Here is a 72,089-nt window from a genome sequence, read left to right as displayed (position 1 = left end):
ACCAATGCCATGCGCAGCACCGCCAACAACTGTCCCGCCGTCACCTTCGCACCTGACCTGTGACAAAATATCTCCCCTCACACAGCCTGTGTGGCAAGCACAAAAGACCTCCATTCAGCCACCGGGCACACACCCCCACAACCATTCTCATTCAACCACACCCACTTACCCCGCCCCAACTGATCTGTTTTGGACCGCCCCAACCAAATGCCCAGTCGCCCAGCATCCAACCTGATCTCCTCATACCACCTACCAGCCACCGCCCGCGTGCCCAACAACTCAGAAACCCGAAACGCCCCAAAAAACATCCAAATCATGCACAAACGGAAAACTCGGACCTCAGACTCATCGTAACAACAGAGCGGCAAAGCCGCAACCAACCTTACCAACACTTCAAACGTTATGGCCTCCCGCAGAACCCTCCACCCCGCTCTTTCCCTACTCCAACCTCTGAGCGCCCTACTGATAATCACACCCTTCGTAGGGTCAAACCCAAAAAACAAATAGCAATAAAATGACACTCCTGCCAATTTCCCTGAAATGGTCGCAGCCGACAGCCCCTTGTCCATGCAGTGCAACACAAACTGTAACACTCCTTGCTCCACTGCTGCACGTTCCCCAAAGGCAGATTCCCCGCTCCATCCCATAAAGGCTCCAAACTCCGCCCACGCCAGTCTGTAGGTCCGCCTGGTGGTAGCAGCAATAGAATTCTCAACTAGGCCTATCACCCTCACTCCCCCAAGGCCCAGATGTCGTCCGGCAGCCCGGTCTTGCACAGATCCGCTCCTGGTGCCAATCGCCGGAACCGCTGCCACTGCGAACGAGACAAAGCATCCGCAATGTCATTATTCGCTCCCGGAACATGTTTGGCTCGAAAGACCACATTCAAACGTAAGCATTTCAACATGAAACTCCTCAGCAATCGCAGCACTCTCAGGTCCCTGGCCCTCTGTCGGTTGACCAACTCGACCACCGTCATGTTGTCCACATGGAACAACACCACCCTGTTCTGAAACTCGGGACCCCACACTTCCAGCGCGACCAGCAAGGGAAAGAATTCCAAAAACGCAATGCTCCTCCACTGTTTCATCCAGTGATCCAGCCAACTCTCCGCGCACCACCTCCAATCCCAGAAAATTCCAAAACCAACTGCCCCAGCCGCATCAGAGTAAATTTGGATTTGCCAAAATCATCTTTTCGTCCACAAAGTCCAATGATACCCCATTGAAATCTGTCAAGAACGTCAACCATGTCCTCAGATCCGTCCGCACTCCCATGGAGATCCGGACTCTGCTTTGTGGAAGCACTGCCCCCAACATAGCCATGCCGAGCCGTCTGCAGAACGTCCGTCCCGCCCTGACCACCCTGCACGCGAAGTTCAAGAAACCCAGCAGTTGCTGCACCGCCCTTAACGCAATCCTCTTCTCTCCAATCACCCATTCTAGGCACACCTGAATTTTGGCTACCTTCGCGGCCGGGAGCCGAGCTGTCCACTGGGTGGAATCCAGCTCAATGCCCAAGAATGTCAAAACACAGCACGGCCCACTTGTCTTCTCAGGTGCCAACGGGACTCCAAATTGCCGCAACAACTCCTGGAACCATGTCAGAGCCCTGCCACAGTCCCCCGACCGCGCCTTCCCAAGGAACAGGAAATCATCCAGATAGTGCGTGACGTCACGATGCCCACTAAGCTGCATAAACGCCCACTGCAAGAAAGTGATAAACATTTCAAACAATGCGCATGAAATCGCACACCCCATGGGCAGGACTTTGTCCACGAAGATGGCCCCGCCAAACTTCATTCCAAAAAGTGCGAAATCCGCAGGGTGTATAGGCAGCAGGCGGAAAGCCGACTTCACATCGCATTTTGCCAATTCCGCCCCCGGCCCACACACCCGCACAAGGCGGATCGCATCATCCACCGACGCGTAAAGCACCCGTGAATCTTCCTCCCCCATGAAATCATTCACAGACTGTCCCTCTGGCCAAGAAAGGTGATGTATCATGCGAAACTCACCCTCTTCCTTCTTTGGCACCACCCCCAACGGGGAAATAATCAAGTCATCCATTGGCCAGTCATAGAAGGGTCCTGCGATCCTCCCTTCCTCCACCTCTTTTCGTAGTTTGGCTGCCACTACCTCCAGCAATTCTATAGCTGATTTAAGATTGTTGGCCCACCTCTTCAAGCTGGGACCTTGATACCCGACCCGAAAACACCTCTGTAAAACCCCACTGAATCTTCAAGGCTGCTTCCCTGTCCGGGTAGAGGGAGAGCCACGGGGCCATTGCCTCCACCCTAACCGGTGTAGGGGCCCTTCTGTCCAGCCTGACCCCTACCTTTGGAATTCCTCCACTGTTCGGAAGGGGTGGCCAGTGTAAGGCATTGCGTAAGGGCATGTTTCCCCCCCCACTTAGAGCATTCATGCTTGAACTTGCACGGATACCTAGAACAGTAGCCCCTGTTGTAGCTCCAACAGGCCCCGGTATTGTAACTGCCTGGCTTGGCGGCCTGTCCCGTGCTACCGGTACTGGCTGGATTCCCTTCCGCCCCGCTTTGGGCAGGACGCGAATGAAAAGACCGGTACGTGACCGGCAAACCGCTAGCCGTGTGAGTCGACGCCGATGAATGCGTTGACGCCATCCACTGCATCCACAATTCCTGATCCACTTCCCCCCAGTGTTTGTCCGGATTCGCACTAACCCAAGCCCTAAACTCCTGGTCGTAACTCAGCCATGCGAGCCCCCCGAACTGCATTTGGGCCTTCCTGATGATGTCCATATACTTCAGCAACGCTATTGCCCTGTCCAGATGGTTTTCGCAGTAGATGCTCGCATAAATGAGAAATGCCGACGTCCAGTTTTCCATATTCACCGGTACCCTAGGCCGTCTCGTCAACTTCCATTCCTCCTCCTTAGAGCCCTCCTTAGCCTGCACTTCCCGGTGTAATAATTTAAAAACGTCTACATATTCGTGCTTCCATATCCTGCTCTTAATCTTGTCCGACAGATGCGACCCCAATGGCATGGCTAAACCCATGTAGGGCAGCTTCTTCGGATGTTTGTCCACCGACTTGTCCCCTTTGTCCTCATTCCAGTCCACCTTATCTGTCTGCACTCCCGCTGTAGTCACCGACTTACCTCCTACCGGCTTGTCCACCAGCATAGGCCTGCCCTTCGGAACCCCTGTAACCTCCCTCACAGAACCCTCCCCCACCCCGATTGACCTACACGCCTTCTTCCTTCCCCCTTTCGGGCCACCGTCCCATACCATCCACCAAGAACTCTCACCTGCTAGTGATGGGTGTTGCTCACTGGGCCGGCCTCTGGAGGTGGATGCCTGGCGTGTCTCCGCCTTCTCCTTCGCAGCTGGTCGCCGGTGCACCTGCAATACACCAAGGTCTCCGTTGCCCTCCCCCGTGCCCGATCCGTCATAGTCATCCCTCACCTCCCCGTCCTCAAGCTCCTCACTCTCCTCCTCATAATCCAACTCACCCTCAGGCTCCAAACCCACAGGCTCCCACAACACCTCTCTCACCGCTATCTTCACACCTTTGCCACTCACTTCACCGGACACCCGAGACCCCTTCACACACGACTCCGCTGCCGCTCCCGCGCTGGAGGGATGGCTGCCGCGGACCACCCTACTGCTTCCTGACGGCGACATGGGGCCGTCTTGCGTCCCGCCGTTCTCCCCCGAACTCTGCCGACATCCGCCAACTTAGACCCCCCCTACCCCTCAGGTCGCTCCAACCTGAGTGGGCCCCGGCACCATCAGGCCTCAAAGCCATCCCGGCCGTCCCTAACTGCACCTGCGACCCCCTGCCTATTTCCTCCCCCCGAGACCTATCTCTCCCCGACCTACCCAACTCCTCCTGCTCTGCCCACCTCTCCTCTTCAGACGTGGGAGTAGGGGGCCCCTCAATCTCCTCTTCCCACACCGCCCCCACTCTCTGTGCGCTCTGCTCCAAACGCCTGGCCTCAGCAATTTGCACCAAAATGCGCTGCTCGCGAATCCGGTCATCCCACGCCAATGCCTCCCAACTCGGGAGGGGAGGGGGAGGGGCGGTAGCCTTGAAACCCCCCTCCAGGTGGCAAAAACCCAGTCTGTGGGGGCACCACCCAAGCCGAAACCCCCCCGCCAGGCCCCTTGGCGGCCCCCGTCCCCTGCAGCCCTGAACCATGCACCGCCAATAACGGTGTAGAGGCCCTGGACCCCCTAGAGAGGTCAATGGGCGTGTCCTCCGCAAGCTCCTTACCCCCATCTGCTCCCCCTGCGCCATCCTCAGCCCCTCCTGCCACCACGTGAGCCTCAACACTCCCCCCTCCACCACTCCTGTATCGTGGCCAGACTCCCCGGCCGCCACTAGCACCATGGGGGGCCTGCCTGCCCCCGGTCCCACCTCCCGCACCGCCTCTTCGGGCGGTCCGGCATTGTCCCTTGATGCAAGTAGCAGCTCCCCAGTGGGAAACCCTGACAACGCGCTCCCCCCCGCCCCCTGGGCCTGAAATTTCAAAGGGGGAAACTGCAGCTGCGGAGGCAGGCTCCTCCGCCGGCCCCCGCACGCCGGCAACGATCGCCGTGTGCTCCGCCCCCTCCCGCGCACGATGACACTGTCTGCGGTGGCGGCGGCGGCTCCTCTTGACAAGCAATTACCGCCGCCGCCACCACCGCCGAGGCCGCCCGCGGGGTCCGCTCGAACCCCACCCACGCCTCCCCCAGCACACCGGGCCGGAGGAGATCCTCCCGCCCGGCATGCCCCAGCACCAATAAGGCCCGCCTCACCTCCTCAGACGTCACCATACCGCCTCCATCGCTGTTCCTGCCCGAGCAACACCGCTCCTCTCCCAGCCAAATGACCGCACACGACTGGCTCTCCGTCCCACACAAATGCTAACCACGGCCCTGCCACCTAAACCTACACCAAAGCCCCCTTCGCTACAACCCTCCCGATGGTGCCGAGCGCAGGAAGAGGAAGTAGCCTTCCTCCCCTGCACTCTTATACCCACCCCCTAACTCCACCCCTTGACCCTGCCTGGTCCTACCCCTGCGTTAAAGACCCCGGGGGAAGACTAGTCTACGACTTTGCTTCCCCCGGGGCCCAGCAATGCCGCACCCGACCCGTCCTTCAGGAGGTCGAGCCTTCCCGATTCAGCCAGCAGGCGGACTGCCTGCACCACATGATCATCAGCTGCCATAGGTGAGTGCACAGGAGCCCTGCCTAACTGCTTGAACAAGCTAAATGTCTGACTGGGGACACTGATACTAATGAGGAAAAATCTTTGCAGTGACTGTTAGTATGTGTAATGATGTCAAAATAATAAAGTGTCAGAAAATGTACGGCATTACGCTGCAGCCTTTTTTTGCTGCATAATTTAGTCAACACTGCAGCATAATTTTGTCTTCCATTGCTGCATAATTTCTGTGACCCAAAAACAGGCAGCACATGTTAAAAGTGCTTGTTCATGAAGCAGAGAGACCATGACGTTTGCATACATTGTTTGGTGTGCGTGCAAATTCTGCATTGCTGATCCCTGGTGTGTTGAACTACTACTGCTGAAACAAGGCTAATGGAGGTACGAATGGCTGAGGCGGACTCGCCTCAAGGGTCATGTGACCTCAGTGACAGAGTCACTGTTGCACTAGGGTGTGTTGCTTCGTAGGCCTGCCTGCAAGACTGGAGGTGAACCTCAGTATGGATTGTGGTGGACAGGCCTTCAAGGTTAACCCACACTTGCCACCGATAGGGTCCGCCTGTTGCTGCTAAGTCACCAGGGCTTCTAAGGTCTAGCGGGGCCTTCTAAGGTCAAGCATGGGAATGTGCTTCTTAAGGAGAGGGGTCTGGTAGACTGGTCATGAAAGCTGAACCTGATTCCCCAGCTCCAAATTCAGTAGCTGTGGCCATAGTGCCACATCCTCTCCCTCACTGTACACCGTACTGCCCCACTGAGAGAAACTCGCACCGCCTTCAGCTATAACCAAATTGTGTTGCGCTATAAATACCTGGATGCAACTCAATTCGAATTATGCACCAGACAAGAGTAATATGCTGCCTGAAAAAAAGAAGTAACAACATTTTGGAAAAATCGAACACTCATAGGGAATGCAAGATTAAGTAAAGCATGTGAAATGTAAGCAGGAACAGCATGGATATCTTAACACTTTCACACTCATTTTTCAGTAATTAATGAGTGTTTTTGCCTGAAAAGTTAAAGACATCCGTTTCAATGTCCATTGCTTATATCCTTACAAAACATAAGCTGTATGGTTTACAAAGCCCACATCCCTAAACACAGATCTGTGGCACACATTTTATAAACTATAATAAGGAAAACAGCTGATAAGTATCACATTAAACGTTTTCCACTCCACGCATCAACCAGATATTGCAGTAACCCCAAGAATGGTGCACTTCCCCACCCAGGGAAAACAATGCTGTTCAAAGAAAGAAGAGAAAACGAAAGTTGTGCTTAACTGGCAAACTCTGTAAAGTGGCGCTAATGTGTTTGGATGTGAATAAAACCAATCTGGCCACTGCAACCACTCTGTCGTGCTTTTTTTAGTTATTTATTTATTTTTCATATTTTGAACTTTTTTTCTCTCTGTCCCGAGGCTGCACTTTGGAATAGAAAAAATGAAAAAGGACATTTCCAGCAAAAGTGTTTCTTTCTTTTTTGGATCCATTCCACAGGGGAAGGCATGAAAGAAAGGAGAGATAAGGGAGGATAAGAGCCGTTTCTTGAAGTCACGGTTTTCAGCAAGTGGGGAGGAGTGAGAAAGAGATTGAAAGAGAGGGAATAAGTGGGGTAGAAAAAAAGAAAGAGGGGAGGGAGGAACAGCTGCCAGAGGCTCAGCAGGAGAAGTGGATACTGTCCTTAACTTCTCTGGGCAAGAAGGAAAATACGGATTCCTTTCCCTTCTCTGCCACCCACCCGTCCCCGAACGGCCAAGCCTTATCTATAGGCCTTGGCTATTTCTGCCATCCTGGGATTCATTTTTAAAATAAGAAAGTAGGGGAACGGATTCTATTAATTTAAAAACTAGGGGCACCCCGTGCTCTGCCAATCCCACCCACTTTGACCACATGTGTAGAGTGGTGGAAAAAATAACTATGAGGTGGAATCAGGATGAGGCACCCTCGCCATTCGGCAAGCCCGTCATTCCCCAGCACAAGTTGCAGAATTGAAAGTACAACTTTATGCCCCTGCACTTAGGTTTTGTTCACGAATGAAGCACTGGAGGGAGGACAGCAGCTGACATGGAAACCGGGATGGAGAACGACTTGTAATACGGGGTGCAAAGCAGGAGAATTGCCATCTTGAATGGGGATTGGTTGACACGAGGAACTAGTGGGCTGAGCTGGGATCAGACAGGTGTCTCTCAAAAGTACCCTCGTAGACCATGGGGAGTTTGATCACTAGCCTGAGAGTTCGTCAGTAAGTCTTAGGTGAACAGCACCAACAGCAAGATGACTATTTGACTGTAGAACATTGGAGACGCCTCGTGGAGATCTTGGTCGCTGGCTTCCGCAGGGGTATCATGGGTTTGTGGCTTTGGTAATCTGACTCGGACTCCATGCTTGTGTAGCAGCTTCTTGAAGTCAGATGTTTTCTGGTTCATTCATTTAGCGAGGCGTTCTTGAGCTGGATATAAGATCATTGAATAAACAGGTGTGCCAGGATTCATTTTGGAGATTTTTTTTTAAATGGCTTTAGTGGCATTACAGCAGTTGTACAGGTTTGTAGTTGTAGGGGCACTGACAAAGAATCCTCAGTGTAGAAACGTGATTTTCTCATCCCACCGTGAAATTCCAGACCCATCATTGAATGGGTAAATATACCTACTTTACAGATAAGAGTATATCCTGGACGACATATAGTCTAATCCCATTGTGAAGGCTCAGTGGGTTAATGCACCAATTGCAGTGATCAGTGTTTAATTTATATGTACCAGATTCCAATCCTAATCAGGTGACTCTGTCTGAACAGTGCAGTGGCAGTGTGAGTGGTATATACCTTATGGTAAAAAAGAAGAAGCTTAGAAAACCTGGAAACATACTCCTAAAATGCTTCTGCATCACACACGAGGCTCCCTCAAGCTCTATGTGTCAAAAAGTCAAGGCCCTTTCTCAGATCATGGTCATAGACAGAGCCTTCTGTCGGCCTTGCCCACGTGACCCATTTCCTGCACAGATACTAATTCGGAGGATGTGATAAATGCACAATCATATCCACAGATCATTTTCTAGATCCAATCTCCATTATGAAAGCGCCGCATAGGGATTTGTGAAGGTCAACTGATTATTGATAAGCACAACTGACCAGCAGCGTCATTGGCACCTTGCTGGCTCCTTTCATAGAAACACAGGTACTGACTGCAGACCTAACCAGTGGTACAAGTAACCCCTGTACATTCTGATGTTCCACCGCCTCCAAATCTCCCTGCTCTCCCCTTCCTCTGAGTATTCTAAGGACATTCAGGTCCTTTTCTACATTCAAGCGACTTCTGAACGCCACCATCGCAGGTCCAACCAGTGAGTCTCAGGCAGTGCTTTAAATGGGCCGGTACTGTCCGGTATGGAGTAGCGGCACTTTTTCTGGCAGGCCAGTGGGCCTGGGCCAGAGCCAGTCACACATCTCCCATGCATTTCTGTTTTCCGGGAAATGTATGGAATTCGACATGGAGGGGAGTAGTTCCATAATTGAAGGAAGCAGAGCAAGCCTGCGTAAAAAAAAGCGCGCCGTGCATTATAATCATTTCTGGAAGGGGATATGGAGCTCTAGAGAAAACTGTGTGCACAGGACAGGAAGGTCTTACATTTAATATCAGAAGGGCCTTTATGTAAATATGGGAATGTTAGATGTTATTGTAATGTTTACTATTAGTATACAAATACCAACAATAATGACTATTACTATTGTTGTTAGAGTTGTGGTGGGGGTTGTGGATGTGCATGTGTTGGTCGTTGTTGTTGTGGTGTTGGTATCACTCCTGGCAATAATGCAATTAAACATTGCAAAAACACCCATGCACTAGGAATGCTGTTAGAAAAAGAGCCCCGGGTTGCCCTCGCATTTCCACGAAGAGGCCTTGCCCACGCCGTGATGATGGGCATTGCAGACTCCCATCACGTATACAGACTCTTTAGGAAGTTGCTCTTAATATACATGTTTGCATTTCACCTCACTTGATCGTTTTTTTGGCGGAAAAGAACAGACACGTCCCCGAGGCCTGATTTAAAGTCAAAGAAAAAAAAGATTAAAACGAGGAACATTTGCAAAGACTTGTCTCTCCCCCGTCCGCTGCTTCCGCTCACCCCAGCGCGGGGTGTCTCGGCACAGGCAGGCGTGTCCCGGGGTGTACCCTGGAAGGCGCCGCGAGGGCTGCAGAGGAGCTCGGACAGCTCAATTCAAAGAGGGAGGGGTCAGACACCGAGATACGAAAGATTCTAAGACTGGGCGCGGGGGAGGTGGGGTGATTTCAAGAGTATCGGTGGGGAAGGGTCACGGCGCGGGGAAGGTGGGGGTGGGGGGGATGTGTCGGGTGGAATCGTCGAACTCACTGCTACTTGATATGTAGCTTTACAATCATGCTTCCTTTAGCTTGACAAACCGATAAGATTTAAGGAACAGGCAGAGCGCGGCTCTCATTGGCTTATCAGATGGAGTGGCTCTGGGGCCTAGGCGCGCGAGGCGCTCGTTGCACCCAATTATGGATGCCTTTTAATATGTAATCCAGGAGTAGAGTGGAAGGTTTCCCAATCTGCATCAGGACCCGTGAAAATGACATCCTGGCTACTCCACTGGCCCAGGTGGGATATGGGATATGAGCAGTGTTTGAAATGGGAAAATAGAAGTGCAGGTACTCTGAATAAGAATACCTGCTTGTTTCTGAGAAGTGCCGATACTCTCCAATTAAATGTATTACGTCACTCTTGGAAAGTGCCGGTACTCTCCCCCTCAAAATAAAAAAGTGCAGGTACTCATTACCGGGCAGTACCGGCCCATTTAAAGCACTGGATATGAGAGAAAGGCACATGAGTTGGACCCAGAGTGCCCCGCTATTGTGTCTGGGTCACTTAAAGCGGCTGCCCCTGCTGTTTCCTGACAGTGTAGGAAAATAGTATAAGGCTCCGGGATGCTAGGTGCAAAGAGAGAAGTGTAAGTGTGGCCACACACAGAGAATTATGGCAGTTCTGGAGGGCATATGAGGAGTATTTGATCCCAGTGGTGTAACATAGCCTCCCGCAGTTCCCGCGGTGCAGGGGAGGGGCGAGCGCCTGGTGGCCCCCTCAGCATAGCACCCGGGCCTGAGAGCTCCTGATTGAGTCCAGTGGGGTGTCCCTCCATGTACCTTGAAGGGGGCCCCTTCAAGTTTCGTTACGCCACTGTTTGGTCTAATGTGAAGTCCACACACACTGGAGCATGAAGATAGATGACAGGTGGCACGGACACGACTTGCCACCATGGTGCAAGGTCTACACCCTGGGGCACATATACAACTAAAGTGGCAAAGCGCGGCGTTAAGCCAAGAAGGCTAATGATGCGCTCCGTCACTTCAGAAACGCAGGGCTGCACCGTGGGAGTGTTGCTCGTGCAGCACACATAGAAGTTGCAACTCGTCATTTTTAAATGATTGTTTATGGGCGGGAAGGGACACCTTCCGGCACATAAACAATCATTCATGGTGTTTTGCTGTTTCTTTGTGTGCTGCACAACACTGAACACGTAGAAACAGCAAACACGAGGAGAAATTAAGCATTTCTCTTCGTTTCGCCTGTTTAAGACCAGGTTTTCCCTGGTCTTAATTTTGATGCTCCCTAATATTTACACCACCCTCGTAAAAACGGGACAGCGTAAAATTCAATGGGTGTTGTGGCGGATCGCCCACTGCAACACCCATTGCTCACCCCTTTCATGCTTAGTATAGCATGAAAGTGTGCCTTATTTACAAGGCAGCGTTAAGCCACGGTAAGTAGCTTAACACCGCCTTGTGAGTAAGGCGAAGCCACTATCGCCACAGGAACATTGATAAAAGTGACGTTCCTTTGGCGATAGGGGCTTGTAAATATGCCCCCAAATGTATGAAGATAGGAGCAAAGGCATATCTGTAACGAGAAAAGAAAAAGGATGCTGGTGATCTGACAGATAGATATTGAAATAGCTCATAGGAATAAGCACTTGAATATTCTTTGACTCTTATGTGCAGTGTAAGGAAATATGACATGCTGGTGAAAAACAGTGAGGCCCAAACACGGTATTAGGATTAAGTGTAATAATAAACGCTCATTCCATCATCTAGTTTTACAGTGCAGAGTTCAACTTTCATTTTGCCATTGAGCAACCAAGCTAATGTGAGAAATCACAGCTTACCGTCTCACAGATTGCAAAGATTATTTCAGAGATACAAAATACATTAATACTCGCAAGACTCAATGTGATGTTCATCTCATTGCAAGGATTGAACCCCTTCTGTTAGGTCAACTGGATTTTTAAAGTGCTACAGGTTGCCCGGTTAGCCTCACTGCGCTAAACACCAACCCATAATAACCCAAAAATTGTTTTTATGAGATATCTTTGTATATAACTGCTACACATGAAAAACAGCATTTCATAAACTATAGAGGCAGTTCTGCTGAGATTAATGAGAAACATATTATAATGGAGGAGGGGAGAGAGAGGTCCCCCGGAGGCTCCTCCTGTCGGGAGTCACGGTTCTACCCCACGGAGAACCTAAATACTACTTTGCAACGCGCATCTGCTTTTGTGCTGCACATTAAGACGTTCTTTCATCTATTCAATAGAGAAGTTGGGCATATGTCAGCAGAGATGTGTGCCTACCTACTAGGGGCGTGATATAACACTTGCTTGAGTGGGCTGAGGAACAAGGAAGTTGATCACAGAAAGTTTGCTGAGGACACTGGACCACCTCCAGCTGATTGCTGGCAGCGCAACCACATATGTTGATGCAGAGTGTCCATAGGTTTCCTGGTAACGTGGTGATGCAATCCCAGCAGTGAGAGGGGCCAGGGCGAGAGGGAGTCTTCTGAGTTTGACAGAAAGGAGGGAGGGACTGGTATATGGCCCCACAGTAAATATTCAACAGGTGTCTAAAGTGCCCTCGAGACAAAGCGTGCATTTGGATGTTGCAATTACAAGAAGCCCTCAGCCACTCAGGATGGAGGGCTAATGGGTCCATTGCTTGATTTGCACGAGCTCTTAGTCATGACAACCTGGGGTCAAACAGTCAACAGCCATTATGTACCTTTGCGACACAAGTGTTCTGAGAAGGCTCCAGTCCTGGCCGGTAAACACCGGCCCACAATGGTGAGTTCATAAGCCTTCGAAAGTAAACGTGAGCCCAACTGAGAGAGGTGAGCACAACCCTTTACGGTGCACGCGTATGCTCTACTACTTTGGGTATAACTGAGAAAATCCGTAGTCTAACAAAAGCAACTTGGATCTTCACAAAAGAAAGAAAAAACTAGCTCATTGCTCCCGGGTGGGTATGAAAATAGGGTTTGGAGATCCCTTACATGCCAGGCCCTGGTGCCACTGGGCCTGCTGCACTATTGACTGATATGCACTTGAAGAAAATTCCCTTTCCTCTGATTCTTGAAGCAAGCCAGCACATTTTTAGGTTGCTCACTATGGGCGACAGCACTGCGCAACCACACCCCAAGTTGCACAAGCCAACGTGCCTCCACCTTGTGCACTTGAATTGAAAGGCTAGGACATCTATTACAGCTAGCTGGGGATAGCAACTACTACGGCTGGCTTACCCTTGCTACCCCTAGTTTCAAGGGCTATAAAGGTTTGGCAGGCATAGAAAGTGAACAGTGGCTCCAAGAGCCCCGCTTACTGTCTGCACTATGCAATCCTTGCCCATTCACTGGCTTTTCGGCAGAAAATAAGGTTCTGTTGAATGGCAACCAGGGCCTGGCTGGCCGTAGCGGGCACTGGGTATTTCCACAGTGGGCCAGAAGGTGGGGGCCGGTTTTTGACCGGTGGGGGTTGTTTTTGGTACTAGGTCCGGTTTTGCAGCAATGCTGCTAAATCTGCCCCTTGTCCGCCAGTCCCCCCCTCGCCTCCGTCCCCTGGCCGGTCGGACATAATTGCCAGGGCTGGTCTGCAATCCCAGTCCGGCCCTGATGGCAAAGGGCACGAGAAAGAGTCAACCCTGTAATTACATTGATGATAAAGAGGTGTGGGATGTTACGTTCCTTGTCCCTGACATTTTAGTGAATCGACATCCATGCCGGCATGTCAGCCACCTAGTGCTTTTGGGGAAGAAGCCTGCTGTGATGTTTGCTCTTGGTCCCTGAGGTGGAGGGATCATGTAGAGCAACCCAGGGATATCCTCTGTTTCCTTTGCTTTTCAACCCATAAATGCTGCAACAGGCACAAGTAATTAAAAAACATTACCTGAAATTTCTGATGTATGCGGAGAAGCCCAGATGCCCCTTATATCCAAAAATACCTGATAGTTAGAACAACGTCACAAAGTGCTTGAACTATAGCTAATGTTGGACACAGGAACATTGCCTTTGTCTTCACTGTACCAAAAGAGTAATTCTGGTAGTGGGTGGCATAGGGGACACAATGATGCCATGCATGTGGTCTACAACCCTCTCAATGGAATTCGGCCTCAAAAACAGGAGTCAAGAACCTAGGCGTGACCTCTGATTCATGTGTAGTGATCACCCTCGAAAGAAGGTCATGGTCAAGGGTGATAACTTTTAAATATATCAGTCTTCATAAAATACTGCCATTTCGCTGATTAAAGCTCAGGAAATTCCAGATCATTGTGTAACTTTATTAGTGTCTTCTGCAAACAAACTCATTAACGTCCTGCTATGAATGCAAAATCTGGCAGCCACAGAGTATTAATATAAAAAACTAAAATCCCACAATAGCTCCCTTCAAAGCACTTCATTGCCTCTAAGAAGAGCTCAAGATTAAATATAGATTCATTACCAGTAGCGGCTCTTCCGCTAAGGCGGAGGAGCGTCACATCCCTTCTGCTATACAGCAGTAAAAGAAAGGAAAAATAAAATGATAATAACGCAATGTTATTATCATTTTATTCTTCCCTGCTGCGGCAGCATGAGGGCGAGATTGCTCTGCTGACAGAGCAGGGGAGGAGTGGTGGGCACACTAAAGTGCGCATGATGCTTTCGCCGGCCCTCTCGGGCAGCATGGCGATCAAGCCCACGCCCCCAGTTCCCATCTGAGTGCCGAACAACGGCGCTCAGACCAATCACAGCGTTGCATTGCAGTGTTGTGATTGGTTATGGGGAGCCTGGCTGCTCACTGTTCGGCAGAGGAGAGACAACATGAGACAGAGTGGCGAGGAGGTAAGTGAATTTTTCTTTTTTTTACAATTATACAACCCTATTTCCTCGCCCTACCACCCCAGATCCGTGCTGGCCGCTACTGTTTATTACACTATGGACAAGGCTCACTAGAGCAAGGACCCATTATTTCTACAGAAACTGGACTCCAAATATGTACTGATCAGGGACCTCTTATTGGACAACATTTTGTCAATCCACCAAATGAAGATCAAGCAGCAACCGCAAGAAGAAGGGACCTTGAAATCCAGAGCTCAACGATCAGGCGCACCCTCAACCCAGCAGCCTTGAGAGCAAAGCACCTGATGCATGGAAATCTTCTAAAAACAATCTATTAAATGAAGATTCTGCGTCTAATTAAAATTATGCTGGTAAAGGCCAATCCTTCGATTTCTGGGAAAATGCTAAAAGTGCAGAAAAATCCAGTGGTGGAATTTCTTTCATGACATAGATAACATGATACAGGAAATTCTGCTTTCGCGTCTCCTCGGAGTATATCCGTTCAATAAATCAGAAGCTATTCCTTTGTCCCAACTGTAATCACTAAGAGAAAAGTTATAACAAAGAAATCGTTTTAGATTGCTACAAGGAAACATAGACCTCATTCTAAACAATGTACATTTCGAGATTATTTTAAAAAAGAAATATTAAAATCACTGAGTTATATGCTACGCAGTGATGGAGTAAAGGGTACATACATTGATCCTAGGATTCGACGAAGAGTGATTTTTTAATATTCCCTATAGGCATAGAATTACATTATGGGTGTTGTTAGGGTTAAAGACTAGAGTTTGGTGTGTTCAAGAAATTTTGGATGCAATATTTTTAATTCTAAAGGAAATTATTGTAGCGTTTTTTTGGTCTATCAGCACTTTTAGTTGTGATTAAATGTTGTTGAGGTTTCTCTGTTACAACCAAAAAGGGCCTTTGTCCCCAGGGTGATTGAACATTCTCTCCTCCTCTTACTTCTCAATTAAGTACCCAGTCCTGTCGCTGCCTCCTGCTTTTTTCACTCTAATGCCTCAAAGTAGAGGTTTCAGTTTTATGTGTGCTACATAAAAAACGACACATATATACAAACATTTTTTGTGGTGATACGAAATCAGGGGCTTAGTTGAAGGAGGGGTACTTTCTTGTCTTGGTAGTTGGGTCTGGGGAATCTGAGTCAGGTCTGTTTTTCTGTGTCGTTTTTCTCATCATGTGCTAAGAATAAAAGACAAAACAGTGAACTTTGATGTAAAACAGGAGAGAAAGTGAGACAGATATACATCTGGTAGCTGAATTTCAAAACGTGAAACCAAATACACTGGAATCAATACTGGATTCCCTGCTTGTCCAAATTGTGAAAATAACTGGGGCCATTCCTGAGTCTGTGGTCCTGCTGAGGTGATTATGGCCACTTGGGTTGACATCACCCAAAGTCCTCTCAGGATCAACAGAAGTCCATTTGCCAGTGGGCTATCAGTCTCCCTGTACAGCAGAATCAGCGGTTTCCTGCAAAACCTCTCCTTCTGGGCAACCAAACTGCACTCCAATGACTCTCCAGGGTCCAGCAGGCTCGGGTGCAACTTTTGAGCATTGGTTCTGGGGCCTGATTCATATAGGGCCTCCGCAATCGTGGCGGAGGTCCTGCACTCGTGGGGGAGTCTCCGCATTTGGGGCAGAATCTCCATAATGTGAATTCTCATTGAAGAGATTACACCCGAGTTCGAAGATTGCCCCATGACTGTGGGGCCTCTGCCATGAGTGCGGAGGTTCTTTTTGAATCAGACACCTAGTCTCTTAGGCTGCACGGGGTCGAGGAGTGACGATCCGGTGATCTCTGCTACCAACTCACCAGACAGGTTACATCAGCTTTGGTGGCCCCGTGCTGAGAATGGGAAGTCAGTCAATTGATTCTTGGAGTCTATGCTTCTAAATGGGCTTATGGATGGCTTCTACATGAGCAGGAAGCAACAGGCAAAGTCATTTTCTTTGCTACCCAAGAAGCAGCAGGTGCAGTCCAACTTTGGCGCAGCCTCTTCTTTGCCAGCTCCAGGATCAGCAGGGCAGTCCTTATTCGCTCTTCTTCTCCAGTCTAGCCACATCTGAGTTCTGTGTGCCAGAAGTGTCCCTTTTATGCCCAGAAGTGCATTCTGCGGAGGTCACGGTCATTATTCAATGAGCTACTAGGTTCCCTCCTGCCTGATGCGACCTTCCTGTGAAGTGTGGCAACTAGCTATCCCAGAGTGCCCTATTCTGCCCACTCCCAAGATGTTAGGACGCTTCTCTTGGTTCATGGAGAACGTTAGCCAACCCTAGAGGCTTGGCCAGTGTTTCCTTGTCCTTCAAAAGTGGCTTCCCCTTTGAAACTCGCATTTTGGGCCAACGCCTTGTTTGGTTTCCCACCAGGAGGAGGTAACACCTACTCTAGAGGCAGACTTATATAGACGTGAGTCCCTTGCTCACTTTGCCACTGGATTCAAGCAAGCCTGGCTGAAGACGGCTGAAATGCCAGTAACCAGTCCTAGGAAGCTTGTTTCCGGTCCAGGGAAGACATGGCTTGGCAGTTCGGGCTGGACTGTTCCCATGAGGCACAGGGTCAGACTGATTTGCATATGGCCATGTCCGAACTGGGGTGGCAGAGTGGGCTAAAGAACGGTGATGGATTAAACCCAGATCAGTTGACTGGGGGTGAGTGCTTGCAATGTTCAACACTCCGTCCATCATTTCCTTTGGTTTTTGCTTTGTTCGCCATAAGTTGTCAGGGTATGCTCAGACGTGAGTCCCTTGCTCACTTTGCCACTGGATTCAAGCAAGCCTGGCTGAAGACGGCTGAAATGCCAGAAACCGGTCCTAGGAAGCTTGTTTTCGGTCCAGGGAAGACATAGCTTGGCAGTTCGGGCTGGAATGTTCCCATGAGGCACAGGGTCAGACTGATTTGCATATGGCCATGTCTGAACTGGGGTGGCAGAGTGGGCTAAAGAACGGTGATGGATTAAACCCAGATCAGTTGACTGGGGGTGAGTGCTTGCAATGTTCAACACTCCGTCCATCATTTCTTTTGGTTTTTGCTTTGTTCTCCATAACTTGGCAGGGTATGCTCAGACGTGAGTCCCTTGCTCACTTTGCCACTGGATTCAAGCAAGCCTGGCTGAAGACGGCTGAAATGCCAGAAACCGGTCCTAGGAAGCTTGTTTCCGGTCCAGGGAAGACATGGCTTGGCAGTTCGGGCTGGACTGTTCCCATGAGGCACAGGGTCAGACTGATTTGCATGTGGCCATGTCTGAACTGGGGTGGCAGAGTGGGCTAAAGAACGGTGATGGATTAAACCCAGATCAGTTGACTGGGGGTGAGTGCTTGCAATGTTCAACACTCCGTCCATCATTTCCTTTGGTTTTTGCTTTGTTCGCCATAAGTTGGCAGGGTATGCTCAGACGTGAGTCCCTTGCTCACTTTGCCACTGGATTCAAGCAAGCCTGGCTGAAGACAGCTGAAATGCCAGAAACCGGTCCTAGGAAGCTTGTTTCCGGTCCAGGGAAGACATGGCTTGGCAGTTCGGGCTGGACTGTTCCCATGAGGCACAGGGTCAGACTGATTTGCATATGGCCATGTCTGAACTGGGGTTGCAGAGTGGGCTAAAGAACGGTGATGGATTAAACCCAGATCAGTTGACTGGGGGTGAGTGCTTGCAATGTTCAACACTCCGTCCATCATTTCCTTTGGTTTTTGCTTTGTTCGCCATAAGTTGGCAGGGTATGCTCAGACGTGAGTCCCTTGCTCACTTTGCCACTGGATTCAAGCAAGCCTGGCTGAAGACGGCTGAAATGCCAGAAACCGGTCCTAGGAAGCTTGTTTCCGGTCCAGGGAAGACATGGTTTGGCAGTTCGGGCTGGACTGTTCCCATGAGGCACAGGGTCAGACTGATTTGCATATGGCCATGTCTGAACTGGGGTGGCAGAGTGGGCTAAAGAACGGTGATGGATTAAACCCAGATCAGTTGACTGGGGGTGAGTGCTTGCAATGTTCAACACTCCGTCCATCATTTCCTTTGGTTTTTGCTTTGTTCGCCATAAGTTGGCAGGGTATGCTCAGACGTGAGTCCCTTGCTCACTTTGCCACTGGATTCAAGCAAGCCTGGCTGAAGACGGCTGAAATGCCAGAAACCGGTCCTAGGAAGCTTGTTTCTGGTCCAGGGAAGACATGGCTTGGCAGTTCGGGCTGGACTGTTCCCATGAGGCACAGGGTCAGACTGATTTGCATATGGCCATGTCTGAACTGGGGTGGCAGAGTGGGCTAAAGAACGGTGATGGATTAAACACAGATCAGTTGACTGGGGGTGAGTGCTTGCAATGTTCAACACTCCGTCCATCATTTCCTTTGGTTTAGACTTATATAGTTACCTGTCCTGGGAGCCTTGGCATGTCTTCCCAGGCGGGCAGAAGGCTGTCTCGTGGCCAGTCTCTGCAAATGGCCTCTGGAGAACTGAGCAGCAGAGTGGCAACTTTCTAAAAGTTGCATGTGACAACAAGTTCATTAATTTCGACTTGGGTATCAAGTCAGGCTTAATATGATGAGTTGTTTGATTCTTTGAAGTACCAACTTTGGTAGTCCCATTCAAACGTTAGCACAGCTGAGCTGTCAGTGTGTAACTCTGTACTTACTAATGTTGCTACCAGTCTCTCTCGCAGTAAACACAACAATTGCATTTTTTACTGGCAGAACATGTTGAACACATGCTCTTTTTATAATATTTTGTACCCTGCCATTGGACTTGATAGGCCTGCTGTAGTGGTGACTTGCACACATTAAAAGGGGAGTTTGGGCTTTTCCGTTGATGAAAATGACAAAGTCAAGTTAGCAGTCTTAAACTGCCCTTCTAGTCTGCAGTGGCTGACTGGGAGTCAGGTTTTACATTGTCCCACTCAGGGTGGGACAATACATGCTGCAGTCCCTAATGGAACACTCTAACTTAAAGGCCACGATTACCCTTGGTACCATATACTAGAGACATAAAAGTAAGGAAGCTTGTGACAATTGAATATAAGCCAATAAAAATACACATTTAATGGTCGGGGCACTGGTACTAAGGTCTGCTTAGTAGGTTTCAGGTCACTCTCAGAGTCGAAAAAACAGCAGCATCTGTCCAAAACTTTGGAGGTGACCATGCAAAAGAGGCATTTCTGTACATCACATTTAGAGCGCTTTTGAATACTTGAGTCCAGGATGTGCTCTGTACAAGCACCTCCTATGTTTGATTTAATAGACTGTCATGTTGCTCTATCTATAATAAAGATCTATGCCAACTCTACCATCAAGGCATCTCCTAGAAGAGTTTGTGCAGTAAAAATAAATGTAAAATAAATGATCCCAGGGCAGGAACCCCAGGACGTGTGTTGTACATGGCCGTAGCGATTAGTTCCCAGAAGAACTGCCAAGTCCAGATAGGAAGGGCAAGGGCATAGCTTCTCTGTTGGTGTTTGGGACATGACACCTCCCCAAATGCATTTTTGTCATTGCAGTTGAGACTGAGGCCCTGGGTGGGGTCTGCTATATATGTTTCAGTTTTTCTTGTTCTCGATTTAATAATAGGTTTTAACTTGTTACATTTTTTAAGTGAAAACTTAAATATATATAGTGACTGGTTTACCAAAAAAGAGGTAAATTTGCACTCATAGAAGTGTTTTTTGAATGGGTGCAAATGTTCTACTATTTGGAATTCACAAACATTGTCAGTAGTGTAGCGTCCTCTCCAGCTGAGGTACTCACCAATGGCTATGCCTCTTGCACAGCTTAATATAACATGTCTTTTTTCTTCTGCGTTTAATCGCAAGTGCAACATTCTAAACCTGCATTCACTTCACTATGCTCTAACGCTTACATCACAGTTCTACGGAGTCCATCAGGAGCCACAAGGGTTCTTTCATTGAAAACTCACAACACTATATCTCCCCTTTTGTTAAATAAAATGTTCACTTTTTTTACCAATATATACTCTATCATAGCTCTTCAATGAGCCTTTGTGGCACTTTTATCACACGCCCCAACCATGTCTTCGGAAACTGGGGACAGGCAGGGGAAATGTCCATGACCTGAGTTTGTGGTTGAGGAACAACAGCAGTCAGGGGTCTTCACTTCTCCTTTCAGACTCAGTCTCTACATTGACATCAGCGCCTTACAAGCGACGAGCCACATGTCGGAAATGTGAGGAATCTCGCTTAATAGACTTCCCAGGCGGTTGGGCAGTCACCATGTGTTAATTGCTGGTCAAAACATGAAATGGCTCAGCGTCGAACGGATGATCAGACTTTCATTTTCTATGCTGACGAACAAGCCCTTGATCTCCTCTAGTGAATGTAATGTATTTTGCAAGTTCACACTTGTTTGCATAGGCCTTCATTTTGCTTTTATGATCCATGTCTTTCGTGTGGGTTTCTTTTTTAGCCAACACATGTTTAGTCGCCTATGGCAATTGGCCGCGACTTCCTCAGGGCTGTTTTGTCGGTATGGTTAGTGTTATCTTTTAACCTGTTGTTATTCCGGGGAAAACCATATGGGAGCCCTTTGCTTTCAGGAGACCTTTGGAGTTGTTCTGAGTTGCCACCCGACAGCTTTGGTGGTGTGCCGTTTCAGGAATGGACAACTCCTCAAGCCCACCCCCTGTTGCTTCCTCTGGGGTCACATTCCCCAGCCCTGTGGCACGACAACTCTCTTTACTCAGTTCTAAGAGGATGACCATTTCTTGTTTTTGACTTTTGTTGCTTGTAAGCATCTCTTTGTACTGCATGACCCTTGGTTGTTCTCTGCTTGGCAGCGCTTCTGCTCGCAGCGTTATCATTCCATATGATGTATGGCGTAAAGTTGCACAGTAGAGCGGTACCTCTCTTTGCGGCAGTCCCAGCAGGTTCTCAGCCAACGATATGTAAAATTCTCTGCAAAGCTTTCGTTATCGTCAAATTTTTCACACAGACTGGAGTTACACTTTGACTCCAGATATGCCAAACATCAATTCCACACTTTAACGGGGGCACACGTGGCACGCACACGCAGTTTGCTGAACCAAAGCAAACTCTATGGGAGACCACTGTCTATCTTTAGGTTCCTTATCCCCTACTTTGTTGCCAGTTATAGCGTCCTCCCCACATTGGGTACTCGCCAATGACTACGCCACACATGGAGCCCAGTATAAAATGTCTTTACTCTTCTGCATGTAACTATGAACCCAACATTCTAAACCTACATTCATTTCATTACGCTCTAACGCTTACGTCGCAGTTCTATGGACTCCATCAGGAGCCACAAGGGTTCAATCACTGAAAACTCACAAGACGCTAAAAGTAGAAGGCTTGGAAATCTGTGTCAGTTTCTGGTGTCCAGGAATACTACTGGCAATCAAAAACCTAAAAGGTGATATGATGATTGCTTGCAAATAGTCTCCTCAGTGGCACTCACTCAGGGTAGTATTCCAATCCATCGTTTTCCACCCACTGTGCCACTCAAAACAGAGGCCCACTTAATGCAAATAAGTACTGACCCTGTACCTCATGGAAACAGTCCTTCGAAAATCTTGGACATCTTACCTTCCACCCTGGTAAATTTGAGATTCACGCTCCTCAAATCTCACTGACTAAGCTGCTCCCCATTCAAATAAGTATTCAACTTGCTTCAAACAAAGCAGCAGTAAGGTAACACTGGATTGAGGGCTCACCTTGCATCTTGGCCAGACTCTAACTGCCCTTACCCGATGCTCTTACTCCCTAACCTACCTTCCCCTATCTACCACATAAGATCCACATTTTGACCCACTATGTCTCTTCAACCACACGATTCTGTGGAGACTTCCTACTCAGAAGAAACACCACATTGCCTCTGTTTGTTATTCACTTCCCCAGATGTGCAAGCGTAACTGGAAGTTTTGAACTAACTTAAAGGAGATCTGCTTTGTGTTACATGTATATTTTATGAATAAACCATATTTGCGCTACTGCAAATGTTTTGGTATCTATCCATTACACTCGCAAATGCAAGGTCCAAGCCATTGGCAATAAACTGGGTTTGATAACAATGACGAAGCAGTAGGGTCTGCTATTTTATGACAGAGAGGGAAAGGGGCACACTAGTTGTGCATGACAATTTTTTCCACCCTAAGTGGCTCCCTTACCTCAAGAGTGGACAGTGGTGGCGGCATGGTTCGCGGGTGGGCGGGCGCAAGGTGGGGGGCGCGACAAGGGGCGGAAATGGTGCAAAGGGTAAAAAAATAATAATAATAAAATACAACTTATCTTGCCATGCCGGTTCGCGCATCGCTGCTCCTACTCTCCTCGAAGGACTGAGGCACAGGAAGCACAGCCAGGCTCCTCAGACCTATCACAGTGCTACAATGCAGCGTTGTGATTGGCTTTGAGCATCCTGGTTCGACGGAATGGGGGCCTGGGCATGTTCGCCATGCAGGCTGTAATGCAGCCTGCAAGAAGAACGGAGAAAGTGCGCATGACTGTTTTGGGTGGCCCGAGAGGGCCGAGCAAACAGTCATTGCGCACTTAGGAGTGGGCAAACCACTCCTCCCCTGCCCTGCTCCGAGAGCAGAGCAGCCTCGCCCACCCACCCGCAAAGTTATTATCATTTTATGTTTCCTTTACAGTGCACTGCTTAAAAGCAGTGGGACGACGCTCCTCCGCCTGTGTGAAGGAGCCACCCCTGAGAGTGGATAGCCATTCACTTACTCAGGCTAATACCATACAGACGTTGCTCATCCCCATGAACGATGTCACAGTACATCTCGAAACCCCAGGTGACATCATCACACAAAACACCATTCTAGAATGCTTACTACTGGTGCCTGTTAGAAATGCAGGACAGGTTAAAGACACATGTTGTTCTCTACACTGGATGGCTCCTTTAAGAGCCTAAATCCTGCACGTGCAGGGCGGCTGCACTCTACGTGTCCACGCTCTTTATTTGCATCTCTAAAGGTGAATACGTTTCTAAAGCTAGCTAGAACATTATAGCTTTGTGTGTTCTCAGTCACATTGTAAACAATCCCTTCCCCGCCCCCCACAAGCACCTCTGTACCGTTCATGGTGCGAGAGACGCTCCTCGTGCCACTTCTCAGGCTCATCCAATTCGGCCCCTGTCCTGTGGGGTATCTGATTCCTGCTCGAGCTAGCGCGCGCGCAGCCATCGCAGACGGGACCACTAAGTTAATGAGGGGCCCTTTTATTTAACTCGGCTATAACCTCATTTGGATCAAAAACCACTGTGAATCAATAAAGTGGGTGGTATCCACAAACAGCGAGGCAGACACCCCGTTTTACCCACATGGTTATGGACACCACAGGCTCCTCCCTGGGTTGCCACGCTAGTTTTTAGGTCTCGCCTGACCCAGCGCATGCGCTGGTCTGGCGAGACTTATTGAGAGGGCTCCAAAAAGTGCTACCAGACCAGCCTAGAGCTACAGTGCATGTGCGCGGGCGCGCGCCGCACTTTACCGTGATTACTTTCACTTTAGCGCTTTGATGTTTGAGCGTGATCGCGATCACGATCACTTTCACTTTCGCGGCCGCAGGGCCGCTTGGCATAGCCAATAGGTTTCGCTTTTGGGACCTTATAAGTATTTATTTATGCACTTATAAGGTCCCAAAGGCGAGACCTATTGGCTATGCCAATGCTCGTTAAAGCATCCCATACTTCGAGGTAGATGAGGAATAATTCTAGGTCGTCAAGGTTACAGAGGTAGGAAAGTGATAACTTCACACCTGCGTGCGATGTGGGTGCAAGGATTCCTTCTGTGGCTGACAGCGGAGGGCAGCTGGAAGAGGAAGCATTGTTTGTGACAGTTCCATGTATTGGTTCCTGGCTCTACTAGTCTTGAGGTGTGTTAGACCCCACTTCTAACAAGGTGACACTACTGGAGTGAAAGAATGGCACACCCTGGGATCTGTACACATTTATTGAAAATTCAAATGCTGCTAATCGATCTCTTAAATCCTGCCTAATGCTAATTCGTCCCTTAATAATCAATTTAAAATAGGCCATGTATGCACTCCAGTGAACCAATGCATTCTCCCTCCTCACATGTGCAGACATTAGATAACATATATAATACCCTTGACCGAGGAGCAGCCACATGAAGCGATCTGTTCTACAGAACCCACATGAACCTACGTAAATACCTTGTAAAACATCTACCCTGCTCAAGTGTAAACATCAGTGCTTTCCAAACCCTTTTCCTGACATCCCATAACCTTCAATACTTGCACTACCCTATGTTGCTCCTCACCTGGCTCGCATCCCGTTTTCCAATATCACTTGTGAAGCCACACTCATCCAGGAGGGCATTTTTGCGCTGAATAACAGATGGGTGTTGTTAATTGATTCAACAGTACTCATTTTATCGACCTCAGAAGGCTGACAGGCTGATTAGCCCCAGCAGTCTGTGAACCTGTGGCCATGATGCTGAACACAGACCACCACAGAGGAGGCATTATTCTCCTAAGCCACCAGAACCGGTGTGTGCTCAGCTCTGTGAGCCTCTGCCTCTCTTCTCTCCAAAGCAGCATAGTCCATGCTCTGCGGTTTATCACTCCAAGACTTGCAGAAAGCGTGGCGAGCTGGCTCAAGTTCCTCGAAATCTTACTTCTGAACAACCTGCTACTTAGTTTGACTGACACACAGGCACCGTGCTCACTGGCGCTCCTTTCAACTGTCTTATGCCCATCAGATTACCCCCTTCTGCACCTGACGTGTCCCTGCAAACTAGTTATTCGTCTTAGCTTCTTTTTATTTCCTTGCCTTCATTTATCTCACAAACTCACCTTTCAGGACACTAACACACAAGCATACTTTTCTTTTGTAACTAGCGTTGCACCCTAGTGTGAGGAGTCTCCCTATTGAAATCCACCCACACTCCACAGTTAAGTTCTTCCCCTTATGCAGTTGTATGAGGGAGGCTGTCGTGTCCACAGTGACCGAGCCGTGTTTGCTGTAGCAAACACCAAAGCCACAGAGATAACTTGGGCTTACATGCACTTGCCTGTTTTGGGGGTCAGTGTGTTGTACATTAACATTACTTTTAACAATATTAATTCATGCCGTCTTGGATGGATGCGACTCAAAAAGCTTACTTGGAAAATATTTCATCCTCGGGCTGTCCTCATGCAGAAACAGATCACAAGGCTGACACTCATTATAAGGGGGAACTGAGGCCCTCCACTTCTCATAAATGTGTGTCTCAGTTTTCTCTTTTAGCTAACTTCTCCATTCTATAATTAGTTAGCAGTATGCAAGTATCTATCCCAACCCCAGATACAACATAGTGCAAGTTCAGTATAAACAAGCATTGGCATAGCCAATAGGTCTCGCCTTTGGGACCTTATAAGTATTTAATTCTGCAACACAATATCCTTGGTGCAACATCAACTGTTGCATGGCAAAACACTTATAATGTCCCAAAAGCGAGACCTATTGGCTATGCCAATGCTTGTTTACCATGCTGTCAGGATTTCTTTTCTCTTGTAATTTTGCTCCACGGGCGAGACTACTCCCTGGGCTCTTAAAAACGACATGAGAACTGTTGCTGTCTTAATTTTCTTCGTGTGTGAGCCACTTACGTCTCGCATGTGTTTCCCCTCCGGGGCTTGCATCGATTCGCAGGAGCCTGCCTGGCTGAGGCAGCCCTCTTAGCTCCTGGACATGGAGTCCTGCCATGCTCGTCATGTATAGCTCAAGATAAGGTGAGTGCAGGCCCAGAACCGCCCCAGCACCGCAGAGTACTTATCAACCTGCCCCTGGCGCCCATTAAAAGCTATTGTGCTTTTGTGATCTCCTCCCATCTGATATTTGGGCTCATATTCTTTACGGCACTAGAGGGCTCCTCCACACTGTACACAGGGCCATCTATACTGTGGGGCACAGGAATTATGTGGCAGGGAAGGACCAAGTTATGTGTAGGGTTGGCTAAATAATGGGGCAAGAAAAGGCAAATTATGCAGCACATGCAGCACACTTTGTGGCAGTAGTAGGACATAATCTTGTCATTTTTAGGTTTCGCTGTGCTTGAGAAATCTATTGTTTTTAATGTAAATGTAAAAGGGACTTACTTCCTGCCTCCTCTCTTTCATGGCTTCTCATTGGTTCCTGTGCATGCCACTTACCTTTCCTCCATTTCTATTGGCTGTAGCATATTTTTCAGCATTTACCAATACTTCTTCCTAGTCTGCTTCTCTTATCAGTTTTCCACCGCCGAAATGCTGTTGACATCTGCTTTGGTGGAACTATATTTTCATAACGTTTTGCCTTTTACTATTGCAGCATATTTATAGAACAATTTATCACCAGAAGTGATTAAGTGATTTGCATAGAATCACAGGATGTTGTGTGGCGCCGCCAAGACTCGAGCTGGGATCCCCAGCTCTCAAAACAGCAGTTCTGGCCGCTGCGCCACATCCTGTCCGCTCTCATGTTATCTGTCAGGGAGCTCTTTCCTTGTCCTGGACGATGATTGATGAAAACAGTATTTTATTTATTACTTAAGCGAAACTGGTGCATTACCAATGCTTGTTACACACGTTAACACTCGTTAACAGTGTGGAATGTTCCTTTGCTTGTTTCAAAGTGGATACATTTTTCAACGCTCAGGTTTTCTGTCCGTGGGGGGGCCATACCCGATTTTAAAGGCTGGATAAACATTGGCAAAGCCATTAGGTCTCATCTATGTGAGATATATTGCCGTGTCTGTGTTTTGTTAGCCATGTTGAGCAGCGCAGCTGGTGTGCAGCATGTCTGAAAGTAAAATAAACACTAGGACGCAGTCAACGCTGGTCATGTCATAGTGCTTTCTTTCCTTTACTTTCAGTCATGCTGAACAGCAAAAATCAAGCCAATTCACCAAGCGCAAAGCAGTGTCAACAGCCTCTGCCAAAAACCTCTGCCAAAGCAGGCCCCAAACAACGCCAGTCCACCTATCAAGGTCGATGTGAAAACATTAACTACACAAAACCATATTCCAAACAATTGCGAATTTGAATGGAATTGCAGAATTCCACCCTCTTATCCCAAGTGGAAAGCTCTGACAAAAAAAGCAGAAACAAATTGACAAAAACAATAGATCTCGCATAGACAAGACCCAATACTTTTGCTAATGCTTTTTTCCCTCCAATCTGAATCTAAAGAACTGAAACCAAAATCCTCCCAAAGCCATCTGAAGCAAGCGAGACCAGCAAAATGAAACCAGCTGGCAGTTGACCAATAAAAAGGAAAGTGATAAGCAAGTCTACCAATTGTAAGTAAGAGAAAGGAGAGTGACGAGCAATGGTTAGTTTGTGAAAAAATAAGTGGCGGGGCTCTCGTCAGGAGGCAGCTTTCATCAGCTCATTTCTCCTGTTAGTGCTGCCTAACACAGAGCCAACTTCTAACCATGAAACCCTTCAAGTGAGGAGAAGATGTGATATAATGGCCAGAGCTAACGACTTCTGAGCTGGAGAACCAGGTTCGAGTCGCTGCGTCGGCTGAACAGCCTGTGATTCTGGGCGAATCACTTAATTTTCCTGGGCTACCAAAAATGAACGTGTCCTTAACGGTGCTCAATCACCGGGTTTGATCATTAAGTACTGGTGCTGAGCACGGAAACCACTGTCTCAAATTAAGCACTGGTGAGTAAGCCTAGCAATGGTAAATAAGGGGTACGTAAATTTTTTCAAAGAACAATAAAGTTGCGAGAAACAGCGAATATGCTGTCTCCGCTGAGACCGAAAAATAGAATGAGGCATTCGCTGCAGCAGCAGCCAAGCCCCATTCCCTGTTTTGTTGACAGGATGAAGCATTCCATACTCTCTGTGCCAGAAAGAACATTCCCTTGCCTTCCTTGCTCCCCTCACACACTTCACACACAGGTTGCCGCATACATTTGCCATCCGATTAAAGCAAGTGGTAAATGTATGTATTAAAATCCCATGAAATTGGGAATTCCATGCAGTTCTATGACTGGTAATTTCCCAGTCCATGGGATTTTCCTCTTGATCACTCACTACTGGTGTGGATTTGCAGCACAGTAACTTCCAAAATCACATGTAATTTTACTGTTACCCCACTACTGTACAACGTGTAATCAGGCCCTCTGTGCACAAAGGTTTCACCTCATTAGCATCAGTTTAACACCTAAATACAGCCATCAGCAACTGAAGGGGCCACCTTTGCAAAGGGCCAATGGGCTTTTCACTGTGCAGTAACAGGTGTTACAGCTTTTTCAGTAACTTTTTATCTGCTTGAGCTAGAAACATTTTTTTAACATAAAATCTGCAAATTATGCAGCAGATGATGGATTAAGTTTCTTGGGTGCCAAATCCATGATTATGAGAAAAAACTACCGCCGTATAATTCCAGTCGCCCTGTCTATACTGTGTTCCATATTTATGGTGTGTTTTGCCATACCAGCGGGTCACCAAGGAATTTCCATCTTGTCTAGACTCTAGAATGACATTTTCAGCTACTTTTGCCAGTTCAAAGCGTTCTACTTTTATCCATGTAACGCCTTCATTTTCATGAGGAGGACGTGGTTTTCTTGAGAAGATATTTGTCTGAGTTCCAGTTTTAAGAAACCTGCCTCTCTTGCCCCTCACACTTTTCCTAGGGCTTGTCTTAACACTTCATTCCATACTTAGGGGCATATTAACAAGGACAGCGTAAAAATGATTGCCGGTTTAGCGACCGAAAACTGCCGCTAAAGCGGCAATAATGGGCTTGATAATATGCCCTGGAGAATTCCAATAGAAGCCCATGTTCACACCAGAACATGGACTTCTATTGGAATTCTCCAGGGCATATTATCAAGCCCATTATCGCCACTTTAGCACAGTTTTCTACCGCTAAACCGGCAATCATTTTTAACGCCGTCCTTGATAATATGCCCCTTGATCTGTCACTAGTTCATTGATAAAAGCCACATTGACTTAGTGAAATGAGGGTTACTGAACTGTTCAGTCCTTTGAAGATGGCAACAACATCTTTGATTCTGTATAAGTAAGACTGAGACACAGGAAGTACTGGATTGTTGGTGACAAACATACAAAACAACCTCACGAGAAAGGTTAATGGTAATGGTTCGGGGACACTGATCCTTCTGGACATGTCAGCAGCGTTCAATGTCACTGACTATAGTATTGAGGTTTTGCATCTTCAAATAGAAGTGAAAGCCAGACATGGACAAGGTTATTGGACAGGGTCTTTCCAGTCTGTCAGAGCTCAAGCTCTAACTTTGCCCTTATTCAGTTGGCTGAACCAACCAGTTCTGTTCGCAGCATGTCAAGGTTCACCTTTATCTCATTTGTCTGTTCAGGTCTACCTCATACCACTCATGAAACTGAGCCACTCTTGTGGTATCTTCTCACTCAATTAGACACATGATTCATAGAAGACCTCAATGGGAGAAGTGATGTCACAGAGTGCTTGTTGGACGTAAAGGAACATGACACACAAGTATGGAAAGATGAACCCACAAGGTTCAGTTTAAAAATGATCAGTGGCCAAGCTGCCTATTGGCTGAAAAACACAACACAAGAAGCTCTGTGAGCCTGCCTACAACCAGCCACACAGGTGTGTCACCATGGATACCTCCATGATGGTTGTCCCCAGATCAGGGATTTGTTAAAACCCCAAATAATCCTGAAAAGACTTTTATCAAACCTATGCCATGACCGGTCAAGAGTCGAGAAATGATCAAACACAAACTAACATGATCTCGTGAGGGGGGACATGGGGCAATGAGGTGCGAGAGAAGAAAAACTGGAGGTCCTGACTTTATCTCAGGGATGTTACAAATAATGTTCACCTCTCAAATAGGAAGTGGTAAAAAGTGTTTGAATCATTGACTCGAGATAGAACCCAGCTGCCTGCCACAGCTTGCTACCGATGTGGAGATCGGTTGTTGTGTTGGCCAGAGAAGGACCTCCAAGGAAGTGAATGAATAGGGCATCCTACAAGAACAATGAAGGTACGAGTGGAAAGACTGAGACAAGGTACATAGAGGATGTGGAGAGCTGAACAGTGAGACGGAAGGGGAGGGTCTTCTAGGTCTGGCAGAAATGAAGGACCAATAAGGAGAATGGAAAGGGTGCTTCTAGGGCAATTTAAAGAAGCAGAGGAGCAGGTCCAAGTAACCTCGCAGCTGCTTAGTTGTATGCTTCCGGTTTGATCAGGAAGCATACATTCTGCACCTTTGTTTTGTTCTCGTTTCTCCTCTCGAGTTTCCTTCCCATTTTTAGGACTTACCTGGATGACAACGTCTGTATCAGGGTCGGGCCGTCTTTTTAGTGTTCCCTCAATTGGCAAACACGCTTCTGCTAACACCGTCTCCTGGCACTGACAGCGTGAGTAAGGTGTCCAGATATTTATATTTCCTGAGCTTGTTACCAGCATTTCTAATCACAGCACCAGGCGAGTCTCTGTGAGTCAACAGTCCTTCTCTGTGTATGTATAAACAATAGCACATGTATGTTTACTCACTCCGTGAGTGCTTTCTTTACTAGACACATACACTGTTCTGCCTGTGAGAGCATTACCACAAGCCCATCAGGGTCAACACTGCGCTTCAAGCTCTCAATGGAGCTGAGGAAGCGCAAATGTAATGAGGAGCGCACTGCCCACCACCTGTGGTGCCCCCGCTCTGCCAAATTCCAAATGAGGCCTAAAGCGATGATGTTAGATTACAAAAGGCTGGGCCAACATCACGCAAATATGGGCCAACAACACACAGCCCTGGGTCAGCATAGCACTGGAATAGTGTCTTAGACAGCATTAGGCCAAGATCACACATCACTGGCCCAAAATCATACCGCACTAGCCCAAGAGTGCAGACCCAATATCACAGACTGCAGGCCCAGAATCAAAGACTAGAGGGTCAATATAACACAGTGCAGAGTCAATATCACACAGTGCTTCCAAAATATGCATAGGTCCTAACCTGTCAAATTGTTCTGTGGACCTTTTGACAAGGAAACTAACTTGGCCTGTCTATGTGAAAGAAATGGCTTGTGTGACTGCATCAGAGGGTCATTGCATCAAGCCTATCATTGAGAGAAACACATTCAGATCAGGGTTATGTGAGAACTGGCTACTGAAGGAGGGGAGGTGGTACCTCAGGCTGTAAATATGCAGAAATGTGTTCTTTATTAAAAAATAGAAAGCAGTGACTTGTAGTTAAACATCTTCAAGGTGCCATGTAGGTACTGTTCTCACTATGTCTCTTCATGGTGTCAGGTCAGGGACATCCTAAGGATTTTGGAGGCCCAGGGCTGAACGTATTTTGGGGGCCCCTATTCAAAACAGCTTTGAATTTATGATTCAATTTCAGCTCTACCTTGCCCTCGTTGACCAGGTCACTAACAGTGCACAGGCGCACTCGTCCAAATTATAAAGTTGGTACATCTAATATTCAGGGATAGTGACGTGTGTTTTCAATATTGTAACACAGCAGCAGCTCACAAATATTACTGCAAATAATCTGTGACATCCTCCCATTTCTCATATGTGAGTCCAGTTTTCATCTTAAAGAAACTTTTTTATGGATGTCACATGAAACATAAGCACAGCATTTTTCTGCAAAATGTCTGCAATAGACTCTCACACATAACTCACATTAAAAAATAAAATAAAGGAAAACGGTGTTTGAAGATATCTGTTTAAGAATTAATCAGGGTTATGGGGGCAAGACTCTGCAGAACAGGGCCAGCTCTATTGGGGGGGGAGGGCCTGAAAGGCTGGGGCCCTGGACCCGAGTCCACTTTGCCCATGCCTTAAAACGTCTCTGTGTCTCGGGCATTACCCTTACATATCATCTCCATGGAAGTTCCTCTGCATGCTTTCATTCCATATCCTCGGTGGGACACTGACCGCTGGTCCAAGATCACTGTCGGGATGCACTAACGTTGAGCTTGGAATCCAACAGGAGCCATGCATTCGCCCAGCTCTTTCTGTCTTTGCAAAGGAAATCGAGATCCAAGTAGGAAGACCGTGGCTGCTGCAACATTGTATTGCAAGTGCCTATCAACGATGACGCAAACCACTACGGAATTTCTAAGATGGCCACCATCTCTCCAATCTATGTGAGAGTTCATGGACTGCTGGGAATTGACGCTCATGGTTAGGACCATGCAGCGTAGTGCATTTACCATGCACGCGAAGCCTCAGTTCAGACAGCACTGACACTGTATTGGCCACTAGTCTTTCCTTTGCTGAAAGAAACTCAGCGTAAAGAGGTTTGGAGTGTCACACTTCCAGTACTAAGTGTCAAGCAATATCTCAGCTCTGCTCCCTGATAATCCCACAGCACTAGGTCAAGTGCACACACTGCTGGGTCTATGTCACCCATTGCTGGCACAAAATCACAGTCAATGTCACTGATGGGACATACAGTACGAGCCGCACACAGCGCTGATCCAATACGAATAGCTTCCAGCCTGTAAAATCTGTACTGAGGATCCTGAGCTGTGAAAATTATAGCCCCCTTGGCATGTGGGTTTGACAGCGATGGAGTGTGTGAGATTTCAGATGGACCTAACAACAAGCTGGTTATTAATTGATGGAAAAAAGGATGAGACATGGAATCCGTCAAACAGTATCACTGAAGGGCTGTACTCAGAGAAGGCCAAGATTGCACAGATGTAGTATGCAGATACCTGTTAAAAAAGAGACGTGAGGCAAACATGAGACATAACTATGTGTGTGGAAGTCAGTCAGGAGGTGCTGCATCCCTCATGCCTCCTCTGTTGTTAAAGTGGAGAGGGCGTGGCGGCCCCTGCACCTGCCTTCAACCACAGGGGGCTCCAGTATCATCCTGCTTTGCGCCATTAACAGTAAATGGCTTTGGAGGAGCACACAACCCGGGCGTGAAACCACACACTAAGGCCCCAAGATCACATACTGCTGAACCAAGATCAAACAGTACAGGCCTGAGGTAAAATCACAAATGGGTCAAGATCAAAAACGGATGGTCCAATCCTACACACAAGTTGCTCAACACGAGACAGCACTAGGCTAATATCTTACAGCACTTGTTCCAAATCATACAGTGCCATTACTCAACACTGTATCTGTAACTCCACTATAACTCCACTCCATCTTGACAGAATTCCGAAAGCAGCTGAAGACCTGGCTCATCGAATAAAGTCCCAGCTCCCGTCCAGCGCCTAGATACCCTCACGGGTGATTAGCCGCCCTCTTCAAGTCAACTGATTGATTGACTGTGTAAAAGAGGTATTTTTGTCTCAGGACTAGACCAATCAAATCAAGGTATTCCCACAGCCCTGAACGGGTTTAGCTGCTAGGTTACTACTTTGGTATGTATTATCGCATTTCAGGAAACTCTAAGGGCCAGATGTACGACCATTTGAAATCGATTGTGAGTCGCAATTTGTGAGTTGCAATTTCAAATGTACAACAGTGTCTGAGACACTGATTGCGATTCCCAATGAGGTCGCAAAATGTGAGCCTCATGAATATTAATGAAGCACTTGCAATTTGTGGCTCCATTGGAAATGGCTGGCCATCCCAGGGATGGTGGCCTGTTGGGCTCAGCGGACCTCCATGTCTGTAACTGCTTTTAAATAAAGCAGTTTTTTTAAAATGCAGCCTGTTTTCCTTAAATGAAAACAGGATGCATTTAAAAAAAAATAATTGAAACGTTTTCGTTTCATTTTTTAAGGACAGATAGTGGTCCCTGGGACCACTGCCTGCTCCTAAAAAGTATTTTCCCTGCATTTGCAAAGGGGAAGGGGTCCCATCCCTGTTGCGATTGCATTACCACCCTCTTGAAGAGAGCGGTAAATTGCGAGTGTTGTGCAACCGCAATTGTGGTCGCAAAACATTCGTACATGGCTTGTGAGTCGCTATTAGGAAGGGAACGCCGCTTCCTAATAGCGAGTCGCGAAACACTATTTTGCGAGTCGCAGATTATTTGCGACACGCAAAATAGTGTTAGTACATGGCCCAGAGGAAAATTGCATGCGCAGACAGGTATGCAATTTTCCATCGTACATCTGGCCCTAAATATTTCCATGTCTGAGTTATTATCCTCACAAGAGCTGGATATGAAGAATTTGTCACTCCCCTTGCACAAGTCATGGGATGGATAATGGCTACTCTTGTACGTCAATCTCGTCAGGCCAGGTACCACACCCAACATTTCTGCCTCTCCCAGGATAGTTTTCTTTGATTGCATACACACGTGAAACCTATTACAGCTTTTTTAAATGTTGAAATGCAAACTAATGATTTTAATATACTGTTTTGTGTGATTTTCAATGAAATGTCTTTAAAAACAACTTTAAAATGCAAACCCTTTTTAATTGAGCTTTTAGCTGAAGCCTTAGCCAATAGATTGATAGTGTATATGCATGAGCTGGTCCATCTCGATCAGACTGGCTCATGCCCCATCGGGCCACTCGCCACAATATACGACGTGCCTACAATGCTATGGCTTTGGCAGATCAACTGGGTCGACCCGCTGCATTACTCTTAGCCGACTTTGATAAGGCTTTCAACTATCTCAGCTGGGAGTATCTTTTTTACTCCTCTCCAGCAACTCAGTCTGGGGCTGCGATTCCTTTCATATATTCGACTATTGTATACTGATCTGATGGCCTCGGTCCGGGTGCCCGGCAAAGTTTCTGCTCCATTTCCTATTCAAAGGGGAATCCAGCAGGGCTGCCCCTCTATTGTTTGCTCTGGCCGTGGAGACCCTGGATGCCTGGGTTCAAGTTGATGTCCAGGTAAGGGGATTCAAATGGTCTATGGGAATTTTGGAAAGGATTGTCCTGTATGCCGATGAAGTCTTGTTTTTTATGACAGAACTTGCGTCTACAGGATCTCGTATTTTACAAATCATGTGGGTCTTTGGTGAGACCTCTGAAATTATATATGAACGTGGGCAAGTCCATACTGTTCTACTTTGTGGGTCATCAAATGATGTGACGTGGACATCGGGACTGACACAGGCAGTTGATGAGTTTAAGAAACTAAGGATGTTCTTTCACCTAATCCCACTGTGTCAAAAAAGAGGTGAAAACCTGGTCCCTACCACGTCTATTGCTGTTTGGCCGATCGGCCATTTTGAGGAATGTCTCACTGCACCGCCTACTGTACCAACCCCAAAATTATCCCTATACTATCTCTCCATCATGGTTTAGACAAATTAATACACCGCTAGGACCATTCCTGTGGGGCGGAGGTGCCTCCCGGATAGCCGTTCGCATCTGTTTCCAGTCTACTTACTGCAGAGGCATTCCCACTGCAGATGTTCAATCATTTTAAGCAGCCTCCCACCTACAGATCATCTATGACTGGTGGTATAGCCAGCAGGACGACCCAGCGAAAGATACGAGTTCTCTCCCCCCGGCAACTAGAGAGGTGATACACATTCGGCAGTCGGGTTGGTGGGGAAGAATGAAGCAGGAGTCCCCACTGTAACAGGTAGCCGAGCTAAAGGGTTTTCAAGGGTGGGATCATATTGGTATGTCTACACTAGGAGACATTATGCATGGCATCATACTTAAATTGTTTCAGGAGCTTCAATCTGAATATCAGATGCATCGTAGCCAATGCTGTAAATATCTGCAGCTGCGCCAAGCTATCTCCCTATATTTATATGACCTTCCAGTTCTACTGGAATTCAGCCCACTAGAGAGCACGTTATTAATGGGCAACTTAGATACTCACAAAATCTCTAAAATCTACCAATCCCTTATCACCAACAGCTCCATTACATTGCCCGCAGTTTGGGAAGCCGATATTGATAATATAGAGGAGGATGATTGGAGCGAGACCCTTGAGGCCCCCAGGGGAGCGGTGTTATCTTCTCACCTTCGAATGGTCCAACTGTAATATTTGCACAGGACGTATGAAACGAGAAGTTGCTTGTGAGCATGGGTCTCATATGATCTTCCACGTGCTTCTGCTGCAGAGCCCATGATGGCACATTCATGCATATGTTGTAAAGTTGTACCGCAATGACACACTTTTGGAGTGGGGGCCTCCTGCCTGGGTGCTGTTCTCACAAAAAAAATACTCCTTCTTCATAGCACCAAGGGGTTCACCAAACCCCCCAGGGAAGCCACGGACATCACACCTTCTCAGGACCTCTGCAACAAGCTCAGCTTCTACTTCCACCTGAAAATCAAGGCCCTCTACGACAATTTCTGTGAAGAGACGCCTGACACTACCCCCTCCCCACCACTGATGACCAGCCGACCATCACCACTTAGAAACCTGCCACCACCGAAGACCCCACCACGACCATGAAGAACACCCACTCAGGAGCCCCCACGGACCCCTTCCCACCGCACATCTACCACAGAGCCGCCGCTGCCATAGCTCCCGAACTAGGCCGGACCATCAACGCCTCCCTCGAATCCGGCATCCTCCCCGTCGACTGGAAGCGGGCAGAGGTCAAGCCCCTCCTCAAGAAACCCTCGGCCGACCCGACGGACCTGAAAAACTACCGGCCCATCTCTCTCCTCCCTTCGCAGCCAAAGTCACCAAGCGATTCGTCAATGCCCAGCTGACTACCTTCATCAAAGAGAACGCCATCCTCGTCTCCTCCCAGTCTGGATTTCACAGCAAGCGATGACATCCGCATGCTACTCGACCAAGGCCACACTGCGGCCCTCATCCTACTAGACCTCTCCGCAGCCTTCGACACCATCTCTCACCGCACTGCACACGAGGTAGGCACCTGGTCCATTCTTCCAGGATCCAGGTCCTGTTCAGTTTTTGACATTTTTGACTGTGACCTGGTCAAATGTGCAGGGATTCTCAACATTTCTGCATGAGTCCTGATAGCTCCACTTCAGTCCAAGCTGAAGCTTCCAAATCATTGCCAAGCAAGCATTCAACAGGGAGGTCTGCACTTACCACAACTTTCTTAAGTCCAGTTACCTCTCCCCAGGAGAAATTAAAAACTGCCAAGGAATGGTCTGTCCTGACATTGCTAGCATTGGTCACTTGGTACATCTCACCAAGTATGATCTGCTCAGGAGCCACAAGAAATTTTGTCACCATTGTGACACTAGCTCCTGTGTCCCTGAATGCCAAAGCCTCTTTTCCATTGATTAAAGGCTGCTGTCTGTATTTGCCCAGATTACTGGGACTCAAAAAGGAGACCATATCCATGCCTCCATCACAGATCAGGACAGCCTGAGTTGGAACTCTGACTAGGCCAGAGTCCACCTCAGAACCCAGGGTTAACCCTACTACACCCTTATTCTGAGTACCACCACTTGGAGCTGAACTAGGGGGAACAGTTGCCTTAGGGGAAATGGTGGCTGGAGTTGAGTCTTTGGACTTGGTACAATCACTTGTCCAATGGGTTTTCTGTTTACAGATTTTACACCATGGTTTCTTTTGGCCTTTTTCCTTTGTTAGATTGGGACTCCCCACCAGATGCAGATTTTTGGGGCCCTTGAGAAAACTTCTGGTCTTTACCCTTGTCCCCACCCTTATCAGAGTTTTTGGAATCCTGCTTCTTGGAGTCACCACCTTGGTTCTGAACCTTCTGCCTCACCCTGGTTCTGACCCATTTGTCTGCCTTCTGACCCAATTCTTGGGGAGAGGTCAGATCAGAGTCCACCAGGTACCGATGCAACAGCTGATTTTGACAATTATTAAGGCTCTCATAATCAAATTGTACAATCCTTTAAAATCACACACTTTACTGCCAAGTAACCAGCCCTCCAGAGCCTTAGTAGCACAATCTACAAAGTCAACCCAGTCTTGAGTCTGTGCCTTTTGGGTATCTCTGAACTTCAACCTGTACTGTTCAGTGGTTAGGCCAAACCCATCTATTAGTGCACTCTTCAAGACTTTGTAATTGTCAGCATCCTCTTCTCTAACAGCGAGGAGCTTGTCTCTACCTTTGTCTGCAAAGGAGAGCCACAAGTTTGCTGCCCACTGCTCCTGAGGGACCCTCTGTACTTCACAGGCCTTTTCCAGTGCAGTTATCCATTTGTGGATGTCATCCCCACTCTGGTAGGGAGGGACAATCTTGTTCAGGTTCCTATGGTCATGAGTATGTTCTCTACCTCTAGCGACACTGTTGCTGCCACCATGGGGCTCGAGCCCCCATCTTTGTGAAGCTCTCTGGAGCTCCAGGGATTCCCTATCTAGTGCCAACCGCTCTCTCTTGATCCTAAGCTTAGCTTTCTCAAACTCAAGCAGTCTGCACTTTCTCTCATATGAGGACTCCCTCTGGTGAGGGAAAATGGTCCTAGGAGAGACAGAGGTCCCTACAGATGCACCAGAATGATTAGGCTCCAGAGAAGGAGATCTTGATCTTCTTGGCCCACCACCAACCCTTCCAGGTGGGGTATCGAGAGGGCCACTGAGGCCTTCTCCCTCACCTTCAGGATGGATTGGATTTTCAAGGGTAGAATCATCTTGCTCCTCCTGGTCAGCTTTAGAGTCCTGGTCATAGGTGTTGTCAGCTCTTGGCCTTTCCGCTTCTGCTGCCCCACCCAACCTGCCTGCCTCATCAGACCCTGGGGTCTTTTTGAGATCATCTAACAGTAAAGCCTCCATGAGGCGTTGAGTGTTTGCACTCCTCCCTGTCTTCAACCTCCTAGCTGTACACATGTTTCTCAATTCCACGAATGTGAGATGGTCATACTTGGATGACAAAGAGCCACTGGCTTCTGGTCTTGAAGACATACTAGTGTATTGAGGTGTTGCACCTACCTAACCTAGTGGGAGCTACTATACTTTCTTGAGTTGGGGAAAAGGGGTGTGCTGGTCCCTCTGCTAACCCAACTCCAAGTTCAGTAGAACTTACTTTATTCTAGACTTGATTTATATGTACCGATATACCTATAGTGGTTTTCAGTTAGTTACTCAAAGAGATTATCTAGTAAAGCAATAGCAAGCTTGAATCCAACCGCTGCACACCAATGTGAGAAGTTGGCCTGGTAAATGCTGTCCACTAGTTATAGTGGGCACCTTGTACCAGTCCAAACAACCCTTATTGATGAAAAGGTTTAAAGGCAACCTTTATTGAAAGCTCTCCTAGTGGTAGCTATGGAGAGCAGCCTTCAGGCTAAGTCTTGAAGGAGTGTAAAGCAGCTTGGTTTACCAGATTATAACCTCTTGAATCCCTAAATGAAAGGAGAACAACACAAGGTATATATAAAATATATGTATTTATTTCTAAACACTCACTACTAATCTCTTTATGAGATTAGAGTCCAAGATACACAATAATACAGTTCTAAAACAGTAAATAGCACAATATACCATGGGTCCTAGGGGCGGACCAAACAATATATTAAGAAAGTGGTATAAGTACCACGACTTGACTTGACACAGTGCCTGGAGCACGTAGAATCGCTGGGACCCCAAGGAACCACCCAAGGTAGTGACACAGGAGACCCACGCGGGACGCGTGCAGTGTGAGAATACAGGCGCGAGCCCCGTACTATTCCATGGGAAAGTCGCGGGTGGAATTTTAGAAGTTAAGGATACTTATGAGAGGACTTTGAGCAAACCCCTTTAGACTTAGGGGGTTCTAGGGCCAGCACCCACGGGAGCACCAGAGTACTCGAGTTACCTCACCCAGGGAAGCCGGGTGCATAGGTGTCAAATGGTGTCAGGAATCGTCGTTGATTTCAATGGCGATCTGCTGCGAAGTGCTGCTGCCGGGAAGAAGAAAAGTGTCCGGTGTGATCCAAGCCTGGATCGAAGATCAGAAGAACCTGAAAGCTGAGGGGACAGAGACTGGGTCACTTGCCAGTGACCAGGGGCACGATAGACGAATGACCACGATGTTGGGTGTTTCAGGTGTGAAGATGTGAAGCTTGACTCTGCAGCCACGAGGACCAGGAGGCGTCAACGACAACCAGGAGCTGGATTCTAGATGTCCCACAAAGGATGTCGAGTGCTGCAGTGTCGGTGCTCAGATTGAACACAGCAAGCCTTGGCAACAGCAACCCATTCCGGAAGAGAAAAGATGCTTCGGTACGGACCAGCAAGGTCCTGGGGACTCCCCAAGCAATGGAGAGTCAGGGCACGTCTGGAACAACCAGGTAAGCCCAATTAGAGTGAGAGTTGCCTTCACAGGGACCCACCAGTCGACGGACTAGAAAACACAAAGGGCCAGCTCACGGAACACTTGTGGAGTGTAGGCGGGCAATCTTTGGGGAAAATGCTGCTCTGGGTCAAGGCTACAAGTAACCCAAAGCTCAGCTGCAGGCGTCGCTGGGAAGCTGATGCTTCTGCAAAGTGACGCGGTGTCCAGGTGTTCGAGTTGCACGGTCGCCACAAGGGATACGGGCATCAGACTTGCTGTGGGCACTGATCGACCTCTAAGACCACGGAAACCCACCTCCTGTGTTGCAAAATTCTCCGGAGTCCGGGGGGAGCTTCGGAGATGCAAACCGGTCAGATGCGTCTTTGGTACCTGCCTTGCAGGGGAGTAACTCCTTTACTCCAAGGGAGATTCTTCAGTCATCTAGTTCAATATAGATCATCAAAGTTCCAGGATTCTGTATCAGAGTTTCGTCCAGGTGTAATCTAAAGTCCTGTAGCCATGGGTTCCTATCTTATACCCAAGGAAGGGGTTGGACAAACTCTCGGGACCCACCTATGGGAGGGTCAGGAAAGAGGGGTGGCTACACCCATTTCCTTTGTCCAGTTTCGCGCCAGAGCAGGGGCTGGTAGCCCCTGCAACCTGTTTGAGCTGGACTATGCACAGGGACACCAAATGTGACCCCATTGCAGACTTCAAAGCACTCTTGGAGTGCACTCACCCAGCCCCAATACACTAAAACCTGTCTGGGAGGTAGTGACACCTTCCTGTGACAGGAAACCTATTGTCCAGGCCTCCCCTGCCGGAGTTTCATCCAGCAGCAGGAGGGCAGACTCGTGTCTGTGGCTGGCAGCATCCATTTTGTGATGCCAGGGCTCTGCTAGCTGGTACCGGGTATACCGGTGCTGTCATGTCACTCCCAGTTACTGGTGTGGGGGTATGATTCCAAGGTGTTTGACACCAAACACGACATGTTTCCATGCAGCCATTCCAAAGTTAACATTTACCGTTTGGTTATAATGCACTATAGAGTATATGGTCTGGCTGCATCACAAACAACCCCGGAATAAAGCTTCCGAAAGCTGCAGAGGGGCTCTGCTCATGCATGGGCACCCTCTCACATAAAACCCAGCACCCTGCCTTCAGGATTGTTAATATTATCAAAAAAGGAGGGGTTTGGCCCAAAGGATTAGAGGGTAGGTAGAACCAGTTATACTACATAAGAAAAAATTACCTATACCTCTAGTGACTTCAACACTTATTCATATGAAGTAAGATAAACGAAAATTAATACGTTTACCTAAGCAGTAATTTCAGGATTGTTAAGGCCTGCCATAGGGGTGACTGATAGGTTTACATGTGCAGTGATATGGAGAGATCTAGTGAACCTATATCTCAGTAAGGGGTGCATGCACCACCTTACCCAGGCTGCAGTAGCAGACCTGTGGTGTCATTTTGGAAGGCTTCCCGAGGTATAATCCTAGCGCCCATCCATACGCCTGAGCCACAGCTGGATGTTGGAATCAGACAATATGGCCATGATATACAGGGGACTGGGACGGGATCAGGGTCTGCAACAAACTTAAAATATTGTAAATGATTTTGTGGTTGGGGGGGTGGGGGTCGCTAGAGGTACACTGTAAATGTGTTTGTTTTTCATGTTTACAAGGGTTTCATCCTACGGAGTCCTGTATATGTTTATTAGCCGTCCTGGTCCTTTTGTTGGCAAAAATAAATCCAAAAACATTTGTTCTGAAAAAAACACAGTCTCAATTAAGTGAGACTATAACTGATCAGTAGACATTTTAAGGGCTGTCTGTGTCTTTCTTGTGATGAACCAAGTTCACATAATGTAGCTGGACACAGGCTTGTAGATGGTTTGTAATTCTGATCTGGCGCAAAGTGCAAGTGCTTCTGTCCAAGATTAGATCAAAAGCTGTTTAAACAACGGAATACGCCGTTTAGTGTGTAAATGCTTAGGCTTGCTACAAATTAGCATAAAGTGCGTTATTGATTCCTTGCCGCCCACTTTGCAATCAAAAAGTTCAGAGTTGATGCAACTGTTAAAGAATCTGGCAGTATAGATTTTGTTGGGCAAAGTGCCTAGGCAGAATTTTGGGTATAAAATGCGACGTGCATTGGGGCTAATGCCGTTCAGATATTGCTCCATTCCCAGGGTGTGTTTTGTGTGCTAATAATTGCAAGTTAGGATGGAAGAGCAAGTTGTGCCAATATGAGCCTTAAGTTTAGTGTGCAAAAGTGCTTCTTCGACTATGGCAGCAGTGGTACTGGTAATGTGGGCTGGCTCTAGCCAAAGATGCCCCAGGCCAAGATTTTAGGAGCTGTTTCTCAAGTAGTTTGCCGAGATTACAATGGGTTTTCCCTACAGGCGGCACTTCAAGCATTGGTCTCAGATAGGCCTCTCCGTAGTGATTGGGGTTTAAGCGAACCAATACAGAACCGGGGCTAGAGCTAAGAACACAGAAATATGGACCAGGCCCAAGTCCAGATATAGGGGAAGAAGCAGTGTGCTAGGGCTCAGATGTAACAGCGATCTCAATAAAGCATTTTCCATCTTTTGAAGCTATTTACCCCATAATTCTGCACCATAACTTGCTGCTGCCACTGCTTTTTGCTTGTATACTTGAAGAGCGATACTCCGTGAGCGGCAGCAGATCTTGTTCTTGAGCCTCAGGATTGAGTTGGCAGGAACTGTGGATTGAAAATATGTGGATTTGAATTGTGTGGCATGAAACTGTGTGGGTAGCTTTGCCTGTGCAGCGCTCTCTTGCAGTACATGTGAGAGACACTCGACTGGAAACATCATGCTGAATCTATGGGAAAAAGCACTTCTATGAATGTACTTCCTGCGAAGAGATAATCTTATAATAAAAAAGACTTTGCAGTATATGTAATCTGCATTTCTTTAACGCTATCCAAACTCCTGCATTTTGTTCTTTCCAGGGTAGATAAATAACGCACGCTTTACTTTCTTCATATATACCAAAAAAACATGAAGTGGCCAAGCTGATAGAGCAAAAGACTTCACTACTTGGGAGGTGATCTGAAGCATCATGAGTCAAGTACATAACCTTCATGGAAGCTTTCTTGGTGAACTATAGTCTTTGTAGCACCCTGAGAGTTTGAGAACAAGAAAAAGAACAGTAGTGGGCGGTTCTTCCCACAGCAGAGGAAGAGAGGAAAGTGGTACAGAGGAGGCGAGGGAAGGGGGCTGAGGGGTGGGTGGAGGCTAAGGGGGTGTTGAAGGAGAGAGGGGAGCTGGGTTGAAGGCGGACCTAGCCCTACACCTGCCTATGGTTACCTGCGGGCACTGGGAAGATCCTGCACTCACAGAATTGGGAGCGAGCCCCATCAACCCGCAGATCACTCATTAGTGTCCAGGAAGTGGCTGCGCAGGCATTTTATCCAGCCTGCTTGTTACCCCCAACAAAAATGGCCACCCTATCCCTCCCCATACCTAAAACACACATGATAGCGCTGGTGGGCTTTTCATCATCTAGGCACAACGGCCGTTTTAAGGATTTACTTTTACTTGAAAGGTTTTATATAGCGCGAAGATCATTGAGTTCAGTGCTTCATGTAATCAGAAGTACAGCCTTCGTCCTTTTCTCCCACACAAATCGACAGTGGAGTCGACCCTAACATAGCCGCCGCACCAGGATACTAATCGACGGCAATGGGTGGAGTGAAAGCCCACATACTGAATACACCATGTCTTCCAGACAGCGCATGCGCTGTCTAGGCTCAACCTAAAAATCCTAGCTGCACACAAGTGAAGGATGTGCGCAGTGGGGATAATCCATTTGCGGAAGGTTGGGCAAGCAATACTGTCATCTCCTACTGCACATAATCTTTGGCTGTGTGCAGCACGGGTTGGTTCCCAAGGGTAGGTTAGACACAAGGTAGGGCATAGGGCCTGGCAGTAGGCTGAAAACCATGTGGTGAGGCTGTGCACAGCATGTGTTGGGGAAAAAGAGTACCATAAAAAACAAAATTCAATGAAAATGTGTTTACATTTATTTTTAAACTGGGTGGGAGCTTTTGGTGGTAACCCTCCTAGGCCTGTGGGTCAGCAATGGCTCCCTTACTCCTTATGAGGGTTTTAATTTGTTTAGGTCATTGGGGCTTGTGGCTAGTCAATTAGAGCTTTTGTGTCTGCAAACCCAAGTAGCAGTTCACGAAATCAAACAAGCATTTACAATGCAATGGTCTCGGCATTGGTAAAGTTAGAGCTATTGGCATTGTTCATGACATTATTTTTGTTTATGTTTTTGTTATTAAAACATTTAAAGAAACGGCATTGTTATTTACAATTCACAAAGCAAGTTCTTGAGCAGGTCCTCGTACGCGTGGGGATTTATGTGTGTAGTGCAGGATTCACTGCTGGATGGGCCCTTTATAATCAGCCCTTATTCTTAGCCGTCTGGGACTGTTACTGGAGTTAATGCTATTTTTCCCCAGAATACACATGTTGACATTCAGATGACAGGTATGCTTTTCCCTATGGAAGCACTGCGTGCTGTGTAGACGCGTGGTTCTTTGTACTGTGATGATTATGATAGACTTACGTATGAGACTTCAGGAGCATCCTTTAACTCCTCAATATTAAGTTTGGACCAGATGCGATTCCTCTTAGTAACCGGTACAGGAGAGTGATAGGCATGGCAAAGCGCAGCATCCGCATTTAACACCCACTGGCCTTTCTTTGGCCCAAGAGCAAGCCAATGCTCTGTGAGTCAGGGTGGTTAAGTCTCCCAGCCAAGGATTTGTATTCAGCACTGAAGGTGGCAGAACTGGTTTTAAGTCAATTCTGGCTCAGGCAGCCTTAAGTAATTTTTTTATAAAGGTAATTTTCTGCTTAAGTTATCTAAAATTTGATTTCATCATTAAGTCAGATTGTAAAAATAATCAGAAAACTACTGTTTTGCCCGTTCCTCAGTGGAGATGGGAAATAAAGAGTTTGATCCGACTCGTACCTATACGAGAAAAGTGAAGTTCAGCCTACTGACTTAAACAGCACTTGACTTTTATTTAACTGTGAGGGCACACTAACCCCAATAGGTGGTGTACCCTAATTTTATTATATATTAGCACCCTGATCTATGGGCTAACTAGGCACACTTTACGGGTGATTTATGGTTATATATAAAAATAGCTTTTTTCCACATAGCAAAGGCAGTTTGTCATGTGTCACTGCAGTGCATTTAGGTATAAATGGTTTTTACCTGCATTTAGTTCTTTAAGTAACAGCCTCAAGGTGGCCAAAACAATTCCATGCATGCCTCCCATTAACATGAGAGCCACTCCCTCCTCCACGCCCTCCGTCCTCGCAGACAGAACCTGGAATCATTGCCACCCTAAATAAGTCCTCATTGTCCACCCTGATTTATCAAACACATTACTGGGGCTGAAAGCTATTTTTTTGACCTGAGAAACTATATAGTAATAGTTTTCTACCTTGGAAATGACAAGTATCTTTATCACTCTGAGTCTACTGCAGTGCATTTAAACTGCAGCATAGGCAGCGAACAGTGGCACTGCTGGCCGAAATATGTTAAGTCACTTATGTGGGTGGTGTGAAAATACACTGCAGCCCATGTATGACGTTGAACTTTCCATGCCACAGATACACTTTAGGTACCATTTACAACGGACTTATAGGTAAGTTACATAGGCAAAATAAAGAGTTTCAATGTACAGCACATGTTCTAATTGGGATGCAAGGACACTATATAACTAGTTAGCAGTGGTCAAAGTGCACAGAGAGGCAACAAATCTGGGGGTGACCTTTTAGAAAAATGCAAATTTGATACAGTCCAGAATTGTTTAACTCTATTATGAATCTGTACCCTTGGCACACTAATGAATGAAAACTGCTCCACCTTCCATCACATCTCCCATAATTAGACCCGCTTGGTCACGTTTGATGTTTCCTACATGAAACTGTGCCTAAGCGAGGCTTCAGTTAAGGTTACCTTTGGTAGTGAGGGCCCCAGAGTAAACACTATGCCCAATGCTCGCAGAGGCTGCATCCGATCCTGGACCAGGTTGGGTCACACATCTAATATCTATGTAGACGACAGGATGTGTGGTACTCTTAAAAACTGTAAAATGTTGATAACCCATAAAACACATAGGGAATAAAACTCTCAGAAATATCTGTCATTTAAAAAAAATCTATCATAATTTGCTTAAGGCATTTCAAAAGTAGGGAGAAAAACTTGTAGATTGGAAGGCATTGAGAGCTGAAACCCTGAGTCTATGCCCTAGGGGCAAGGCCGAACAGTAGCGAAGCAAGGGTGCCATCGCCCCTAATGCAAAATAGGGAAATGGGCCTCCAGTGCCCTAGTTTGGAAGTTAAAAAAAGAAAAAAACTATAACTGACCTGCAGTGGGCCCCTCAGTCCTCTGGGCCCGTGTGTTTTGACTTGCAAATGGTGCACTATTGATAACTAGGCCCCTGGAACTAGCAATGTCACACCTCTACCCTTCCTTGTACTGATGAGGGACAAAATATCCACTAACTGTAAAGACTGCAGCAGATTTCAGACGACAGAACATATTGAAAAATAATCAGCCCCGAGGCGATGCACATGAGAACAGTTACTATCTGCACGGGGCTGGCAGGGTGATGAGAAAATGTAATATTAAAGAGAACATTTACTTCAAGCCTAAAGATAACTGTTCTATCAGCTTCACTTTTATTGTTCAACCTGAGCTTCCGAACTGTGTAAAAATGTTTTACTACTTCCATAAATCTTACAAAGAAGCAGGGGCGCCTGGATTGCTACAGAAGTGGAGCGCTGCTATTCAAGGAGTGTTATACCCGTGGTATGGGCCCGATTCACAGAACTAACTTAAGACAAGATCCTAAACATACTACTTTTGGTATTCACAGAAGTTAGGATTTTGTCTTAAGTTTGTCTTAAGACAAACTTAAGACAGACTTAAGACAGTCTTAAGACAGACTTAAGACAGTCTTAAGACAGACTTAAGACAAACTTAAGACAGACTTAAGACAGACTTAAGACAAACTTAAGACAAAATCCTAACTTAAGTCTGTCTTAAGTCTGTCTTAAGTCTGTCTTAAGTCTGTCTTAAGTCTGTCTTAAGACTGTCTTAAGTCTGTCTTAAGACTGTCTTAAGTCTGTCTTAAGTTTGTCTTAAGACAAACTTAAGACAAAATCCTAACTTCTGTGAATACCAAAAGTAGTAAGTTTAGGATTTTGTCTTAAGTTAGTTCTGTGAATCGGCCCCTATGTGTATTATAACGTCTCCATGAACCAGAGGCGCAACTAGAGCCAAATTTCGGGGGGGGGGGGGCTAAGCAAAAATTTCGGGGGGGGGGGCTGAATCTTTAAACAGTCAGCAGAGTGGCGCTGATTTCGGGGGTGGGGGGGCTGAATCTAGGCAGAGTGGAGCTGCAGGGGCTCTTAGAAGGGGTGAAACAACAGTGAGGCCTCATTAACATGTAAATGGTCTTTTAAAGACCTGTGAAGTGCTCGGGCGCGGCTTTGTGTGTGCCTGCGAGGCTGTCTCATCCCGGGCTGCCGCACACGATGGGGTGGGGGGGCTGAAGCCCCGTGAGTCCAATGGGTGTTGCGCGCCTGCCATGAACTAATGCTCTTGGCTAGTCAGGTCTGTAGGAGTATCAACCGTTGTTGCAGGTTGCATGTAATACATAATGTAATAATTTTTAATGGGAAAAAAATTATAAAAAGAGGTTAAAAGATTCACGAGTGCACGCCACACACAGATGTTTGCAGGGTGGGCTAGAGCGCAGACAGCAGAAATGTGGTGACCGTGCGCATTGATTTGCATCGCAATGCCTGCATGTGTCTAAGTTGTGCTTTTAAGCCGAGTATCTCTCATATGCGATTACATACAAAGGATTTGCACTGGAAGCACAAGTAAGACACGCACAAATGTGAGTCCCGTGGCAGCAGTTGCACGTCAACAGCGCGGAAGCAGTCCCACGTCTACCATGTGAGGTTCGCTCTGGGAGAGAGAGGGCGCCTCTCGGCGGCCGACATATCCCGCCAACTCAAAGACAAAATTATAATCCAGGGGGCAGACGCTCTGCCATAGAGATACCCCCTCCCAACCTCGCTGCTTCAGCGCAGCCGCGGGCTGACCGGACTGTGGAAGAGGGGCTCGCTAGTGGCGAATTAGCACTTCCTGGCACAGTGCCATCATGTGGCACAAAACCGTCAGCATTGTGCCCTAAATAAAAGTATTTTAAACAGTCCCCAACTGCCCCAGGCAGCCCAGAAAGCGAGTTTGTATCTCGCCCCGGCAGCAATATCCCCGGCTTTTAAGGAGACCACGATCCGCAGGAATTTAATTCTATCCTCCCTGAAACAGATGTATCCACCAACCAGCCCTCCACGAGATGGGCCTGGCGGCGAGGGTGCGTATCGCGTTCACCCAACCGCACTGGATGTTTTCTGGAGATCAGACCGCCTTCCCATAGAATGGAATCCCAGCTTTCAACAGTGGTTACGGACGTCACATTTTTTCAAGTAAACAGGCAAGAATAGTGAAACCCCTGGTATACCTCGTCCTCTAGTCCCCACAGATCTCACCCCTTCGCTCTGCATGTGTATTCAGCCAGTCTGGGTTAATATCGTTACTACGATTCATGCACGAGCCCGATTTCTAATTGTTGCTTTCTCAAGAGGACGCGCCCTCAATTAATCTCACTAACAGGAGCAAACAGTGAAAGCCGAGGGCACCGGAAGACAGCACCGCCTTTCTCCGAGGCAGAGTAGAAATGCCTCGGAGAAACGCAGCCTCCTTTTCGGATTCGGGGGCGTGTTTTGCTGTTGTCTCCTCCCTGAGACTTTTCGCAAAAAACACGCCCCCCGATCCGAAAAGGACGGGGCATGATTGGAGTGACGGGACCTCTTCTCCAATGGCTGGCCAGCATTTACGAGGCCAGCCAATGGAGAACAGGGCAGAAGAGGGGCGGGTTCAAGCCCCTCTTCTCCCAAGTCATTAAATCTCCGGACTTCCGGTCTGCCGACCGGATGGTCCCGAGACCTAAAAAGGATGGCAGGAAACAAAGCCTCCTTGGTCTATGAAGTTCCTATTTTTTTTAATTTTACATCCCTAGCTAAAAGTCCAGATGTCTCTAAAGCTACATGTTTAACCCTTTAAAGCCCATTTAGCAAGTTTTTGAAGCACCAGATCTCAAAAACAACTGAATGGAGTCACACCAAACCAAGCAATGGCACTTCTACGAAGTTTGGCATAAATCTTTTCAGTGATTTCTTCTTTAGTCTTACGGGAAGTAAAAAGTGAAAAGTGACTTTATTGTATGAACTTTGGAATGTTTCAGGGAGATTCATCGAACTGCACCAAAGTTATTAGCAAAAACAAAAAATGGCATTTCATAGGAAACCTGACGTAACTATACATACACAGTCACTATGGGAGAGTGTGTAATATATATGTGTATGTATTACTTAGTGGTAGTCGCCACAATGTAGTTATAGTAAGGACCAGGTTTCATTAGAAATTAGATTTTTTGGTTTGCCCATAACTGCGTCATTTGATGAATCTTCACAAAACTTTTTTTTAAAGTTCATCCACCTCAGCTTCTTTCTGGAAAGTTTTGGGGTGATCTGGCATACGAGGACTTAGAAAAAGGGGGGTGCCAAAACACGTTTTCCTCATGCAATTACACATAGGAACTTTGGACACAGCTACAGCCAAAACGGCTGAACAGAAGTACGCCAAATTTGGCAGAAAGCATTTTCTGTGAATTCTGTCAGTTGTTTTTGACAAATTAAGATTCAAAATTCCCTAGTTATCTAGAGATGCGGGAGGCCCACGGGATCAGAAGATCAAAAGATAACATCTGATTGGCTGCCTCACATCAACCAACATGTTTGGCAGCTAATTTTAGGACTCGGGGACTAGGAAAATAGCATGTAGATGGTCAGGGTAGGGCTACCCTGACCTCCCAGGCCTTGCGGTGGTGTCACAGACGGATCCCTTGGGGACAAAAATTGATTTTCTTTTTAGCGGTACCATAGTAAAGTGCCTGTCCTTTTCAATTAAAATCCCCCCTCGCACCCCATCCCCCAAAATATGCAGAGGGTCGCATGCATTTGCCCCCCCTCCCTGACCTCATAATGGTCCCCGGACCCAATCCCTCTGGGGCCTGACATATTCTTAATTTATTTGCTGGAGTGTGTTGTGAGGCCCCCCTCTCCGAGGCACCTAATGGCACCAGGCTTCTTGTCCCCTGAAGCCCTGATGTGTTGTTTCCTGACCGCACACTGGCAGGCAATGACCAGACAGCTGCTCCTAACCAGCAGGAGCAAAATCAAAAGGTGCTCCCTCCGGGCAGGATCAAACAAGAAAAGCTGGCCCCCGCCAGCACACAAGAAAGGTGTTCGGTGGGGAGTTGCCAGGGCTTGTAACTGCCCGACCTTATACAGCCCCCAGCATTTGTTAATGTAATGTTGCAGGTGCCGCAATTGGGACCGGGACACCCTTCCAAACAAAATAAAACGTTACGCATTTGAAATGAGTGGAGTAGCCTCTCATTTCAATACACTGCTCCTAGTGGAAAGAGCCCCATGATGCCCGTAAGGGCTTTTTAGATATATTTTCTGTTCCTTGTGGTGCCCCAAGAAGGTGCAGGTGCAACACAAACAATTTAATTTAATGCCAGCCAGCCCCAGGATATTTAAAAAAACAACTTGCAGTAGGTCCCTTCATTGAATACATGAACCCAGGACAGCTTACCATAATTTTTAAAGCACTCTAAGGTACAGCTATATGCTCTTCAGCTTGAGTGTGGGAACCCCTTGTGGTTGGTTCTTTGGCTGCTTTTTGTGGCCTGAATTGCATCAAAGAAGGACTCAAACACATGGTTATGGATGTACTGAATAAAAATGCTTCATTTTCAATTTGTGATTATTATTATTATTAAGCATTGTCATACAATTATTTACAAGGAATGCATTGGATTATGGTTATTGATAAATTATTGCAGTGACTTTTTGATAAAGTATTAGGTTTTCTTTATATGTTTGATGTATGGTAATAAAATTTTGCTTTACATAAAAAAATCTCAAATTCACTGAAAAAAGCAAAGGTTAAAGTGACGTTATAGTTAGGTGAGAATATCAGTTTAAAATATTACATTTTAAACTAAACAAAACACTGAAACTCTGCAGTTACAGTTCACTGAGTTACCTATAGATATATAGTATATATGCAAAGTGCTCTGAAAGTGGGAGAACTGTGTCTGAAAGTTTACTTATGAACTGTGTTCCCTCTGAGGTGCCCGCCTGGGCGGCCGTGCATACAGTGATTTTGCAGGGAGCAAGTGGATGCACACGAGTGCCCTCCTACTGGCAGCTCCTAAAGAGCTGTAAAGCGAGCACCTGTTCAAAATACTGGTTGCACTTTCAACCTTTGTAATTACTTACAGCTGTAATTTCTTTTATCTTAAACCATCTTTAACTTCCATGTAACTAAATATTTCTCCTGTAAAGTGCTCTAGCACCTTTGGGTAATGTCTGTGCTAAATAAATATGCATAAATAAGGAACGCATGTCATAAATAACTGAAAGCTTGCTCTTTTGTCATTTTACTTCTGGCTCCCTGAACACCTTGGCCTGCTTTTGTGAGGTACTCTGTTTCCAATAGATTGCTCCATGCTCTTATAACCTGCCCTGCAGTGATTTATAAGCTCTACTGTGCTGATTTTACACTGTAAGCCTCTTTGCGCCTTGACTGATCCCGTCACCTCCCACCCCCACATAAATAAGAACATAAATATGGAGGCTATGCACTGGCCACAGGGGTTGATTGTAAGGGAATTTTGACTGGCCTCTTTTTTTTAAATGTACATCCAGTGAGCATCTGCAGCACGCCTATTTTCTCATTTTGCCCCTGCAGCACTGTAAAGACTTGTTTTTCAGTGAAGCTGTACAATACAGTAATTAAAAATACTAACTAGGATCATGCCATGGTCCTATGTGTCCTTAAAATGCCTACCCCTTCTGCCACATATACATCTTTCCTTCCATTCTCTCAACAGTAAGTGAGGCACAGTGAGTTAGTATGTGAAAGATGCATAGAGAAAGTAAGTGACGGAGAGACTAAGGTCCAGATTAGAAGGTGGCTTGACTTATATGTAGTGATATTATTTGACCAGAAATAACATTTCCTGCCAATATTCCTTCACATAAATAGAGAAAAAAAGTCAAACCTTGAGTTAGTGGGCGTAGCCCCAATTTCGGGGGCAAATGTGCCTCCATTTTCCACCTATTCAGAACAGATGGTAAATGATAGCAGGGGTGCTAGTGTAGGGCAGGAGGCGGGGTAGAGAGGACATGGAGGCACAGTAGCGGCTGTTGGCTGGCAGTGGGGGAGCATTCTTTCCTTCCACTGTGCCTTGGAACGGGTTTGGCTGCAGCTAAGGCCAGGCTGCACCTGAAGCTCGAGCCGCATGTAATTTACTGGCTGGATTTTCTGTCCAGTAAAATGGGGTCTGGTGTTCCTGTAGGTGGAAAATACAGGGGCAGAAACACTGGCTGGTTATAACTGTATAATTGGGCAAGAAGGTATCCCAACTGAAAATGTCTCTCCACCCTACATAGAACTGGATCCTAAAATTGGAGTTAGGAATAGAGTGAAGGTGGGGTGTGAGAACAACTGAGACTACTATGCAGAGCACATCAGAGTCGGAGGCTGAGAGAGAGAGAAAATGGGCAGGAAAATAAGAGAGATAGAAGATGTAACAGAATGACAGAGCACAACTGATAGAGACTGAGAAAGTCAGCAAGAGAGTGATTGGGTTAGACTGACCATAAATAAGAGTGACCACATGTTTGAGTGTGAGTCATTGAAAGTAAGACACGGTTAAGTAAGATTGAGTGTGACAGCGAACGTGAAAAAGTAGTGTGGGAGGAAGGAGACTAATGTGAGTAGAGACAGAGAAAAACTGTATGGGATGAATGTCTCTTGGGGCTATATTTACAAGATATAGGGATTGCTTACCGAAACGCAATTTGGAAATCGCAATTCTTAATGTACAAAAACGTACAAGTCTGAAATAGTGATTCCTAGTGGGTCGTAAATCGACCTTTCTCATGAATATTAATAAAGTCAGTTGCAATTTGTGACACATTAAGAACTGCAGCCATTATATGATAACCCTACAGCTCAGGTTAATTGTGGAGGTTTTCTTTCTGATCCTTTTTCAATTCATAGAGGTATCCATCAAGGTTACCCATTGTACCCTCTTTTATTCTTATTAGCAATGGAACCTCTGGCTTCGCTTATTCGTCATTCATCCCAGAGTCAGGACATACCTATACCTTGAGGTACATCCAAATTATACTTATATGCCGATGATATCCTTCTCACGATTAAAGATCTTTCTTGTTCCTTACCATATTTGCTTGAAATTATTATGCAGTTCTCAGTGCTTTCTGGTTACAAAGCGAACTGGGATAAGAGTGAAGCTCTTCCACTTTCTCCTTGTACCACAAAGACTTCAATAGATGGATATCCTTTTTGCTGGAAATCGTCTCAATTAAAATATTTAGGAATCCTGATCAATCGTGGATTAGAGAGAATGGTTTCAGATAACATTTCTCCTCTCATAGCACAAATGGAAGTTGATTTTGCCAAATTATCTCTTTTGAATTTCTCCATGTGGGGAAGAATACAGGCGGTGAGAATGGTTACTTTGCCTCGATTTACTTATGTCTTGGGAATGCTTCCAATTATCATACCCCTTGCCACACTTCGTCGTATAGACTCTCGTATTCGATCCTTTATCTGGGGAAATATGAAGCCTCGTTTGTCTGCTGCTAAGTTAATGACAAGTCGTTCCCATGGTGGTCTAAGTCTACCATCAATCAAACACTATTCTCTAGCTTTACATCTTTCACAGCTGCCTTACTTACTTCCAGGTGCAATTGACTCTCCCCAATGGGTCACAACAGAACGCTCAATACTTGAATGTGATGACGGCCTTAACTTTTTATACAGTATTCGCAAAACTAGAACTCCCCATACACAACCTGTGCTCTATGCCACATATCAAACATGGCAACGTGCACATCGTCTATTCAGGACTTCCCATTGTTTACATTCTAAAGCTCCAATCTGGAAGAATGAAAGTATTCAAATTAATGGACATGCACTTTCCTGGCCTGAGTGGAGTTCGAGAGGAATCTTAATCTTCTATCAATTTATAATAGTTGGTGAATTGAAATCTTTGGAGCTTCTTAGTGAAGAATGTTATCTTCCTACACACCAGGCCTCGAGATATTTACAACTTCAACATTGTTTGAAGAGATGTCTTGGCCTTCTCCCTTGGTCATTACAAACCTCGCTGATATTGACTTTTCTTTGTACTTGGGGTCGGCATAAAGGTGTCATGTCGGGTTTATATAGAACTCTGATTAACCATTTATACTCGTAGCCGCTTCTTACTACTCTCCGTGATAAATGGCAGGAACGTTTGCATATCACTGTAGATGAAGATTTTTGGCCAGACATATTGGAAGCCCTGGACAAGGGCATTCGTGAAGCGCGTATGAAGTTTTGTCTTTTTAAAACTTTACACGATTGGCATTGGACTCCCTTAAAGTTACAACGAGCTGAATTATCATCGCATTCTAGGTGTCGGAGATGCTCTGGAGATAACTGTGACCTTCTACATATAATCTGTGAATGTCCCCTTATAAAGCAATTTTGGTCACAGATATGTGCTGCACTATTGGAAACAACTCATATTACACGTCCTCTTGCACCTGTCATTATTTTATTACATGACTTTAGAAGTTTCCCTACTATTTCACGAACTCAGAGTCGACTCTTACACACTGTACTTTCTACTGCTAAACTATGTGTTTTAAGACTGTGGCAGTCACCTAGCCCTCCCTCCAAAGAGGATTGGATGATTGAGATGGTACAGACAGCATCAAATGAACATGTAATATATAAGATGCAAGATCAAGAACACATTTTCCAGCAGGTGTGGACCACCTTTCTTCGAGATTCCTGAAACTTTTATTCCCCTTTTCTTTTCTTTCCTTTCTTATTTTTAATCCTTTTTTTCCCTCTTCCATACTAGGTTGTAAATGTATAATATTTGTCCCATACTGATTTATGGTTTATGATCTTGTTTTGTATTTTGTGAAATTGTATATCTATAATCTCCAATAAAAATTATGACACAAAAAAAGAACTGCAACCACGATTTCCTTAAAAGAAAATGTGATGTTTTTCCAAAAATAAAATTAAGCGTTTCGGTTTCATTTTTTAAGAGTAGGCAGTGGTGTGTGTAGCCACTGCCTGCTCAAAAAAAGTATTTGTTTCAACATTCACAAAGAGGAAGGGGTCCTGTGGGGACTCCTTCCCATTTGCGAATGGCCCCCAGCTTTGAGGTGTCGGTAAAAAATGTGCGACCGTAATTCGGTCTCAAAATATTCCTACACAGCCCTGCAATTCGGCATTTGGAAGGGATGCCCTAAGTACACCCCTTCCAAATACCAAATTGCAAAACATAATTTGCGGTTCTGTAGCATGTTACTGAATTGCAATTTGTGCTTTGTACATATGAAAAAGCATTTTGTGCTGTCAGAAATGGCCCGATTCTGGGAATAGTGCTGTTTCCAACTTCAAAAATGCTTTTGAACATATATCCCATTGCCTCTTCTCCTTTCCTTCCTCTTATAAAGAGTGATCCAGCAGAAAGGGGGCAAATTATTAACAGATCCTCCCTGAGTCACAGATCCGTCACCACACAAGCTCATTCACGCACGCATTCATTGGTGGGGCCCATAACACCAACACTCACACGTTCTCACTCTGAATCTGCACGCAGGAGGATGGTGTATCCGCTCGACATGTGGGGGGTACCTTATTACCTACAGGGAAGAAAATTTGTTACAGAATATACATATTTACATTAACACCTATAGGATCCTAACCTTAACATCAAGGCACTCCACTACTTGGTCGATGGAACAATTAGTTGGACTGGTTGATGGTGACTTAGAACCAGCTAAAATACATTAAAGCTTCAGAGTCCTTTTAGTAACCTATTTGAAGAATCATAAACTCATTTCTGTTAATCAATATATAGTTTATCTAATTTCTTGCTTGCAATTTATAATTAGCATTTCGGTCAATCAAGTTTGAATTCTAATCCATCAACACAAATTGCATGACATTTTATATTTACCTAGAAAAAGTATTTTCTTCCCTCTTCAGACTACAAGTGAGATTATTCCTAAATACTGATTCTAAAGTTAATTCTCTAGTTTCTAGGAAAAATTCACCTAAAGCTTTACCAGGTTTTACCCTGTTTAATTCAGGAACTACGGGTACTAGTGAAAAAATGTTATCTACATCAGAAAAATAATATTCTAGTTTCCCTGTTTTATAAAACAAACTACTACACTACATGTTATTCCATATGTCAATGGAAGGTGGTGGTATGTAACTCCCTCAGACACTGATGCAGGTAACTGCATGCAGACGTAGCAGTCTCTCACATCCATCGTTTTTACATATTCATACAACAATTTTGAGAAGACATTGTTAGAAAAATCAGTTATGGAATTATCCTTATGTAAGTAAGTTCTATCTATTTCTTTAGTTGGATGAATATCATGAATCTTTTCTACATTAGACTTATTTTCACTATGACCTTCTATTGTTTCAAACGTTACTTTAAATGAAACTATTAAAGCTAATACACTCCACAGAAGCATTAGTAATCCTGTACAACAGCAACACACCTCGCACCATCTTCGAAGGAACAAACATGTAGATTTTCTACCTTCTGTGTTTGCCATTTTGGAAAATGATCAGTGTCTTTTGACTTAGCCTCGTCTACTCACAACTAGTTTTGTCTAAACCCAAGGCTCTAGGCGCCTACTTGGTTCCTTTCGGTTATGCCTCTTATACAGTATTTTCAAAAAATTGTCCCTCTTCTGGAACACCTTGGTTTCTTCAATTTGGCATTTGATCGTCTTTCACTTTACTCTCACAGTCTTGGTTCAGAATTTCCTGAACATCCGTCTCTTCTCCGATGTCGGACAAGATAACTCTCAGGATTTCCGAATCTTTGTCTTCCTCAACCACTTCTGGTATAGTCACACCTAGATTCCCTTGGCTGTCTGCTTCCTCTTGTACTTCAGGAAGTGCCACGTAAGTCCATTCTGGTGACTTATACTTCTGGTTGGGTTTCTTCGTCCGTTTTCCCTTCTCCAAGGGTGTTTGATCAATGTCTTTTGATTTCTCCTGGCTAGACACCTCATTCACTTGTTCAGCTGTAGATGACTTTACTCGTGTTAATCGGTATCTTAATCTCTTTACCTTGTTTGGCCAAGCTTCCTCCTTTGCCGGCCTTTTCAACTTACTTCTTTTTTCACTTCTCTCAGTTCTCCATGCTATTTTTCTCAGAACTCGACCTTCTTGTACTTCTTTGTCACTGTCCTCAGATTCAGTTCCACCTTGATTCTTACCTTCGGTAGTTTTTCTTTCCACAACTTCCTGTTCCTTATCTACTTCTGTCCCTCCTCGTGTTTCTTCCACGCAATCTTCCTGCTGACTAACTGTCCCTTCTTCTACCTGGATGTGTGGTTTCCCTACACCTCCTCGGGGTTCTTCCGCAACAATCTTTCTCTCTCTCTGTATGTAGTACCTCATCATCTACTTCTGTGATTTCAGGTGGAATTTCTCTCGTTTTTACATGTGGAGCTTCTTTATCGAGAATTTCTTTGACAGTCTCTTCACTGTTTTCTTTTACTCTTTCATGTACTTGTACTTGTTCAGTATCTGACTCTGAGCTAGTGTCAGAAATCTCCAATCTCCTTCTTAATGGTAGATTCTCTGGTGCTATAAGTGGACTTGATTCTAACTCCTCCCTTTCTGGAGTTGGTCTTGTTCTTGTTTCTTCTGAATCTGACTCGGAACTGGTATCAGATTCTTCAAAGTATTCTTCTTCACTGTTATTCGCTGGATTAGGAATTTGCAAGGTATGACTAGCATGAATCCAATTCTTCACTCCAGTACATTTCACAGCTGTCGTCGTGGTCAAGATTACCTGACGCGGTTTACCCCACCGTGGGACCAGACAATTTCTTATTCTATGCACTTTAACTCTCACCCAGTCTCTGGAACTTAGATCATGAACTGGCTTCTTTTCAAGAGTGGTTGCATCCGATCCAACCTGATGAAACACAGAATGAACGGAATTATCCAACCCCTTGCAATAATCCAATACCAAGTCATCAGATATAGGCAGTAGTTTGTTGACAGGAATGAAAACATGTCTCATTGCCCTCCCCATTACTATTTCATGGGGACTCAATCAAGTATTCCTATCAGGGATAGATCTAATAGTCATGAGCACTAGAGGCAAGACATCAGGCCATTTCAAACCTGTGGCTAAACACATTTTTCCCAATCTAATTTTAATGGTGCCATTCACTTGTTCCACCACACCAGAAGCCTCTGGGCGATAAGCACAATGCAGTTTCTGTTGTACATTCAATGTTTCACAAATCAGTTTCATGATTTCATTATGAAAATGCTTTCCTCTATCTGATTCGATCGTAACTGGAAAACCAAATCTGGGAATGAATTCTCTCAATAGTAGTTTTGCTACAGTAATTCCATCACTCCTTCTAGTTGGGTATGCTTCCACCCATCGTGAAAATAGGCAAACTACCACTTGAACATACCTCAGTCTATAGCAGGGGGGCATTTCAATGAAGTCAATCTGCATTCTGGTGAAAGGCCCTCCTTCCCATCCTATTGTTCCTAGGCTTACCACTGTTTTCCTTCCCGGATTGTATTGCTGACATATAAGGCATCTCTGACACAGACTCTCAGCTACAAGTCTAAACTTGGCATTATACCATGTCTGTTTGAAAAGCCTAATCATAGCATCCCTTCCTACATGTGCTTGTCCATGATACATCCGTGCTATGGCAGAGACCATGCTATCAGGCATGACTGGTCTTCCATCCCGATAAACCCAAACATGTTCTGTCACTCGGGGTGCACATCCTGATTTTATCCACTGTTTCCTTTCCTCGTCTCCTGCTTCTTCTTGTAACTGCCTCACCACCTCCCATGTATTCACAGTGTTAGTAAAAAGTAAGGGACATGAGTTAATTTCCTTTTCCCTGCCTCGATTAACCGAATTCTGGTTGCGTGCACAATATTGTGCCATGTCATTGGCAAAATCATTCCCCGCTGATATATAATCAGCGGTTTTTGAGTGTACAGCACATTTTACTACTGCCAATTGCTTAGGCAGCTGTATCACCTCAAGCAATTTTCCAACCTCTTCAGCATTCCTTATAGGAGTTCCACTCGATGTCAATAATCCTCTTTGGGACCAAATCTGCCCACAGTCATGCACCACACCAAAGCCGTACTGACTATCGGTAATCACAGTGACTCTCAGATTCTTTCCCAACTTGCACGCTCTTGTTAATGCAAATAGTTCAGCAACCTGGGCTGATTTCACTCCTTTCAGACAAGATGCTTCCAGTACAGCTGCTACAGTACATAATGCGCACGCTGCACTCAAAATCCCCTCGTCTGTTCTCAAGCATGACCCATCCACAAACATCACATAGTCACTTTCTTTCAGAGGTACATCTTTTATATCAGGGCGTGGCTTAGTACAAAAATCAAGCACTTCCAGACAATCATGATCCACAACATCCCTGACTTCCACATTCTCAGCATCAGGTAACAATGTTGAAGGGTTCACATTAAGACACCTCACAAGGCTCACATTTGTTGCACCTAAAATGACCTTCTCATACTTAGTTAGACGACTATGCGTCATAAACTGAGTGCGACTCCTAGTTAAAAGGATCGGCACGTCATGAGGCACAAACACTCTCATAGGATATCCCATCACAATTCCTTCACTCTGTTCCAGGCTCTTACAAGTAGCTGCTACAGCTTTCAAACAACCAGGTAATGCCACAGCTACAGGATCTAGTATAGCCGAAAAATATGCAATTGGTCATCTCAATTTTCCATGTTTCTGTACTAGTACAGAAAGCGCACATCCATTTCTTTCGTTGCAATAGAGCTCAAACTCTTTTTCATAGTCAGGCATGCCAAGAGCTGGAGCGTCACACAAACCATCTCTCAGTTGTTTAAAAGCCTTCAACTCCTCCTTATTCAATTCAATGGGGTCTTTTACATCACTCTTTGTCAAACGTACCAGAGGTTTTACAATCAGTGAGAAATTACTGATCCACTGACGGCAGTACCCAACCATTCCAAGAAACATTCTCACCTCTCTTTGAGTCATTGGGGCTCTCATTCCTTTGATTATCCTGATCCTATCTCCAGTCACTTTTCTTAGCCCTTTTTCGATTTTATGGCCTAAATACTGTACTTCCTTTTGACAAAATTGTAAGTTTGATGGGGATACTTTAAGTCCTTCATCTGCTAAATGATTCAGCAATGCAACAGTATCCACTTCGCAGGCTTCTCAAGTTCTCGATGCCACCAATAGGTCATCGATATACTGGACTAATACTGAACTTTCGGGCATTTTTAAATCTTCTAGAGACTTCTTCAGAATCTGATTAAATATCGATGGACTTTCTGTATACCCCTGTGGGATTCGGCACCATGCCAAAGTACGTTCGCCAAACCGGAATGCAAAAATCTGTTGGCTATCAGAGTGGAATGGAAATGAAAGCATGACACAGGTCAATGACTGTGTACCATTCTGCATCATGTGGAATCTGGTATAGAATCACAGAAGGATTTGGTACGATGGGACAACATGATACAACAATTTTATTCACCTTTCTCAGGTCTTGCACTATCCTGAAAGTTCCGTTTGGCTTTTTCAGACCCATAATTGGCGAATTGCATGGACTACTCATTATTTCTCTCAAAATACCTTGTTTAATCATTCTGTCTATTATAGGAGTAACTCCTGTAATTATCTCGGGTGTCAATTTATACTGTGGAATATTTAGGTAACTTACTCCTTCCTTTATAGTAATTTTTACAGGGTCTACATTTCTCATTAGTCCCACATCTTCTTCTGTGAAATCCCATACCTCCGTTTTCACTGTTTTCTTTAATTCCTGAGGCAATTCCTCTAGGTCAAATAAAGCAAATGCCTCAGTAACCTCAGGTTCCATATTGCCTATAGTCATTTTGTACAGTACATCCTCGTCAGGGGTCTCAAAGGCTATGCCATCAGGAGTACAGAAAGTTGTGCAGTTCATTTTACACAGCAAATCCCTCCCTAACAAATTTACAGGACTTGTATCACACACTACGAAACGGTGCATGTCTGAAAATTTCCCTATCTTAACTTTAAATGGTTCAGTAAGGTACGTTTTTATCTGTCTATTTGAGACTCCAACTACTTGGATTGTGTCGTCCGAGAGAGGAAGATTTTTAACGTCAGCTGATCTAATAGTTGAACAAGTAGCACCAGTATCTACTAGGAAAGTAATGTTTTCGTCATTTATCTTTCCGGCCCCAAAAGGGCCTGTCTGGTCTACTTCCAGAGTTGCGCCAAGTACGCACTCTTCTTCCTCTCCTCGGCACCGTCAATAACTTTCTTCTGACTCACTCTCATAGCGTTGCAGCCAATACTGCGAGACAGCACTAGCGTGCGGCAGCTTAGTTACCTGTTCTTCGGTGTAGAATCCTGTCTCATTACTGCATCTCTGAGGGTTTACGCTCTGTGGAAAAGGCGGTTTTGGCACCTGACACTGTTGGGCAACAACCTGCTGCTGTCGCTGTGGTTGACAGTTCGCCTCATTCTGCACCTGTGGATTTAATGATGCATTATCGCCATTAGCACTTGGGGGTAATTTACACTCGGATTTCCAATGCCCTATCTCTCCGCAGTTATGACATGGCCACTTCTTTTTGGCTTCTTCTATACTAATCTGTCCTTTTCCCTTTCCAATATTGGGTTTTTGTTTCATATGGCTCATGCCATTTGCCTGTTCAATCAGTTGGGCTTCCTGTCTTTCTGCCAATTTAACCTGAGCCCACAGTGCATTTTCTTTTAACTTACGTTGCTTGGCTTCAATCTCATTGCTAAAATACTTTGCATGCCTCAATACTTCGTCTATCTTTTTATTTTGCCAATCCACAGTATGCTGTTTAATCATTTCACTTACTTCAGGTCGCAATCCGTACAGAAATCGATATACAAAATGACTTAAATCTTTCTCACTCAAATTTTCATCTCCACTGTATTGTTTAAAAGCCAATAATAATCTCTCATAATAGGCATGTACAGATTCTTTTACTTCTTGGTGAGTTCTATCAATCTTTACCCAATCAGTGTCTTTTGGAGGTACTTTATTTTTCAGAAAGGTAACTACCTGTTCGTATTTTCTCATTACCTCTGGATCAGGTGCGCCTGTTTTAGGATCTCGAGGGTATTCCTGAGTAGGCCAATCTACTGAAATTTTACATTCTGCCCATAGATCTGCTGGCACAATTATGTCAAATAGATTGTTCAAATCAATCCACAGTACTTTTGATAGTTTTACAAACCTGTCTACCTGCCTATACCATTCCACCGGCTTCTCGCAAAGATGGGGGAAGTCATTTGTAAATGATAAAAATGTCCTGTCTAGTCCAGGGAACATGCACATAGCCTCCTCCTGTGATCTCCCTCATGGGACACTCAGTTACCGCTTTCTCTTTTTCTCTTACTGGGAAAGCTTAAAACATTTTGCCTGTTGCATCGTCTCGTTTCCGAAACCACCTGCTCTTCCATTTATCTACATCACCCCATTTTCTTAGTAAAACAATTAGCTCTTTAATTTGAGTTAATCTTCCTGCGGTATTCAAATTCTCAATGTCTTTTTCAGCAAAGTCTACTCTGTATGGTTTCTGTAATGACTGTATTTTCTCAAAATCGATACCCATTTCACTCGCCACTTCTTCCAATTTCTCATTCAAAATTTCTCACCCTCCATGTTATACTTTTACATAGAAACATTAGTTCTTCATCCTGATATGCTTTTAACTTTTCTGTTGAAATAGTTCCTACTATTCATTCTTCCCAAGTTATTTTTAATTTTGCCACATCTAAAGGTCGAGGTTCGGCATCTTTTTGCTGTAAACTCCTTAACCATTCGCTTAGCTAATCAGAAGTGGGACCTACAGGAATTATTTCATTCCTCACTCATTCTAGACTCTTTGGTGATCCTGGTACTGATTCTGTTGTCATTAGTGTTTTATTTGTTGGACTCTGATTCACTGTCAAATTTTTAGGAGTACTTAATCCAGAAGTTCCTAATAATTGTCCCCATGGATTTTCTCCTGAATTTCTTTTTTCCATTTCAGCTTGTTTATTACTGTTGTAAGGGATCATTAGACAATGTTAACTATCCTTTTGCTTATCAAAGACAGGCATCACTGGGTCCTATTGTTACAGGAACAGTTACAGCTTCCATATTTTTGGTCAATTCCCTAATCTTTTCAGTTAACTCCAGGGTAGTTCTGGCTAATTCAGCTGAGTTTTCATTTGTCATTCTACCAAGTTGTGTATTTTCTGGAAAGGGATTATTTTTCCCTACCTCAGGTGGCGTTGGCTCAAATTTTATATTTTGTCGTGCCTATTTTACTGGCACACTTGGTGTCAACAACGTAGAATTTGGTTGGCAGGGGAGGATTTTTATAAAACATGTCCTCGAGTACATCATCCTCCGACTCATTCACACCATACTTGTAGCCTTCTGATCCTGTATTGTTTCTCTTTTCTGTACACTTTCTACTACTAGTCTCTTCAGCATTTCTCATAGGGAACATCCCATCAGCCGTATTTGCACTCCGCCATCTCCTTATTCTGTCATCATGATTCTCCTGTCTGCACGGTCTACCAAACATGTATTTATACCTTCCGCCACTCCGCTGTTACTCCCTTTCATACATCTCATCTTCCCATTCTTTTAATGCTTCGAGCTGAGTAGGTCTAGGTCTCGGTTCTAATCTCATCATCCTTTCTCTTAAGTTCCTTAATACCGCTAAATTAAATGAACCATTCTCTGGAAACGCTAAAACTCCATCATCTTTTGTATACTTTGCCCAATTATCTAGCCAATACATGTATGATACCCATATTCCGCAACCATGAAGGATGCGGGCGATTTCGGTGGAGAACGCACCTGTACCTCTCTAGTCACAATCGGCTTATCCTTTTCAAATAAATTCTTAATCTTCCCAAACCATGACTTTTTCTCTTTTTCTGGTGGATCGTAATACATCATTTTCCTTATTCTATATCGCTATATTTCCTCTACGACTATTCTGTGGTCTTATACAATCGTAGCGCGACTCACACTAACGCACCAATCAAGAGCGTCTATGTCACTTTTTGCAACTTCTCCAATCCCAGCGCGACTTACACTAAAGCACCAATCCGGAGCGTTTACGTCTCTTAATGGCTGGCCAATCCCAGCGCGGTCTTTCGGACGTCAGCTTTCTCGCTACTCCTGTTTCTGCTGGCACCTCCTTTACAAAATTTATCGGCAAACTTTCTCTTACGTTCTCTTTTACACAAAATCTGTTAGTAACGACATAAAAACACCACCATTGTCCGCTTCACTAAACCAAAGAGATAGTTTTGACCTTTTATACAAGAATTCCGTATTTCTCGAGAACAGCGCTTACCTCTGTCCTACCACGGAATTATACCACTCGCCGATAATGTAGCGCTTCCCTTTACCTTACCCTTCTAACAAGCAATAGCTAATCGTTTCTCTGGAGATAAAACACATGTGGAGACTACACTGCTCCTGAGAATTAAGGCCAGAGTTTCACGATATGCTATTTCACTTACACACATTCATACAGAAAATGTAGTCCATTTACACAACAATCCTGTATTTCTCGAGAGCAGCGCTTACCTCTGCCCTTCCACAGAATTATTTCATACGTTGATAAAGTAGCACTTCCCTCTACTTTACCCTTCTTACAAGCTTAGGGGAGACCTATTACCTTTCCAGTGATAAGCGTAATCAGAGCTCACAATTGACTCCTGTTCTTAAGACCGAATTTTCACAGATGGCCTTCGCTATCTATACACCACTTTCACACAGAAAATCCCTACCGATAACACACGAAGATGTTACCAATTTCGAACCCAGACAATGCGTTGTGCGACTCCAATCGTCACACGTTTTTCCAGTGTACCTACAGGGCAACAAGACAATACACCGTGTGACTTCACTTGCCACACGTTTTCCCCGTGTACCTACAGGGCATCTGACTTCCTACATCCCAGAAGTCTTCAAAAACAACATAAAACGCGACACGACTCAACATAGAATGTTAGAACATAAATCAATAATCAATAATCATTAGATGATCGTCGAAAGCCAATAATCAATAATCACCAAACCAATACAATAAAACCATAACTCTGCTACCAGAAAAACTGATCCAGCGGAAAGGGGGCAAATATTTTACAGATCCTCCCTGCGTCACAGATCCGTCACCACACAAGCTCATTCAGGCACGCATTCATTGGTGGGGCCCATAACACCAACACTCACACGTTCTCACTCTGAATCTGCACCAGGAGGATGATGTATCCGCTGGACATGTGGGGGGGTACCTTATTACCTATAGGGAAGAAAATGTGTTACAGAATATACATATTTACATCAACACCTATAGAATCCTAACCTTAACATCAAGGCACTCCACCACTTGGTTGATGGACCAATTTGTTGGACTGGTTGATGGTGACTTAGAACCAGCTAAAACACATTAAAGCTTCAGAATCCTTTTAGTAACCTATTTGAAGAACCACAAACTCATTTTCTTTTAATCAATATTTAGTTTATCTAATTTCTTGCTTGCAATTTATAATTAGCATTTCGGTCAATCAAGTTTGAATTCTAATCCATCAACACAAATTGCATGACATTGTATATTTACCTATTCTTGCTATTGGGGTTCTTTTTCTAATTCAATTGGCGCTGCATAACCAAAATCCTTTTGAATAATCGTCCCAATCGAATGCAGGCCAAACTCAATAAGTCCGAAAGTTATTTTTTGCTCAGCACGGCACAGTCCTAAAGATAACCAATGGACTAACCAATCGTGCAAGCAATTCAGGACACCTCTCTGGAACGCACTAACACCTCCGGAACGCACACTGTAACTCCTCCCTATTCTACTACTCTTTTATAATAAAAGTCTGGGTAACATGAAACATTTATTGAACTGGGAAGAATGGTGATTGGTCCATCTGGCAAAAATTGTTATATGGTCCAGTTTTCTTACTTTACTGTCTTGGTTTCTCAGAGAATTAGCTTGGTCACATCCTCAGTTTATGTCATGCTCATGCAACAATGTTGATTCTTTATTATAGGTGAATATTGTTTTCTCCGGGTAAATTTTACTGGCTGAAATCTGGCAGTCCTCCATGTTCCTATCCTTGACCAGGAACACTGTGCTCTGAATTGAGGATGCCTGGAGATCTTCGGAGCCATCCGAGTCTGCGCAGAAGACATCGCGCTCACAAGACGGTGGCCACTTCCGAACTCCATTTTGAATGTCATGGCTTGGTAGGCCCAAATGCCAACTTAAGCAAAACAAACACAAAAGAATAATTAATATGTGGAAATGAAGATTCAAATGTTAAACCCACACTAATACTTTTATATATATTAGTATTTTCCTAGCTTATAGCGACATTTACAGCAATAATACTCACCATTCGGCCCTAACAGGAACGCAAACGTCACCAAAGCAACATAAATCATGCAATATTCTATCACTGCATCTACTTCTGTTAATAGGCGTATCACAATTAGTTATTAGAGTTATTCTACCATGCAAATAGCAATGAGTCCCGCGAGTAATTTGTGTTTATCAAAAATGCACATTGTTGATTAATATATCACAGCACACAGTTAATTCAAATTAATATATAAATTGATTACGTCATTATTATTTTCATGCAAAATAGAGAAGGTATACAAATTTTCGCTTCACCTGCTCCATCAAGAGCAAAAGGCAAAGGGGGACGTGAATAACTAAAGAGAGTGAAGTAGAAAGGAAAAGAAAAGAAGAGGCAAGACATTCTGTAGCCTAGTAACTCGTAAAGCAATCATTTTGTTAGGAAGTGAGACCTAAAACAGAGGCCTGCCATCTCTTATCATTGAAGGGTTTTGTGTAGAGTAACTAATGGTTTGGCATTCTCTAAGTAAGTGATGTGGTGGGCATTCTTCGGCATATCAAATCAAATACTTCTTTTTTGGATAAAAAATATCCATAAAAGAGCCACACAGATAAAGTTTACAAAGATCTTACTAAAAACGTTCATATTTAAAATTCATACAAAATGGTCTCATACATAAACAAATTAAATATACGAACACAGAGCACCAAATACCAAGCTAGACGCCAACTCAATAGACAATGAGTTAAAAACATTATCAGAAGCATCAGATAGGGGATAATTAATTGACATATATTAGCGCTGTTAAGGCTATAATATCCTTTCGCTAATCATTTTCATATCTTAAAATGTCTATGTATAGCAGCTGTTTCCTTCTTTGGATAGCATAAGAAACATAGAGACTCAATAGCATTAATTCACATTATCAAGGATACAGATTAAATAAAGCATCTTTATGATAAATATTTTTTTCTTTTAAAAACAATGCCCACAGTATTTGTTTCTTCAGATCCCTATAAAAGTTACAAAATAGTGTAAAATGCATTGTGGACTGGTTGGACTTACCATTACATGTGCATTTGGGTAGCTTTTGGGAACAAAAACCCATCTCTGGAAAAGTAACCAAAAAGTGACATATCAGTGAATGGGTAGACATTCTGTTGTACAGCACCCAATTCTGTGGCATAGTAACTCATGTGTGAATCTCATTTGGCACAGTAAGTTATGTGTAGGCCGTGGTTGTATAGACATATGATCGTGCTGCACAGAGTAACTCATGAACAGACAATGCACTGGCCACTAACCTTTGAACAGGCATTCTGTGGCACTATATCGTGTTTCCCGAGCCTCTGGAATTATGCTCCAGGCAAGGACTCAATTACACAGCACTTTTAGCTAAATTACAAGGGAAGAAAAGGCAAATTATGCACTGATGTGCGATGAAACATATCATGCGGCAGTATGCTTTATTATTTTGTCATCTTTTTACCTGTGTTAACACTGGGCAAAGGTCTTAACTCATTATTAACAGTTTAACACCTAAATACATCAATCGGTAAATGAAAAATGACCTGCCACTGTGTAATGTTTGATCTGTTTGAGCTGCAAATTTTTTGTTGTTGTTAAAATCTGCAAACTATATGATGAATTGTGTGGCAAATGTGGCAAATCCAGAATGCAGAAACGTAACAGCCACAGATTTGCATAATTCCAGTGCCGGTGCTAATGGGCAGGCGTTACATAGCACAGAAATGTATAGGAGGCTGGATGTGATATAGTGGCTCACAAGGTAACTGATGGCAGGATTCCAAGGCTCCAAACTTAATAGACATTCTCTGTAACAGTAGTTGATGGACTAGGACAGTATGTAATGAGTATACTCACTAGGCACAGTAACTCAGATGTACATGTTCCACTTTGTGATGGAAACCAGCGTGACACCCATGGGTGAACCAGCAAAACTATATAGTTCTAAAATGGAGACAACATTTTGAATTCATCAAGGAGTCATATGTGTAGACCTCTAAAGGTTTTTCCAAATAAACTAACTGTTGAAATAAAGAAACATTGAAAATGAGTAGGAAAAACAGTCATTTGGGACAATGTTTTCATCTGTAACTCATTGTCACAATGGCTGTTTTACAAAAGCAATGTACCATTACATTCAGTAGACCCTTTTAGTTGCAGGGATATATGGGGTTTGCAGGTTCTCCAAGAACGTGAGGTACCTAGAGCCAACAACTAAGGTGTTCAGAATTCAGGGGGAGCCGCCTCACCTGCTTCGACGCCACCTTTGGGGCAAGCGGGTAAAGGCTGGCCATGGCGACGGAGTGAACCGGATCCGTAACCTGGCTATATCCTTTGACCTGCACTTCGGAATCCATGTTTGCATCAGGCCCTCCATTGGGGCAGCAGGTGAGGTACGGCAGTGGAGAGTGGGAGAATCTCGTGGCCTGGTGTTCCCTGTGCTGCCCCCAGGTCAGTGCCATAATTGAGGCATGCGTGGGGGGGGTCTGTACCCAGCACAGCTGAGTTGGTCCTTCACTGCACACTTAGCCCTTCCCCTGGGTTTGCACTTTGCAGCCCCTGGCTAACAATTGAGCATGGCGTGGATTCCAGGCAGTACAAGACACCGAGCCACCACATGGGGTGATTTCTGCATTGGCGGCCCATGGAGGGCCTTGGACTTGCCACCTTGACCGGCCTGGGCACTACATTGATGCCATAGCAGAGGATCACTCGACACTGGGTGGCGGGTCTCCTCTGCATCACTTGACTTTCCGGCTCACTTTGGGTAGTGTGCCGGCACCATTACTGAGGCGCACACTGCACAAGGCACACAGTGAAAAGCGGCACTGATGGGTGGCGGTGCTCAACCACCCAAAGTTTCTTTCCCTTCACTGGAGCTGGCCCTGGTCACTGCCACAACAGAGGTGTGCAAGGGGAGCAACTGACCGTCAATCAGTTAGGGAGAACCTTCCCCTTACACGGTGCCCTAAGACATTGGCAGGATCCTTCGGATTCAATTAATTGATTCCTGGCTTCCTTGATAGAGGGGGACCTCAGATAATGCCCGGTAATGGGGTCACTACCTCACTATCCTTTAGGTATGCTGGAGATTAATTGACTCACCACAAGCTAGGAAGACCTGCACCACCACGCTTACTAACTGCCACGAACCACCATCAACATCGAGGCACACGGGGAATCACTGATGGCCTGCTTCTAGGCTGTGCACTGCTCTTACCCAGATCCAGGTCCACATCGGCCCAGCATGACACGCTTATGTACACAACTGAAGACTACAGCGACTGCCTCCTGACCACATGGTTTTTGCTCCAACACTGGAAGCGTTCTTTCCATAGCATCCCAACAAACCGCATTGGCCCCTCCATCATTGGAAGGCTACGATCCCCCACCATGGCCCAGCCATCGGCCTCCACAAATCTACCCCCAACGGTTCCAGACACCTTACAAGAAGGGGGCGTAACAACCCTCTCCATATCAGACAAGCTGGACAAGGTCCTGGTGTCAATCAATCCTGCATCTCCATGGAGGGCAGAATCGCCTCTCCTGTGGGGACATTAACTTTCTCCGAGATGAACATCGTAAGCTTGCAGACAGGGTTTCAGACAGTGAGAAGACCCTGTCTGGAAGTCAAGCAAAGCCTTCGTCAGCACGGGGTCCAATGCTCGCTGTTTTTCCCTGCCCAATTCAAGATAATTTCTGGAGGCACTTCCGTTTTCATTACGGACCCCAAGGAGGCATGGGACTGGGCAGACCAACATCAGGAACATTCAGCTACAGAACGCGTCTAGCAAGCAGTGAGCTTCCATGGTCCACAAAGCAGACGACGGAGCAGACAATGGAGTAAATCACAAGTGAGGCCTCCATCTTGGATAGCCTCATCCAGCTCCCCTATTCTGGAGCAGATCATAACAGACCATAGGCGGGCCATTCAGGCAGCAGCCGATACAGGGCCTAACTCCACTGCTATAGATAATGAGAAGGGTCCACACATCTCCTCTGAAGAGGACTCCCTCCACTCTGATGACTCTTGTACAGAAACGCAGCCCCCTCGCTGGTTACACCACAGACAGCAGACAACCTCATTTGACCATCTCCTCACGGGCCATCCTGGCTGATGGTCTAATGTCAGCATGACAACTTTCGATGTGCACTCTGCACCAAATTGTAGAAGGTACCCTCCAGTCTGAAGATTCTCTAGTCAGCTGCCAGTCCCCTTCTACTGGCACCACTACCGGTAGTAGCCACCTGTATTTGAACATTCCCACTCTGATCCTAAGAACCGCTTAACTCATGCCATGATGGCTCTTTTGATACATATACGTTACCACACTAATTACTCCAGTCACAGGTGTTCTGCTCACCAGCCCTTCATGCTAATACCCGCTCAATTACTTGCCCTCTTGTCTCATCCTGAGGACATCGACCTGATCCCCCGTCATCACTGGCACTGCCCACAATCTGATACTCGAAGGGCACTATGACTTCCGAATTACCTTAGGGCAAAATAAATATGCCGTGTTTGGGTGTACCACAGGTTATGGTAGGCCACCGGTATTGGAACACTTTGATTCCCCAGTATATTGTCTCCACCCGTGATCACTCCCCACCAAACTCCTGCTTCATCTTGGCAGGAAGGGTTTTCGTGGTCCTTAGGACATGGGAGGGCTAATGCGGTGGGGCTCTATGGCTGGGGCGGAGTGCCCACATGACCTGCACGCAAACCACTAACACCACACTATGGCACCCACTGACATATGCTTTTTCACTTTGAACATTCGCGGCATGCACACCACTAGAAAACACAATCCTGTTTATTCATATATTAAGCAACAGCGGGCACAAATAGTCTTTTTACAAGAGACTCACATTACAAAGGGAGCACTAGATCACATGCACAAGCGGTGGAAGAGCCTCCTCTGTGCCACTGTCTACTCGGCATATGC

The sequence above is a fragment of the Triturus cristatus genome, chromosome 3_2 (assembly GCF_964204655.1).
Source record: "Triturus cristatus chromosome 3_2, aTriCri1.1, whole genome shotgun sequence".
Classification (NCBI taxonomy): domain Eukaryota; kingdom Metazoa; phylum Chordata; class Amphibia; order Caudata; family Salamandridae; genus Triturus; species Triturus cristatus.
This window is presented reverse-complemented; position numbering follows the sequence as displayed.